Source organism: Zea mays, chromosome 8, assembly GCF_902167145.1.
Source record: "Zea mays cultivar B73 chromosome 8, Zm-B73-REFERENCE-NAM-5.0, whole genome shotgun sequence".
NCBI lineage: Eukaryota > Viridiplantae > Streptophyta > Magnoliopsida > Poales > Poaceae > Zea > Zea mays.
In genome coordinates this window covers 174,362,715-174,433,985 of record NC_050103.1, presented here as the reverse complement: position 1 = coordinate 174,433,985, position 71,271 = coordinate 174,362,715, and the positions used below count along the sequence as shown (strand labels likewise).

The 71,271-nt window shown below is 47.2% G+C and overlaps 4 protein-coding genes and 1 pseudogene across 5 annotated transcripts; 4 read left to right on the top strand and 1 right to left on the bottom strand.

Moving 5' to 3' along the window:
* Positions 1-2,768: 2,768 nt before the first annotated feature.
* On the top strand, positions 2,769-3,852 carry LOC103636495 (protein STRICTOSIDINE SYNTHASE-LIKE 10). The gene has a single exon (XM_020542371.1). It carries the CDS (start codon positions 2,803-2,805, stop codon positions 3,850-3,852), a length of 1,050 nt encoding a protein of 349 aa, XP_020397960.1. The 5' UTR covers positions 2,769-2,802.
* A 6,516-nt stretch (positions 3,853-10,368) lies between these two features.
* LOC115208749 (pentatricopeptide repeat-containing protein - tubby-like F-box protein pseudogene) lies at positions 10,369-14,105 on the top strand (annotated as a pseudogene). Its single transcript, NR_163895.1, has 3 exons — positions 10,369-11,492; positions 12,017-13,164; positions 13,906-14,105. The product of NR_163895.1 is annotated as a pentatricopeptide repeat-containing protein - tubby-like F-box protein pseudogene (transcript).
* Positions 14,106-22,428: 8,323 nt separating this feature from the next.
* Positions 22,429-23,755, top strand: LOC103636493 (protein STRICTOSIDINE SYNTHASE-LIKE 10). Its single transcript, XM_008658836.3, has one exon. It carries the CDS (start codon positions 22,492-22,494, stop codon positions 23,527-23,529), a length of 1,038 nt encoding a protein of 345 aa, XP_008657058.2. The 5' UTR covers positions 22,429-22,491; the 3' UTR covers positions 23,530-23,755.
* A 13,603-nt stretch (positions 23,756-37,358) lies between these two features.
* Positions 37,359-38,623, top strand: LOC103636494 (protein STRICTOSIDINE SYNTHASE-LIKE 10). The gene has a single exon (XM_008658837.2). It carries the CDS (start codon positions 37,409-37,411, stop codon positions 38,444-38,446), a length of 1,038 nt encoding a protein of 345 aa, XP_008657059.1. The 5' UTR covers positions 37,359-37,408; the 3' UTR covers positions 38,447-38,623.
* Positions 38,624-39,804: 1,181 nt separating this feature from the next.
* Positions 39,805-40,550, bottom strand: LOC103637529 (O-fucosyltransferase 19). The gene is made up of 2 exons (XM_035961933.1): positions 40,103-40,550; positions 39,805-40,025 (listed from the first exon to the last, which is right to left on the bottom strand). The coding sequence occupies exons 1-2, from the start codon at positions 40,501-40,503 to the stop codon at positions 39,914-39,916; spliced, it is 513 nt and encodes a 170-aa protein (XP_035817826.1). The 5' UTR covers positions 40,504-40,550; the 3' UTR covers positions 39,805-39,913.
* Positions 40,551-71,271: the final 30,721 nt, after the last annotated feature.

Below are 71,271 nucleotides of genomic sequence, written 5' to 3'. Positions count from 1 at the left end.
CAAACGTCGTCACCCGCCACCCCCCGGGCCCCACCTCACTTGCTCTCCTCAAATGTTGTCGTCCGTCCGAGGGATTCGAGGGGACCACGTGCGACGTCCTCAGCGCCATTCTGCCCATCACGTACCTCTCTGTGTGCCGCCTTCACCCATCCTCCCATACCGGGGCAACAAACGTGGAGGCCCGCGACAGCAGCCACAAGGAATGCGAGCTACCAGGCAGGTTGGTACACTATGACGCTAAAATACCTACCCCCTTAGCAACGCATGACCGGACCAGAGCCCTGGTTTCTTCCCCACTCGTGCCATGCTGCCGATGTGTGGGCATGGAGCCAAGCACTGTTGTTAGGTGTGTTTCCCTCCCCATCTGCCCCATGATGTTGTCTAAGATATTTGTAGATTCAAAATGAGGATAGTAGATACTTGAGCTTTACAAGTTCCTATCCTTTGGCTATTCATCTTCTAGAGCGTTGAATGGCTTTTGATCCAAAAGAATTGCCTTACTGCAGACACTGTAAACTCAACCAGAACACACTAGTATGTACAAAATGGCAAGAACATGTTACATGTGGAATGTATCGAACGTCCAGAGGACCAGTGCCTAGAGGCTCAAATCGGCTACATAATCGATTGATGATGGTTGTTGCTAGACGCTGCTGGTTGGACAAATGGGCTGCAGTGGCAAACGAGTAGCTGTGCAAGACAAGCCAAAAAACAAAAAAGGTGGTCTGCCAGAAAGAGCGCCTGAGCCTAGGTGGGCCTGGAGTGCAGTGGCCCGTTATCCTTCCACCGTTGGAAGCGGATGGTATTCGCTGCTCTGTGAAACCAGCCTCACGCATTGCGCGCCGCTCTAGAGGTTGGGACGCCATGGCCTTCGCCAAAGCGGTCACAACCCAACTACCAACTTGGAACGGGCGGGCCGTAGATTGCAGTACCAGGCCCGGGTCCAAGCGCCACAATTGGCATCCACACCACTTTATTGCCCCCGCTCGGGTTACAAGCAGACGCTAGCTGCTCGGCGAGTGTGGCATTGAGGAATAGATTTTTAAGCTGGTGTCTTCTCATGTGAGCCAGCGATGTGGTTCTAAATAGCACAAATGTCATGCATATGGTAGAGCTTGTTGTTGATACGTGGGCCGTAGAGAGGGGCCTTTCCTTTTAATCATGTGTTGCGTGAGAGCGTGAACAACCAAAAGTGGCAGCACGCAACAGCGAAAGAGCCGGTACATCCTAATCTGACCCTCCGAAAATTCAATTCACTCTATAAGCGAATATATCATGATCTAACGGTTTTTACGCTTATAGTGATAAACGATACTATTATCGACAACGAGACGTCTATAATAACTTCATTAATTCCATCTTAAAAAATTATCGACCCAGTTTTCGAAGATGTTGATCATGCATGTGCATGTTCATAGAAGCTTATAAATTATACAGGTGAGTATGTGTGCGTTGAAGCATATGAGAATAAGCATTTAACTGGAATAACTCCTGACATCCAAAGGGGTCAAGGTCGCCTTGCCTACAGGCTGGCGAACTCAAATTTGTACCTGTTCTGTAAGACTCGATACATATTGAGCTCGAAAAAGTGCTTCGAAATCTGACAGGCAAAAAAAATTGTGGCAGAGAAATCCCAGATTGCGTAGTTCACATCAGCTCGTGGCTCTAGCTAAGCAGAAATCGCTGCGCGTGAGCGATAGATGTATTTGTTACTTGGTGATGCAGAACCTTACAGAGGTCAGCTTATTAATAGTAAAATTTCCATGCAGTCTCTTTTCATTGTTCGAAAATAATTATTCAGGATCTCTTAAACATATATATAATTAGGTGTGTTACTCCTGCGCTGATCGAAAGCAAGGAACGAGCACATGGTGTGTCAGCCAAAGTATATATATAATTAGGTGTGTTACTCCTGCGCTGATCGAAAGCAAGGAACGAGCACATGGTGTGTCAGCCAAAGTATTTATGCAGAGTGTTCTTGCGCATTTGCGTAGCAAAGAGATTAGGAAGTGACATGTTTCACGAAAATAGAAGAATGATTAAATGTACATATCCGACAATTCAATCCTACTACAGAGTACACATCTACTATTAGTTTAAATTTAGACACTATTCTTTCTGAATATCCACACAACAAGTACGAGGCTTTCCGTTACTGAGCGAGCTGGCCCAGCCTCCAGTAACTGATTAGAGACATCCGTGCGACTGAGAGTCCGACCAGTGGGGTCCCCATATCGGTTGCACCGGTGCTAACACCCGAGGGAGATAAGATCGGTTGTGCAGGAGTGAGTGGTTAATGGGCCGGCGGTAGAACCGACCCAGGTAGTAACAGGTAAGTTTCTTCTTCTTCTTTTCATTTTATTTCCTGCTTGCTTTTTATTTTCCTATTTTATTTTCAAACTTCAAATTACAATTTGGGTTTTGAATTTCAACTCAATTTAAATGGACAAACAAAATATGAGCAACTTATATTTAGCTATAAAGTTTTAAAGTCGTTTGTTCCTGAACTAAAATCAACGAGACCCTGGTTCTCCAGTCACGCACCGTCGAACTCGAACGCCACGCGCCGCGGGTAGCACTAGCATCTCGCAAAGCTTCCCTTGCGCTTGTCCACGATCTTCTGGTCTGGTCCGAAAAGTCCGAGGACCGTAGAAATAGTAGATTAGATTGGGTTGTAACAAACCTGGAATCCCTTGAGCCGGCACTATATATGTAATGCCATATGGAGGGTTGTTCTCCATCCAAAGGTAGGGGCTGCAGGTTCTCCATCTCGCACATTAGAAAGATCGCGAGGACGAAGATATGGCTAGCAGCATGGGGCGTCGGAGCAATCTAGCGACGTGGCTCCTCGCCTTGGTCGTGCTAGCCCTAGCCCTTTTCGCCCGGTCGTGTGCCGCCGCACAGATCAAGACCACCGACACGCGCTGGAGCTTCCAGCTTCCTTTACCAAGCGGCCTCCGCGGCGCCGAGAGCCTCGCCTTCGACGGCAAGGGCGAGGGGCCCTACGCCGGTGTCTCGGACGGCCGCGTCCTCAAGTGGGGCGGCACAACCGTCGGCTGGACCACGTTCGCGCACAGCGCAAACTACCGCAAGATACCCCTGTGCACGGCGGGAGTGGTGCCGTCGGAGGAGACCGAGAGCATGTGCGGCCGCCCGCTGGGCCTCCAGTTCCACGCCAAGACTGGCGACCTCTACATCGCCGACGCCTACCTGGGGCTCATGAGGGTCGGCCCGGGCGGCGGCGAGGCCGAGGTGCTCGCGACCGGCGCGGGCGGCGCCCCGTTCCACTTCATCAACGGTCTCGACGTCGACCAGTCCACCGGCGACGTCTACTTCACCGACTCCAGCGCGACGTATCCCAGGAGGTTTAACACCGAGATCATGATGAACGCGGACGCGACGGGCCGGCTCCTCAGGTACGACGCGCGGACCAAGAGCGTCGCCGTGCTGAAGGCCGGCCTACCGTACCCGAACGGCGTGGCGGTCAGCCGCGACGGGGCACACGTCGTGGTCGCGCACACCGTGCCCTGCCAGGCGTTCCGGTACTTTCTCAGCGGCGCCAGGGCGGGGCAGTACGACCTGCTGGCCGACCTGCCGGGGTACCCCGACAACGTGAGGCGGGACGGCAAGGGTGGCTACTGGGTGGCGCTGAACCAGGAGAAGCAACGGCTGGACGCGATGCCGGCGACGGCTCCCGTGAAGCACCTGGTGGGCGTCCGCCTGAACGCTGACGGGGCGGAGGTCGAGGAGCTCACGGCGGCCAAGGGCGTCACGCTGAGCGACGTGGCGGAGATGAAGGGGAAGCTCTGGTTAGGCTCCGTGGAGCTCGAGTATGTCGGCTTGGTTGCATGAGGTGCTGGCTGCTGCGTCTGCATACCAGCATTATGACACAGAAATTCGAGATGTCTATGATGGGGGAGTTGAAGTATTTCTTAGGATTTCAAGTGAAGCAACTCCAAGAGGGCACCTTCATTAGCCAAACGAAGTACACTCAAGACATTCTAAATAAGTTTGGGATGAAGGATGCCAAGCCCATCAAGACACCCATGGGAACAAATGGGCATCTCGACCTCGACATGGGAGGTAAGTCCGTGGATCAAAAGGTATACCGGTCCATGATAGGTTCTTTACTCTATTTATATGCATCTCGACCGGACATTATGCTTTCCGTATGCATGTGTGCAAGATTCCAAGCCGACCCTAAGGAAGCTCACCTTACGGCCGTAAAACGAATCTTGAGATATTTGGCTTATACTCATAAGTTTGGGCTTTGGTATCCTAGGGTATCCACATTTGATTTGATTGGATATTCGGATGCCGACTAGGCAGGGTGCAAAATCAATAGGAAGAGCACATCGGGGACTTGCCAGTTCTTGGGAAGATCCTTGGTGTCTTGGGCTTCAAAGAAGCAAAATTCGGTCGCTCTTTCCACCGCCGAAGCCGAGTATATTGCCGCAGGCCATTGTTGCGCGCAATTGCTTTGGATGAGGCAAACCCTGCGGGACTACGGTTACAAATTAACCAAAGTCCCCTTGCTATGTGATAATGAGAGTGCAATCAAAATGGCCGACAATCCCGTCGAGCATAGCCGCACTAAGCACATAGCCATTCGGTATCATTTTCTTAGGGATCACCAACAAAAGGGAGATATCGAGATTTCTTACATTAATACTAAAGATCAATTAGCCGATATCTTTACCAAGCCTCTTGATGAACAATCTTTTAACAAACTTAGGCATGAGCTCAATATTCTTGATTCTAGGAACTTCTTTTGCTAGATTGCACACATAGCTCATTTATATACCTTTGATCATATCTCTTTCATATGCTATGACTAATGTGTTTTCAAGTCTATTTCAAACCAAGTCATAGGTATATTGAAAGGGAACTGGAGTCTTCGGCGAAGACAAAGGCTTCCACTTCGTAACTCATACTTCGCCATCACTCCAAGAAACTCTCTATTCTTTGGGGAGAAATGAGCCCAAAACAAAAGGACCGGACTTCATCCTTGGGGGAGAAATGAGCCCAAGACAAAAGGACCGGACTTCGTCTTTGGTATAATCTTAACTCATTTATTTTATGTCCAAAGGGGAAGATAGCACTTCGAGGGCTCTAATGATTCCGTTTTTGGCGATTCATGCCAAAAAGGGGGAGAAATGAGCCCAAAGCAAAAGGACCGCACCACCACCAATTTCAAAAACTTAGTGTTGAATATTTTCAATTGGTTTTCCTATTGTGTTCAAAAAGGGGAGAAAGTAGTATTTCAAAAGTATATATCAAAACCCTCTTGAACACTAAGAGGAGGATTTTATTTAGGGGGAGTTTTGTTTAGTCAAAGGGAAAGCATTTGAAACAAAGGGAGAAAATTTCAAATCTTGAAAATGCTTTGCAAAATCTTATTCATTTGCCTTTGACAATTTGCAAAAGAACTTTGAAAAAGATTTACAAAAACTTTGCAAAAACAAAACATGTGGTGCAAGAGTGGTCCAAAATGTTATATAAGAAAGAAACATTCCATGCATATCTTGTAAGTAGTTATATTGGCTAAATTCCAAAGCAACCTTTACTCTTACATTATGCAAACTAGTTCAATTATGCACTTCTATATTTGCTTTGGTTTGTGTTGGCATCAATCACCAAAAAGGGGGAGATTGAAAGGGAATTAGGCTTACACCTAGTCCCTAATTAATTTTGGTGGTTGAAGTGCCCAACACAAACAATTGGACTAACTAGTTTGCCCAAGTGTATAGATTACACAGGTGTAAAAGGTTCACACTCAGCCAATAAAAAGACCAAGTTTTGGATTCAACAAAAGAGCAAAGTGGGAACCGAAGGCACTCTGGTCTGGGAGCACCGGACTGTTCGGTGTACACCGGACAGTGTCCGGTGCGCCACCGGACAGTGTCCGGTGCACCAGAGGACTCCAACGCCAACTCGCCACCTTCGGGAATTTCCAGAGGCGACTCCGCTATAATTCACCGGACTGTCCGGTGTACACCGGACAGTGTCCGGTGCGCCAAGGGAGGTCGGCCTCAGGAACTCGTCAGCTTCGGGAAACTCCAACGGCTAGTCCACCGGACTGTCCGGTGTACACCGGACTGTCCGGTGCGACTCCGGTGCAACGGCTATCTCCGCGCCAACGGCTCTCTGCCGCGCATTTAATGCGCGCTCTGCGCGCGCAGATGGCAGGCGCGCCCATTCCGGCACACCGGACAAGGAACAGTAGATGACCGGTGTGCACCGGACACCCAGGCGGGCCCACAAGACAGAAGCTCCAACGGCTAGAATCCAACGGCAGTGAAGACGTGGCAGGGGGCACCGGACTGACCGGTGTGCACCGGACTGTCCGGTGCGCCATCGAACAGACAGCCTCCCAACGGCCACATTTGGTGGTTGGGGCTATAAATACCCCAACCACCCCACCATTCATTGCATCCAAGTTTTCCACTTCCCAACTACTACAAGAGCTCTAGCATTCAATTCTAGACACACCTAAGAGATCAAATCCTCTCCAATTTCCACACAACGCCATAGTGACTAGAGAGAGTGATTTGCTTGTGTTCTTTCGAGCTCTTGCGCTTGGATTGCTTTCTTCTTTCTTGATCCGTTCTTTGCAATCAAACACACTTGTAATTGAGGCAGGAGACACCAATCTTGTGGTGGTCCTTGTGGGAACTTTGTGTTCCAAGTGATTGAGAAAAGAAAGCTCACTCGATCCGTGGATCGTTTGAGAGAGGGAAGGGTTGAAAGAGACCCGGCCTTTGTGGCCTCCTCAACGGGGAGTAGGTTTGCAAGAACCGAACCTCGGTAAAACAAATCTCCGTGTCTCACTTGCTTATTCGCTTGGGATTTGTTTTTGCGCCCTCTCTCGCGGACTCATTTCTTTATTACTAACGCTAACCCGGCTTGTAGTTGTGTTTATATTTGTAAATTTCAGTTTCGCCCTATTCACCCCCCCTCTAGGCGACTTTCAGCTTCGCTCAGAAGCAACCCTGACTAAATCGCCACACCGACTGACCAAATTGCAGGAGCATTTAACGCAAAGGTGGCCTGACACCTTTATCCTGACACGCGCCCCCCCGGCAGAGCCGAAGTGACCGCCGTCACTCCACCGCTCCACTGACCAGTCTGACAGAAGGACAGCGCCGCCTGCGCCACTCCGACTGCGGTGCCACTCGACAGAGTGAGTCTGACAGGCAGTCAGGCCTTGCCAAAGGCGCCACGGCGAACTCTGCTCCGCCCGACCCCAGGGCTCGGACTCGGGCTAAGACCCGGAAGACAGCGAACTCCGTTCCGCCCGACCCCAGGGCTCGGACTCGGGCTAAGACCCGGAAGACGGCGAACTCCGCTCCGCCCGACCCCAGGGCTCGGACTCGGGCTAAGACCCGGAAGACGGCGAACTCCGCTCCGCCCGACCCCAGGGCTCGGACTCGGGCTAAGACCCGAAAGACGGCGAACTCCGCTCCGCCCGACCCTAGGGCTCGGACTCGGGCTAAGACCCGGAAGACGGCGAACTCCGCTCCGCCCGACCCCAGGGCTCGGACTCAAGCTAAGACCCGGAAGACGGCGAACTCCGCTCCGCCCGACCCCAGGGCTCGGACTCGGGCTAAGACCCGGAAGACGACGAAACTCCGCTCCGCCCGACCCCAGGGCTCGGACTCGGGCTAAGACCCGGAAGACGACGAAACTCCGCCTCGCCCGACCCCAGGGCTCGGACTCCGCCCTGGCCTCGGCCGAACGACTTCCGCCTCGCCCGACCCCATGGCTCGGGCTCGGCCTCGGCAACAGAGGACAGACTCAACCTCGGCTTCGGAGGAGCCCCCACGTCACCCTGCCTAGGGCACAGACCCGCCACGTCAACAGGAAGCGTCATCATCGTCCTACCCCGAATCGACTCAGGTCACGGAGAACAAGACCGGCGTCCCATCCGGCCAGCTCCGCCGGATGGGCAATGATGGCGCTCCACAAGCTCTGTGACGACGGCGGCCCCCAGCTCTCTTACGGAAGCAGGGCGACGTCAGCAGGGACTCGACCGCTCCAACAGCTGTCCCTCCGCCAGGCTCCGTCGCACCTCCGACAACCACGACATCACGCCAGCAAGGTGCCAAGACCTCTCCGGCTGCCACATTGGCATGTACCTAGGGCGCTAGCTCTCTCTCCGCTAGACACGTAGCACTCTGCTACACCCCCCATTGTACACCTGGATCCTCTCCTTACGACTATAAAAGGGAGGACCAGGGCCTTCTTAGAGGAGGTTGGCCGCGCGGGACCGAGGACGGGACAGACGCTCTCTTGGGGCCGCTCGCTTCCCTCACCCGCGTGGACGCTTGTAACCCCCCTACTGCAAGCGCACCTGACCTGGGCGCGGGACGAACACGAAGGCCGCGGGACTTCCACCTCTCTCACGCTCGACTCCGGCCACCTCGCCGCTCCCCCCTTCGCGCTCGCCCACGCGCTCGACCCATCTGGGCTGGGGCACGCAGCACACTCACTCGTCGGCTTAGAGACCCCCTGTCTCGAAACGCCGACAGTATTTTATGTGAAATGTAATTTAAACTAATTATTATTAATAATTATATTTTTTTGAATACAAGCGCAACATGTCGGACGTGTGCAAATAAATAAAATGAAATCAAAATTGAAGTTGGTTAAGTTAGTTATATGGAAATGTTTTTTTAATGAGTAGAGGGATATATAGGGGAAACTATAGGGGAACGGTTGCAGGACGAGTGAATATAGGGGATGGAATCTTGCTGACGTGGCTGCATAAGTGCATAGTAACATTTAGGGGGAAAAATTTAGGGTACCGGTTGCGGACAGTCTGAGCGCGCGGCGCGCACAGGATCAGAAAATTGCGTACGGATGAAACGATTCGCGTCCCAATGTGAGTTTCATCTGGTTTCATCAGGCTTGGTATCCGTGAGCCGGAGATGAAGGGGAAGCTCTGGTTAGGCTCCGTGGAGCTCGAGTATGTCGGCTTGGTTGCATGAGCTGCTGGTTGCTGCGTCTGCGTACCAGCATTAGCTATGATGTTAATTAGGAACTTAGGATTAGGAATTGTATTAGTAAATTTACGAACTTAGGATTAGGAATGGCATTAGTAAATTTAGGAACTTAGGATTAGGAATTGCATGATAATTCAACATTAAGAACTAATCTGAAGACTTTTTTTCATTACATAATAAATACTGAGGTAATTTTTTAAATGTATGGGAGAGTTTTATGAATAATCTTAAGACGAGTCACACCATTGAATAAGGGTGAGCAGGCTGAGCCTAAGCTCGGTTATCAAGATAAAAGATTTCTGGATTACTGATGCAAACACCCGAGTTGATCCTGTTAAGAGGTTGCTTTAAAACTGCTACTCCTTGCGAACTTTCCGTCCCCAATTGAACTAAAGAGGTGCGAGACTGATATCAGAGTAATAAAAAGAAAGAGATAAAAAAATAAACCGGAAAACAACAATGAACAGTCCATCAAATTTATTTCACAATCACTATATCTTTCACAATCGTGGCGAGATGATCTTCCAAACTGTTTCAAGTAAGCATTTTTAGCAGAATCCACCGTTCAGGTTGACACGTTGACAACAAAAAAAACATTTTTTCTTTATTCAGATCTAATCTCTGTGGCAATTACGCAGGCTAGAATGTTTCATTTCAATTCAGAAGTCCTGTTAAACCTCCTTAATGCATGACACGCTCTTCAGGACTTCCAGAGATAAAATAAAGGAGGTGATAAACAGGGCGAATAGATGGAATGTGCACCTGATACCGCGCAAAAAACTTATCTTGGTGTCTCACCAGAGCAGGAGAAGTCGGTCTAAGCAGCACGCTATCCACAAAAATGCTTATAAGATACGTTCCAACTCTCTCAATAGCCGGTATGGCGCTAATCAAACAAACCCCATAACAGTACATGTGTCCTAGCGATTTGTGAGGCCCAGTGGTTCGTGTGGCCCAGCGATTAGTGTGGCCCAGCGTCCCTCGCACAACGATTTGTGGTTTACCTCATGCAGCCTAGCTTCCCTATGCGAACGACGCACGACGCCTGTCATCCTCTTCGGCAACCTCCGCCTCCGCGACGGCGCCGCACACACGAGCTCCACTCCCGTGACCTCCTCCCCCACGACCTCAACCGCTCTGCCAGCTCTGCCACTTCTGCACGCTCCCTGTGCACGCCCTCACTAATCGCCCATGGCTGAAACCCCTCGCCCCACCCCGTCTCTCCCTCGACGTGTCGGAGCTCACCCCTGCGCCCCCAGTAAGCCATCTCGCGCCCTCAGCTCGGCTGCAGCGCCTGCTCCTCTTCGGGGCCCGCTCCCTTTGCGGCATACTCGACGCATTGCAAGAGATCGGGGCCGAGGAAACGGGGCCCGCTCCTCTCGGTCGTGCCACCGCCGCCGTCCCCCTCCTCGCTCCCGCTCGACTCGCTCCCGCTCGACTCGCTCCCGCTCCACCTTACCGCGCCGACCCCCACGCCGTGGCGGTCGCACCAGACGCTGACGCCGCCGCACTCCTTCCTCTCCCCCGCCACGCAGGCGCTGGTGCTTGCCATCTCCTCGCACCCGCTCCCCACACTCGCGGCCTTCCTGGCCTCCCGCCGCGACGAGCTCCTCCGCGCAGACATCACGTCCCTGCTCAAGGCGCTGGAGCTCCCGGGGCACTGGGAGTGGGCGCTCGCGCTCCTCCGGTGGGCTGGCAAGGAGGGTGCCACCGACGCGTCGGCGCTCGAGCTGGTCGTCCGCGCGCTGGGCCGCGAGGGCCAGCACTGCGTGCTGCTCGACGAAATGCCGCTCCCACCGAGCTCCCGCCTAGACGTCAGCGCCTACACCACCGTGCTGCACGCGCTCGAGCTCTTCGCCGAGCTCCAGCGCCTGGGATACGAGATAAAGCGAGATAAATCGAAGACCACATATCATCTCTACTTGTGCCTGACCACTGGTATGTTGTGCCTTTATTTTCCTTGTATGAATAGATCCTTTACTGTTGGTGAATTCCTAGGATGATTTTGGCAAATATCTATTAGTTTCAAGTAGATATTCTGGTCTCTGTTCTGCCTATGTCTTCCCATCATTTCTGCCCAAAATTCTTTCTATTTGGAATGCAATTGGTCACTCTCCTTTTTTACCCCTTTGGATCAGCTGTACTTACGGAGAATGGCGAGTTCCTCTTATCAGCTAGAAGGAACCGCAAAACAAGCTGCACGAGTATATTATCTCGATGGATGCTGACAACATATCAAGATCTACCAACACATATTGGAAAGCTGAGGTAATAGAATTGAAATGCAAGTGAATGGGTTGACTGTCTTGTTTTTGCCTGGTTTGTCTGATTATGTCGCCTAATCGAGATATTTGTCGTCATTTCCAGGTCAAACTTCCTCAGCACAAAATTTATGATCTCTAACATGCAGCCGCCTTATAGTGGGGCTGTAGTCCCTCATGCTGGCCGGACAAATCGGAGATTCGACTCCAGGAAGGTCTCCCTAAGGTACTAACAGGTAGCTACAATATAGTTCATTTGACATATCTCTGCTCCAGGAAGGTCTCCCCTAAGGTGCCAACTGGTCTGCAATTAGGGGATGCAAGTTTTTATATATTAGAATAGGAACATAGAACCTTGATACATCCAAACAAATCTCAGTTTATCATTTGCTCTTTTGTGTATAGCATATGCTCCCTCTTTTGCAAGTGTAGTTAGATAACATTGACTCCTAGGCTAGAGTGAAATATATGCAGTATATGTTATTACTGTTATTAGGCTATCATATGTTACTTTCATTTTTGCAATATTTATGCTTTCTTTTTTTATGATCTGTAATTTTTGACATAAAAACCATCAGGTAGCAGAGGGTGAATAGAAAATAGAATACCATAAAAAGAGGGGGAAAGGAGTGTGCTCGTCCAATCCATTCCTTCACGTGTGGATGGCTCAGCAGTGATGGCTTATCTTACGTGGTCTATGATTCTTTTGGGATGCTTATGTAATAGTATGTTTGCCAACTGTTTTTGCAGCTGAGGCAAGTAATTGACCTGAAAAGACACTTCAAGCGGGCAGGAAAGTCGACGGCCCTTCCGAAGTACAACGCGCAACGACCAGCTCATTAATCTTGAGAAACTTAGTTGAGCTCTTTGACAAAGGTCTATCATGACTTTTTATTGCATTCGAACTGGAGCTCAACCACTTATCCTTTTGACGAGCTAACCTTTGGACCATAGATGGAATGTGTTGCTGGTGCTTATGAGATTCTTGATTTATGTCATGCGATCTGACCCAAAATCTGTTTGGTCCAGCAGCTCCTTGCTTGGAGGTCGATAATATACGCATGCCGGGAACTGTGGTGTGGACTTGTTGATTATATTTTTAGTTGGGTGATGAGCACAATCAATATGAGTCAGTTGGTTTGGATGAGTGCCCTGACCATCTCATTAATCTTGAGAAACTTAGTTGAGCTCTTTAACAAAATCGCAATTTTGTTTGAGCAAATCTCAGTACTTATACAGTCATGTTTCAATTATGTTGCTTCTTTTTATTGTCTAATAGTGTGCCATAGTAACTGCATCTAATAATTTCTTCTGTAACAAATGATTTATTTACACTTTTGTGCCATGCCTGCATATTTTTAAACAGTATAAACTGGGATAATCTTTAAGCACAACCACCTTTACCTTCAATTCATTAATGGTGTGTTCTCTTTCATCTGATTCCTGATGAGTGTACATCTTCATCTTATCTCCCGATGTTGCTACATTAGTTTTTTGTGTGGATACGGATATCTGGTGTCTCTAATTGGGAGCTATTGGATATCATCTAATAATCTTGCACAGCGAGATCGAAGCTATTTAGTAAGCTGTCTATTTTTTTTCTTATTTCTCTATGTTCTTTCGTATTGTTCTTAACTGTGGTGTGGGCTCATTGATTATATTCTTAGTTGGGTGATGAGCAGAATTAGTTTGAGTCAATTGGTTTAGATGAGTGTCATGACCATCTCATTAATCTTGAGAAACTTACTTGGGCTCTTTGACAAAATCTCGATTGCATACTTTTGTTCTTTTTCAATTGTTTATTACTTACTAAAATCTTTCATTTATAGGTAAACTAAAACTGTCGCTGCAATAATTCTTCTTGTGATAGTTGCTCCTTGCCAATTCATCGATCTGAGGTATGGAATATTTGAACATGGGCCCTGATGCATAACTATCCTATTCATGCTGCTCATCTTTCATGAACTGAAAAATCACTATTTGTTTTGCTCATGTGTATTGAATAACAAAATTAAAGGTACTACGTTTTTGTATCTCTGTTCTTTGTATCCTTCTAATAGGAAAAGTGATGGGTAGCAATTAGCAAATGACCACACCTCATGGTGTATGGAATAGTGTGCAGTTCTTTAGTTTATTTAGCTTTAGTGGAGTGTTTTTCGTTGTATTTGCGCCAATAGTAGATTGGTTTGGTGACCTCTATAACCATAATGGATATGACAAGGACATTTTGATAATATCGATGGAAGATTCATCTATTTTTGATATCTAGGAAGAAACGGGAAAACTTTTGAACCACAACCCAGTTTAGACAGACAAACCCTCTAAAGCCCTCCTTCTGCAAATGTTGGGTGCGCTTTATGGCATTGCATACTTATCAGTTTTTGTTGTGTACATTAACTACTGACATTCTAAGTCCTTGTATAAAATTGTGTGATAGAGTTATCGCCTAATGACACACCAGCAGTTTCAGATAACCATGATACATTATTGAAGGAATCATTATTGTTACTTTGCACTAAAAATGTGACCCGCTTGTTTTCCTTGGGCCACACAATTCATGTATTTGTATCTCTAATTATCTACCACCTTTTTCTTTAACACGAATTATTGTTGTTCTTATGATTCTATACTGCATTCAGGGCACAAAGAAGATAATCAATAAGAAGAAATTGAGCAGTTGTTGTTTCACCTCTCTTATTCATAGTTCTTCTAATGACATTAGACTTATATTTGTCTTCTACAATGGGAAAATTGAAATAAGGTGAGGCAACAATTTACTTAAAGACTCAATGTGTTTGTGGATACTGGATACTAAAATGATGTCAATGAAACTACAGATCCCTGCCAGACTTTTCCTTGTTGAAGGATGCCTTTTTACGAGATTTTGTGTACTCTAGAAACTTGAATTCAAGTAGTTCCATAGCATGTTCATCTGAAGGAGAAGCCATTTTGGTATGCTCTATGCCTGCCCATCCATTTCTCTTTATCAGACTCTTCATTGTTTAAAGCCTTTATCTACGAAACAATGTTTAAATTTTCAGTCATAAAAATGTACTGTCTTATAAATATTCTAATTAATTTTATAGTTAAACGGAGAAGAGATCTATTTTTCTCTACGCTCTGCGAGGATGAGATATACATGTATGTTGCTATGCCATAGTATGTAATTTTATAGTTATTATTATTTGGTTGAGAAGCTCATGTGATGCCCTGAAAGCTCTGTTTTGAGTAGTTTTACTATAATCAATGTGTATTTGAATTGGATCAGGATTAGTTCAAATTTTAAGTGCTTCATCATTTTTGATAACCAACATTTTTGTATACTATTTCAGTTATGTATTGGTTGCCTAAAATTTTTGTAGTGACTATCATTTAGGCAGATCAATTTATCCTATAAAATGAATACTGCAAAGAACTCTTATAGATAATAAGGATATTGACATGAAACAAATAGCAAGTGACTAATGCAAAAAAAATCCTTGTTTCCTAAAGCTTGTTAAAGGCATCTGTTAAGGTATACTTAAATCAATTATGTTCATAAAGGCATCTGTTCTCTATTTTGGTCCTTGCATATATAACCACAATTTGTGAAGGAATACTAATGTATGAGAAGGCATGATGAATATAAACTAAACTATGAATTTAGATCACCATCTTCTCCTTTTTGTCAAATACATATCTTGGATTCAACATATCTTCTGTAGCTACAACCACATAATGCAATTCTTTATTCTTAGCAAAAGAATAGAGTCATGTTAACCTGTTCAAGAGAATTTCATTGCAACAGCAATCTGTGATAGAACACAGGAATACCCATTTTATGAAATGTTCCTTGCATAATGTATCTGCAGTTCAGATTTCTAAAGCATCCATTTTGTGTGTGGCACAAAACTGCATGGACAATAGAACACGACTTCCCATTTTTTGCATAATGTATCTGTAGTTCATATTTGATGTAGCTTGTGGGCTTGTGGCATTATATGGAGATAAGCTTGTGAGAAAACTTAAAAATTCACATAAATATGCTTGGTAACTGCAGGTACTAACTGCATTTGTTGCTCCATTTATTATGATCTGACAGTTGAATGCTTCATAAGTAGAAATGTTGCAATTGTTGTAGAGATTTCAAAATGGTTGTTCATAAGTAGAAATGTTGCAATTGCTTCCCATTTCAAAATGTCCGCTTTTGATTTTAAAATGGTTGTTTTCTGAAGACTAAACCACATGAAACACAAGCACTCATGGACTACACTTTATATAGTGAAAATCCTAAAAATATGTAACTATGGTCGAAAGGTATACATGGAAGATTGTTTAGACTTCAGTATATTAGATTGTTTCACTGAATTTTTGAGCTATAGAAACCCAACATTTGATATCACTTGAAAAATTTATAAAAGAAAATATGTCTCATATACTGTTTCATTAGACTTTGCATCTAATTGTTCTTTCAGTTGCAATAGATACTAGAAAGTTGTTCCAGTTGACAAACAGTATGAACATATGGGCATGCCTCTCCCTTTTTTAGTTGTAGCAGTTAATAGTGCCCTCTCTGAATAGATATCGAACCAAACAGTTAAGTGGTCCATTTTTGCGGTCCTTTTTTGTCATTCCCTACCAAATCTTTTTTTACTTTTGTAGGTGCAATTTTCTCTTCAATTGTTTGTATAATCATGAATTAAAGATAGGCACTTTAAATTTCCGTAACCTATTATCTCTACGAAGTTCTAGAGATAACATAATTTTGAGTAAAGCCTATTGATGTGTTGCACCGGCAACAACTGGACAAGAGTTCCGCTCAAAGCAATCAAGGTGGATTTATGGTTTCCTTACCTTCAAAGTTACTTGGCTTGAAGAGCTCTGGTACGTTGAACCAGTTAGGAGCCTTGCCCCCACCCATATGACCCGAAAGCTAACACAAATGTCAGCTGAGATGCAGGCCGATGTGCAACTGGCAGCCTTGCTGCACCACAATTGTAACCAATGTGATGGATTTGATATTTGGCATTTGATATGGAGAACCAATGCATCCGGAGTCTTCTCTATTTCTTCTGTTAACTTGTCCGAGAATGCCAGCATATCGAAGACTCCGCAGCAAATTTTGCTGATGTTTGAGAGCTTACAGAGTGAACTTCCTTTTGGTCATATAACATTAGACTTATTCAATTTTCACATTTAATTCACTTATGTTGTCTCATGGTATGTTCATGTGAGGGCAGTTGTATGTTAATGCCATGCTCTATCTCTTGTGGGTGGTTTTCATGCTTTTAATGGGTTCGTGCATTCCCCCTGTCGTTTAAGTGTTATCTTGCTTCTGCCTCTCTCTCGTCCTTGAAAGCAGTACTGGTGTGATTTTTGAGAGATCATATGTTGCTCTCAGGAGTGTCATATTATTTAGGGCTTGTTCGGTTAGGAGTGGATTGAAGGAAATTGGAGGAAATCATATCTCTTTCTATTCAAAATTGAATAGAAAAAAGATTTAATATACCTTAATTCCCTCCAATCCACTTGCAAACAAACAATGCCTTAGAGTGTTTTTGATTTGATGAATTGTATCATTTTTTACCCTTTTCATATGAACAATTGATTCATGCTTATGTTTACGATTTTATTAGGAAGAAAAAAACAATTGGCCCTGAACTTGCACGCGCAAAAGTTACATCCATTTGCTATGAAAAATGTGCAGTTCTAATGTTGTGCTAGAGATTTATTTTGATTTATTACTATATTATGTTCCCGTTGCAACGCACGGGCACTCACCTAGTCTTCATTAAGAGTACAGGTTCCTGGTGTGAGAATGTCACCCCTGGCCCCTATGAGGTGGGTTCTAGTTCTAAAGCTCTCGGGTACTGTTCTGCAAAGCTTCAGGACATAATTTAAATGGTTTACTAATGTCACCAAACTGTGGGTTCATTACCCAGAACGCCGAGGGATCTTTAAGAAAAGGACCACGACTAAACTGCACGGATCAGCTAGAGCCACGTGACGTTGATCCTACGGCTTGGATCGGTTGGCCGAAGCGATACATTGGATTTAATCCAGATCGTGCGATCACAAATCTTCGGTTGAGATTTAAGTAATCGAAATGGTATTGTTCGGTTCAACCCCAATCCATATGGATTAAAGGGAATTGAGTCGGTTTCAATCACTAGTAAGTTAAAATCCCTCTAAATCCATATCAATCCCTTCCAATTCATATGGAACGAAAATAACTGATCTAATCTGGATCGTTCCTCGTGATCTACGACACGACGCATCTTCATCCTCTTGGTTGCTAACCCTGGCGACGCTCGCTAACCACCACAGTGGCGCCATAGTGGACCTGCATGACTGGTCATTCTAGTGAGAGAGCTTGAGCACCGCATGCTTCTACACATAGAGAATGATGATGCGAAGTTTTGGAGGGGATTCTCACAACAACTGATGTCACGGGAACTCCCAACCACGACGTAGGGCAGAAGCACGGTGTTTCGTGACTAGAGATGGTAATAGGCTCTAGATTTTACACTATAAATTTTAAGAATTGAATTGATCGGACTCTATTCTATTCATTTTTGAACTAACATTATTTAAGAGCTCTAACTTTTTGTGGAGGATCCATTACCACCCCTATTTGTGACTCTGGTGACGACTCTTCTCGCTCTCCGACCACTCCTCCCGGTGTGGACTTTCTCTCCCTATCGTTCGTCACTTGGTTCATGGTGGTACTCTCAACTCTTCGGTTCATTGCGATGTTTGGCTCCTCGGGGTTGGCACAAGATGGTTAAGGAGGGGGTGCTCGGGTTATATAGCCACGAGGAGATGCCTAGGATCGTAATGGCCGGTCCCTGATCGTAACCAACTTGTTCGGTTGTATTTCCTTATTATTAAAGCCGGATGGAAATGATGCCTACGAGCCCATCCACGCCATCCAAAAAAATCTTAGTCGTTTGATCGTGGATCGTTGGTTCATTTCCCCCGCATTCTATCTCGTGCGCCCATGGTTCTTATCGCCTCTGAAGACTTCTAGGTTGCTCTCCTCGCTTGCCCTCGCTTTGTCTCTCTTCATCCTCCGTCTCTTCCTCTAGCTCGCGCTCTATGAGGGGCTCCCGGTGTCGTGTCCTATGCCCCCGCCGCCGCCCTCGGCTCCAGCGATAGCCGCCAGCGCTTCTGAATCCTGATCCCACAGTCTAGGTAAGTGGTTTCCATCTCCACGCCGCTCAAACGTCGTTGCCCGCCATCCCCCACCCACCTCCCTCCTTCTCCTCAAATGATGTCGCCCGTCCGAGGAATCTGAGGGGACCACGTGCGACATCCTCAGCGTCGTTCTGCCCATCGCGTACCTCTCCCTGTGTCGCCTTCACCCATCCTCCCACGCGAGGGCAACAAACATGGAGGCCCGCGATAGCCGCCACGAGGAATGCCAGCCACCAGGTAGGTCGGTACACTCTGACGCTAAAATCCCTACACCCCTGGGCAACGCATGATCGGGCAAGAGCCCTGGTTTCTTCCCTGCTCATGCCATGCTGCCGGTGTGTGGGCATGGAGCCAAGCACTATTGTTAGGTGTGTTTCCCTCCCCATCTACCCCATAATGTTGTCTAAGATCTCTGCAGATCCAAAATGAGGACAATAGATACTTGAGCTTTACAAATTTCTATCCTTTGGCTCTTCATCTTCTAGAGCGTTTAATTGCTTTTGATCCAAAAAGATTGGTCTACTACAGACACAGTAAACTCAATCAGAACACACTAGCATGTACAAAATGGCAAGAACATGTTACATGTGGAATGCATCGAACGTATAGAGGACCAGTGCCTAGAGGCTCAAATAGCCTACATAATCGATTGACGATGGTTGTTACTTGACGCTGTTGGTTGGACAAATGGGCTGCAGTGGCAAATGAGTAGGTATGCAAGACAAGCAAAAAAACAAAAATGGTGGTCTGCTAGAAAGAGCACTTGGGCCTAGTGGGCCTAGAGTGCAGTGGCTCGTTATCCTTCCACCGTTGGAAGCGAACGGTATTCGCTGCTCTGTGAAACCAGCCTCACGCATTGCCTGCCGCTCTAGAGAGAGGGACGCCATGGCCTTCGCCAAAGCGGCCACAACCCAACTACCAACTTGGAACGGGCGGGCCACAGATTGCAGTACCAGGCCCGGGTCCAAGCGCCACAATTGGCATCCACACCACCTTATTGCCCCCGCTCAGGTTACAAGCAGTCGCTAGCTGCTCGGCGAGTGTGGCACTGAAGAATAGATTTTTAAGCTAGTGTCGTCTCATGTGAGCAAGCGGTGTGGTGCTAAATAGCATAAATGGCATGCAGATGGCAGAGCTTGTTGTTGATATGTGGGCCGGAGAGAGTGGGGCCTTTCCTTTTAATCATGTGTTGCGTGAGAGCGTGAACAGCCAAAAGTGGCAGCACGCAAAACACAACAGCAAAAGAGCCGGTACATCCTAATATGACTCTCCAAAAATTCAATTCACTCTATAAGCGAATATATCATGATCTAACTGTTTTTACGCTTATAGTAATAAACGATACTATTATCGACAGTGAGACGTCTATAATAACTTCATTAATTCCATCTTAAAAAATTATCGACCCAGTTTTCGAAGATGTTGACCCTGCATGCGCATATTTATAGAAGTTTATAAATTATACAGGTGAGTATGCGTGCGTTGAAGCATATGATAATAAGCATTGAACTGGAATAACTCCTGGCATCCAAAGGGGTCAAGGTTGCCTTGCCTACAGGCTGGCAAACTCAATTCGTACCTGTTCTGTAAGACTCGATACGTATTGAGCTCGAAGAAGTGCTTCGAAATCTAACAGGCAAAAAATCCTGACAGAGAAATCCTAGTTAACAGAACCAATGGGGTCTGCCTGTCGGTTGCACCAGTGCTAACACGCGAGGGAGGTGAGATCGGTTGTGCAGGCGTGAGCGGTTAATGGGCCAAGGGTAGAACTGACCCATGTAGTAACAGGTAAGTTTCTTCTTCTTCTTCTTTTCATTTTATTTCCTGCTTGCCTTTTATTTTCCTATTTTATTTTCAAACTTCAAATTACAAATTGGGTTTTGAATTTCAACTCAATTTAAATGGACAAACAAAATATGAGCAATTTATATTTAGTTATAAAGTTGTGAAGTCGTTTGTTCCTGAACTAAAATCAACGAGACTCTGGTTCCAGTCACGCACCATCGAACTTGAACGTCATGCGCCGCGGGTCGCAGTAGCACTAGCATCTCACAAAGCTTCCCTTGTTGTTGATATGTGGGTCGGAGAGAGTAGGCCTTTCCTTTTAATCATGTGTTGCGTGACAGCGTGAACAACCAAAAGTGGCAGCACACAACAACAAAAGAGTCGGTACATCCTAATTTGACTCTCCAAAAATTCAATTTACTCTATAAGCGAATATATCATGATCTGACGATTTTTACGCTTATAGTGATAAACGATACTTTTATCGACAGTAAGACGTTTATAATAACTTTATTAATTCCATCTTAAAAAATTATTGATCCAGTTTTCGAAGATGTTGACCCTGCATGCGCATGTTTATAGAAGTTTATAAATTATACAGGTGAGTATGCGTGCGTTGAAGCATCTGAGAATAAGCATTTAACTGGAATAACTCCTGACATCCAAAGGGGTCAAGGCTGGCTTGCCTACAGGCTGGCGAACTCAAATTCGTACTTGTTCTGTAAGACTCGATATGTATTGAGCTCGAAGAAGTGCTTCGAAATCTGACAGGTAAAAAAAATCCTGGCAGAGAAATCCCAGATTGCGTAGTTCATCAGCTCGTGGCTCTAGCTAAGCAGAAATCGCTGCGCCTGAGCGATAGATTATTTGTTACTTGGTGATGCAGAACCTTACAGAGGTCAGCATAGTAATAGTAAAATTTCCATGCAGTCTCTTCTCATTGTTCGAAAAAAATTATTCAGGATCTCTTAAACATATATATAATTAGGTGTGTTACTCCTGCGCTGATCGAAAGCAAGGAACGAGCATATGGTGTGTCAGCCAAAGTATTTAGTATGTAGAGTGTTCTTGCGCATTTGTGGGGTAAAGAGATCAGGAAGTGACACGTTTCACGAAAATAGAAGAATGATGACATGCACATATACGGCAATTCAATTCTACTACAGAGTACAGATCTACTATTGGTTTAAATTTAAACACTATTATGCACGCAACAAGTACGAGGCTTTCCATTATTTCTAAATTCTGTCTACCTCTATAGAACATTATAAGCAGTGCCCCTACCCTCCATTTCATCTTCCTACCAGAACTGGTGTCTTTGTGCTTTTCCTATTCATGGTGCATCATCGTCATGCGGCTCAGGCTCAGGCTCAACAACAGGTTCAATAACTTCTTCCCTCAATTTAGGCGAAATGTTGCCATAAACCACTTCGACAGGCGCTGCTCTTCTTATGGTTCCTACCTTCACATACTTGCTGGTGAACTTGTTGTAACTAACTCGGCTGAGAATCCGAGGAAGAATAACCTGGCATCCTGGTCCCACACATCAGCGAAATAAAGACATGTCGCGCACGCACGCCACGTGCGAGACCGTTACTGAGCGAGCTAGCCCACCCTCCAGTGTCTGATTAGAGACATCCGCGCGGCTGGGAGTCCGACCAGTGGGGCCCACCTGTCGGTTGCACCGGTGCTAACACGTGAGGCGGCGAGGGAGGTGAGATCGGTTGTGCAGGCGTGAGCGGTTAACAGGCCAAGGGTAGAACTGACCCAGGTAGTAACAGGTAAGTTTCTCATTCTTCTCCTTCTTTTCATTTTATTTCCTGCTTGCCTTTTATTTTCAAACTTCAAATTACAAATTAGGTTTTGAATTTCAACTCAATTTAAATGGAAAAACACAATATGAGCAATTTATATTTACTTATAAACTTGTAAAGTCGTTTGTTCCTGAACTAAAATCAAGTTCCAGTCACGCAGCGTCGAACTCGAACGTCACGCGCCACGGGTAGCAGTAGCACTAACATCTCGCAAAGCTTCCCTTGCGCTTGTCCACGATCTTCTGGTCTGGTCCGAAAAGTCCGAGTAGTCGTGATAGGACCGTAGAAATAGTAGATTAGATTAGATTGGGTTGTAACAAACCTGGAATCCCCTTGAGCCGGCACTATATATATGCAATGCCATATGGAGGGTTGTTCTCCATCCAAGGTAGGGGCTGCAGGTTCCATCTCGCACATTAGAAAGATCGCGAGGAAGATATAGCTAGCAGCATGGGGCGTCGGAGCAATCTAGTTACGTGGCTCCTCGCTTTGGTCGTGCTAGCCCTAGCCCTTTTCGCCCGGCCGTTTGCCGCCGCACAGATCAAGACCACCGACACGCGCTGGAGCTTCCAGCTTCCTTTACCAAGCGGCCTCCGCGGCGCCGAGAGCCTCGCCTTCGACGGGAAGGGCGAGGGGCCCTACGCCGGTGTCTCGGACGGCCGCGTCCTCAAGTGGGGCGGCACAACCGTCGGCTGGACCACGTTCGCGCATAGCGCAAACTACCGCAAGATACCCCTGTGCACGGCGGGAGTGGTGCCGTCGGAGGAGACCGAGAGCATGTGCGGCCGCCCGCTGGGCCTCCAGTTCCACGCCAAGACCGGCGACCTCTACATCGCCGACGCCTACCTGGGGCTCATGAGGGTCGGCCCGGGCGGCGGCGAGGCCGAGGTGCTCGCGACCGGCGCGGGCGGCGCCCCGTTCCACTTCGTCAACGGTCTCGACGTCGACCAGTCCACCGGCGACGTCTACTTCACCGACTCCAGCGCGACGTATCCCAGGAGGTTTAACACCGAGATCATGATGAACGCGGACGCGACGGGCCGGCTCCTCAGGTACGACGCGCGGACCAAGAGCGTCGCCGTGCTGAAGGCCGGCCTGCCGTACCCGAACGGCGTGGCGGTCAGCCGCGACGGGGCACACGTCGTGGTCGCGCACACCGTGCCCTGCCAGGCGTTCCGGTACTTTCTCAGCGGCGCCAGGGCGGGGCAGTACGACCTGCTGGCCGACCTGCCGGGGTACCCCGACAACGTGAGGCGGGACGGCAAGGGTGGCTACTGGGTGGCGCTGAACCAGGAGAAGCAGCGGCTGGACGCGATGCCGGCGACGGCTCCCGTGAAGCACCTGGTGGGCGTCCGCCTGAACGCTGACGGGGCGGAGGTCGAGGAGCTCACGGCGGCCAAGGGCGTCACGCTGAGCGACGTGGCGGAGATGAAGGGGAAGCTCTGGTTAGGCTCCGTGGAGCTCGAGTATGTCGGCTTGGTTGCATGAGGTGCTGGCTGCTGCGTCTGCGTACCAGCATTAGCTATGATGTTAATTAGGAACGTAGGATTAGGAATTGCATTAGTAAATTTAGGAACTTAGGATTAGGAATTGTATTAGTAAATTTACGAACTTAGGATTAGGAATGGCATTAGTAAATTTAGGAACTTAGGATTAGGAATTGCATGATAATTCAACATTAAGAACTAATCTGAAGACTTTTTTCATTACATAATAAATACTGAGGTAATTTTTTAAATGTATGGGAGAGTTTTATGAATAATCTTAAGACGAGTCACACCATTGAATGAGGGTGGGCAGGCTGAGCCTAAGCTCGGTTATCAAGATAAAAGATTTCTGGATTACTGATGCAAACACCCGAGTTGATCCTGGTAAGAGGTTGCTTTAAAACTGCTACTCCTTGCGAACTTTCCGTCCCCAATTGAACTACAGAGGTGCGAGACTGATATCAGAGGAATAAAAAGAAAGAGATAAAAAAAATAAACCGGAAAACAACAATGAACAGTCCATCAAATTTATTTCATAATCACTATATCTTTCACAATCGTGGCGAGATGATCTTCCAAACTGTTTCAAGTAAGCATTTTTAGCAGAGTCCACCGTTCAGGTTGACACGTTGACAACAAAAAAAACATTTTTTCTTTATTCAGATCTAATCTCTGTGGCAATTACGCAGGCTAGAATGTTTCATTTCAATTCAGGAGTCCTGTTAAACCTCCTTAATGCATGACACGCTCTTCAGGACTTCCAGAGATAAAATAAAGGAGGTGATAAACAGGGCGAATAGATGGAATGTGCACCTAATACCGCGCAAAAAACTTATCTTGGTGTCTCACCAGAGCAGGAGAAGTCGGTCTAAGCAGCACGCTATCCACAAAAATGCTTATAAGATACGTTCCAACTCTCTCAATAGTCGGTATGGCGCTAATCAAACAAACCCCATAACAGTACATGTGTCCTAGCGATTTGTGAGGCCCAGTGGTTCGTGTGGCCCAGCGATTAGTGTGGCCCAGCGTCCCTCGCACAACGATTTGTGGTTTACCTCATGCAGCCTAGCTTCCCTATGCGAACGACGCACGACGCCTGTCATCCTCTTCGGCAACCTCCGCCTCCGCGACGGCGCCGCACACACGAGCTCCACTCCCGTGACCTCCTCCCCCACGACCTCAACCGCTCTGCCAGCTCTGCCACTTCTGCACGCTCCCTGTGCACGCCCTCACTAATCGCCCATGGCTGAAACCCCTCGCCCCACCCCGTCTCTCCCTCGACGTGTCGGAGCTCACCCCTGCGCCCCCAGTAAGCCATCTCGCGCCCTCAGCTCGGCTGCAGCGCCTGCTCCTCTTCGGGGCCCGCTCCCTTTGTGGCATACTCGACGCATTGCAAGAGATCGGGGCCGAGGAAACGGGGCCCGCTCCTCCCGGTCGTGCCACCGCCGCCGTCCCCCTCCTCGCTCCCGCTCGACTCGCTCCCGCTCCACCTTACCGTGCCGACCCCCACGTCGTGGCGGTCGCACCAGACGCTGACGCCGCCGCACTCCTTCCTCTCCCCCGCCGCGCAGGCGCTGGTGCTTGCCATCTCCTCGCACCCGCTCCCCACACTCGCGGCCTTCCTGGCCTCCCGCCGCGACGAGCTCCTCCGCGCAGACATCACGTCCCTGCTCAAGGCGCTGGAGCTCTCAGGGCACTGGGAGTGGGCGCTCGCGCTCCTCTGGTGGGCTGGCAAGGAGGGTGCCACCGACGTGTCGGCGCTCGAGCTGGTCGTCCGCGCGCTGGGCCGCGAGGGCCAGCACTGCGTGCTGCTCGACGAAATGCCGCTCCCACCGAGCTCCCGCCTGGACGTCAGCGCCTACACCACCGTGCTGCACGCGCTCGAGCTCTTCGCCGAGCTCCAGCGCCTGGGATACGAGATAAAGCGAGATAAATCGAAGACCACATATCATCTCTACTTGTGCCTGACCACTAGTATGTTGTGCCTTTATTTTTCTTGTATGAATATATCCTTTACTGTTGGTGAATTCCTAGGATGATTTTGGCAAATATCTATTAGTTTCAAGTAGACATTCTGGTCTCTGTTCTGCCTATGTCTTCCCATCATTTCTGCCCAACATTCTTTTTATTTGGAATGCAATTGGTCACTCTCCTTTTTTACCCCTCTGGATCAGTTGTACTTACGGAGAATGGCGAGTTCCTCTTATCAGCTAGAAGGAACCGCAAAACAAGCTGTACGAGTATATTATCTCGATGGATGCTGACAACATATCAAGATCTACCAACACATATATTGGAAAGCTGAGGTAATAGAATTGAAATGCAAGTGAATGGGTTGACTGTCTTGTTTTTGCCTGGTTTGTCTGATTATGTCGCCTAATCGAGATATTTGTCGTCATTTCCAGGTCAAACTTCCTCAGCACAAAATTTATGATCTCTAACATGCAGCCGCCTTATAGTGGGGCTGTAGTCCCTCATGCTGGTCGGACAAATCGGAGATTCGACTCCAGGAAGGTCTCCCTAAGGTACTAACAGGTAGCTACAATATATTTCATTTGACATATCTCTGCTCCAGGAAGGTCTCCCCTAAGGTGCCAACTGGTCTGCAATTAGGGGATGCAAATTTTTATATATTAGAATAGGAACATAGAACCTTAATACATCCAAACAAATCTCAGTTTATCATTTGCTCTTTTGTGTATAGCATGTGCTCCCTCTTTTGCAAGTGTAGTTAGATAACATTGACTCATAGGCTAGAGTGAAATATATGCAGTATATGTTATTACTGTTATTAGGCTATCATATGTTACTTTCATTTTTGCAATATTTATGCTTTCTTTTTTTATGATCTGTAATTTTTGACATAAAAACCATCAGGTAGCAGAGGGTGAATAGAAAATAGAATACCATAAAAAGAGGGGGAAAGGAGTGTGCTCGTCCAATCCATTCCTTCACGTGTGGATGGCTCAGCAGTGATGGCTTATCTTACGTGGTCTATGATTCTTTTGGGATGCTTATGTAATAGTATGTTTGCCAACTGTTTTTGCAGCTGAGGCAAGTAATTGACCTGAAAAGACACTTCAAGCGGGCAGGAAAGTCGACGGCCCTTCCGAAGTACAACGCGCAACGACCAGCTCATTAATCTTGAGAAACTTAGTTGAGCTCTTTGACAAAGGTCTATCATGACTTTTTATTGCATTCGAACTGGAGCTCAACCACTTATCCTTTTGACGAGCTAACCTTTGGACCATAGATGGAATGTGTTGCTGGTGCTTATGAGATTCTTGATTTATGTCATGCGATCTGACCCAAAATCTGTTTGGTCCAGCAGCTCCTTGCTTGGAGGTCGATAATATACGCATGCCGGGAACTGTGGTGTGGACTCGTTGATTATATTTTTAGTTGGGTGATGAGCACAATCAATATGAGTCAGTTGATTTAGATGAGTGCCCTGACCATCTCATTAATCTTGAGAAACTTAGTTGAGCTCTTTGACAAAATCGCAATTTTGTTTGAGCAAATCTCAGTACTTATACAGTCATGTTTCAATTATGTTGCTTCTTTTTATTGTCTAATAGTGTGCCATAGTAACTGCATCTAATAATTTCTTCTGTAACAAATGATTTATTTACACTTTTGTGCCATGCCTGCATATTTTTAAACAGTATAAACTGGGATAATCTTTAAGCACAACCACCTTTACCTTCAATTCATTAATGGTGTGTTCTCTTTCATCTGATTCCTGATGAGTGTACATCTTCATCTGATCTCCCGATGTTGCTACATTAGTTTTTTGTGTGGATACGGATATCTGGTGTCTCTAATTGGGAGCTATTGGATATCATCTAATAATCTTGCACAGCGAGATCGAAGCTATTTAGTAAGCTGTCTATTTTTTTCTTATTTCTCTATGTTCTTTCGTACTGTTCTTAACTGTGGTGTGGGCTCATTGATTATATTCTTAGTTGGGTGATGAGCAGAATTAGTTTGAGTCAATTGGTTTAGATGAGTGTCATGACCATCTCATTAATCTTGAGAAACTTAGTTGGGCTCTTTGACAAAATCTCGATTGCATACTTTTGTTCTTTTTTCAATTGTTTATTACTTACTAAAATCTTTCATTTATAGGTAAACTAAAACTGTCGCTGCAATAACTCTTCTTGTGATAGTTGCTCCTTGCCAATTCATCGATCTGAGGTATGGAATATTTCAACATGGGCCCTGATGCATAACTATCCTATTCATGCTGCTCATCTTTCATGAACTGAAAAATCACTATTTGTTTTGCTCATGTGTATTGAATAACAAAATTAAAGGTACTACATTTTTGTATCTCTGTTCTTTGTATCCTTCTAATAGGAAAAGTGATGGGTAGCTATTAGCAAATGACCACACCTCATGGTGTATGGAATAGTGTGCAGTTCTTTAGTTTATTTAGCTTTAGTGGAGTGTTTTTCGTTGTATTTGCGCCAATAGTAGATTGGTTTGGTGACCTCTATAGCCATAATGGATATGACAAGGACATTTTGATAATATCGATGGAAGATTCATCTATTTTTGATATCTAGGAAGAAACGGGAAAACTTTTGAACCACAACCCAGTTTAGACAGACAAACCCTCTAAAGCCCTCCTTCTGCAAATGTTGGGTGCGCTTTATGGCATTGCATACTTATCAGTTTTTGTTGTGTACATTAACTACTGACATTCTAAGTCCTTGTATAAAATTGTGTGATAGAGTTATCGCCTAATGACACACCAGCAGTTTCAGATAAACATGATACATTATTGAAGGAATCATTATTGTTACTTTGCACTAAAAATGTGATCCGCTTGTTTTCCTTGGGCCACACAATTCATGTATTTGTATCTCTAATTATCTACCACCTTTTTCTTTAACACGAATTGTTGTTGTTCTTATGATTCTATACTGCATTCAGGGCACAAAGAAGATAATCAATAAGAAGAAATTGAGCAGTAGTTGTTTCACCTCTCTTATTCATAGTTCTTCTAATGACATTGGACTTATATTTGTCTTCTACAATGGGAAAATTGAAATAAGGTGAGGCAACAATTTACTTAAAGACTCAATGTGTTTGTGGATACTGGATACTAAAATGATGTCAATGAAACTACAGATCCCTGCCAGACTTTTCCTTGTTGAAGGATGCCTTTTTACGAGATTTTGTGTACTCAAGAAACTTGAATTCAAGTAGTTCCATAGCATGTTCATCTGAAGGAGAAGCCATTTTGGTATGCTCTATGCCTGCCCATCCATTTCTCTTTATCAGACTCTTCATTGTTTAAAGCCTTTATCTACGAAACAATGTTTAAATTTTCAGTCATAAAAATGTACTGTCTTATAAATATTCTATTTAATTTTATAGTTAAACGGAGAAGAGATCTATTTTTCTCTACGCTCTGCTAGGATGAGATATACATGTATGTTTCTATGCCATAGTATGTAATTTTATAGTTATTATTATTTGGTTGAGAAGCTCATGTGATGCCCTGAAAGCTCTGTTTTGAGTAGTTTTACTATAATCAATGTGTATTTGAATTGGATCAGGATCAGTTCAAATTTTAAGTGCTTCATCATTTTTGATAACCAACATTTTTGTATACTATTTCAGTTATGTATTGGTTGCCTAAAATTTTTGTAGTGACTATCATTTAGGCAGATCAATTTATCCTATAAAATGAATACTGTAAAGAACTCTTATAGATAATAAGGATATTGACATGAAACAAATAGCAAGTGACTAATGCAAAAAAAAAATCCTTGTTTCCTAAAGCTTGTTAAAGGCATCTGTTAAGGTATACTTAAATCAATTATGTTCATAAAGGCATCTGTTCTCTATTTTGGTCCTTGCATATATAACCACAATTATAATGAACTCAGCATTGATCAGACGAAGGAACTAGAGATTGATTATGTACCTTTGCTGCTCTGCACACTACTGAAGTGATACATGCATATTGACAAGAGTGGATGTAGAAAAACAGAATGTCGCTTATTCATCATTTTTAGATAAAAATATATTTTTGCCTTTTTTAATCTATTTTGGCTCCTTTTTAGCTTTCTTTTGCAATTTCTTATTACTTGTTGTTTTGGATGAGCTTTTAGAATTTCTACTACCAATAACTCTGAAATGTTTTTGAGATATGTTGTCCAAAAAGACAAGAATTATGGATCTATAGGTGCTACCATAAGGTCCATTTTTCCCAGAAACTAAAATTTGTGAAGGAATACTAATGTATGAGAAGGCATGATGAATATAAACTAAACTATGAATTTAGATCACCATCTTCTCCTTTTTGTCAAATACATATCTTGGATTCAACATATCTTCTGTAGCTACAACCACATAATGCAATTCTTTATTCTTAGCAAAAGAATAGAGTCATGTTAACCTGTTCAAGAGAATTTCATTGCAACAGCAATCTGTGATAGAACACAGGAATACCCATTTTATGAAATGTTCCTTGCATAATGTATCTGCAGTTCAGATTTCTAAAGCATCCATTTTGTGTGTGGCACAAAACTGCATGGACAATAGAACACGACTTCCCATTTTTTGCATAATGTATCTGTAGTTCATATTTGATGTAGCTTGTGGGCTTGTGGCATTATATGGAGATAAGCTTGTGAGAAAACTTAAAAATTCACATAAATATGCTTGGTAACTGCAGGTACTAACTGCATTTGTTGCTCCATTTATTATGATCTGACAGTTGAATGCTTCATAAGTAGAAATGTTGCAATTGTTGTAGAGATTTCAAAATGGTTGTTCATAAGTAGAAATGTTGCAATTGCTTCCCATTTCAAAATGTCCGCTTTTGATTTTAAAATGGTTGTTTTTCTGAAGACTAAACCACATGAAACACAAGCACTCATGGACTACACTTTATATAGTGAAAATCCTAAAAATATGTAACCATGGTCGAAAGGTATACATGGAAGATTGTTTAGACTTCAGTATATTAGATTGTTTCACTGAATTTTTGAGCTATAGAAACCCAACATTTGATATCACTTGAAAATTTTATAAAAGAAAATATGTCTCATATATTGTTTCATTAGACTTTGCATCTAATTATTCTTTCAGTTGCAATAGATACTAGAAAGTTGTTCCAGTTGACAAACAGTATGAACATATGGGCATGCCTCTCCCTTTTTTAGTTGTAGCAGTTAATAGTGCCCTCTCTGAATAGATATCGAACCAAACAGTTAAGTGGTCCATTTTTGCGGTCCTTTTTTGTCATTCCCTACCAAATTTTTTTTACTTTTGTAGGTGCAATTTTCTCTTCAATTGTTTGTATAATCATGAATTAAAGATAGGCACTTTAGATTTCCGTAACCTATTATCTCTACGAAGTTCTAGAGACAACATAATTTTGAGTAAAGCCTATTGATGTGTTGCACCGGCAACAACTGGACAAGAGTTCCGCTCAAAGCAATCAAGGTGGATTTATGGTTTCCTTACCTTCAAAGTTACTTGGCTTGAAGAGCTCTGGTACGTTGAACCAGTTAGGAGCCTTGCCCCCACCCATATGACCCGAAAGCTAACACAAATGTCAGCTGAGATGCAGGCCGACGTGCAACTGGCAGCCTTGCTGCACCACAATTGTAACCAATGTGATGGATTTGATATTTGGCATTTGATATGGAGAACCAATGCATCCGGAGTCTTCTCTATTTCTTCTGTTAACTTGTCCGAGAATGCCAGCATATCGAAGACTCCGCAGCAAATTTTGCTGATGTTTGAGAGCTTACAGAGTGAACTTCCTTTTGGTCATATAACATTAGACTTATTCAATTTTCACATTTAATTCACTTATGTTGTCTCATGGTATGTTCATGTGAGGGCAGTTGTATGTTAATGCCATGCTCTATCTCTTGTGGGTGGTTTTCATGCTTTTAATGGGTTCGTGCATTCCCCCTGTCGTTTAAGTGTTATCTTGCTTCTGCCTCTCTCTCGTCCTTGAAAGCAGTACTGGTGTGATTTTTGAGAGATCATATGTTGCTCTCAGGAGTGTCATATTATTTAGGGCTTGTTCGGTTAGGAGTGGATTGAAGGAAATTGGAGGAAAACATATCTCTTTCTATTCAAAATTGAATAGAAAAAAGATTTAATATACCTTAATTCCCTCCAATCCACTTGCAAACAAACAATGCCTTAGAGTGTTTTTGATTTGATGAATTGTATCATTTTTTACCCTTTTCATATGAACAATTGATTCATGCTTATGTTTACGATTTTATTAGGAAGAAAAAAACAATTGGCCCTGAACTTGCACGCGCAAAAGTTACATCCATTTGCTATGAAAAATGTGTAGTTCTAATGTTGTGCTAGAGATTTATTTTGATTTATTACTATATTATGTTCCCGTTGCAACGCACGGGCACTCACCTAGTCTTTATTAAGAGTACAGGTTCCTGGTGTGAGAATGTCACCCCTGGCCCCTAGGAGGTGGGTTCTAATTCTAAAGCTCTCGGGTACTGTTCTGCAAAGCTTCAGGACATAATTTAAATGGTTTACTAATGTCACCAAACTGTGGGTTCATTACCCAGAACACCGAGGGATCTTTAAGAAAAGGACCACGACTAAACTGCACGGATCAGCTAGAGCCACGTGACGTTGATCCTACGGCTTGGATCGGTTGGCCGAAGCGATACATTGGATTTAATCCAGATCGTGCGATCACAAATCTTCGGTTGAGATTTAAATAATCGAAATGGTATTGTTCGGTTGAACCCCAATCCATATGGATTGAAGGGAATTGAGTTGGTTTCAATCACTAGTAAGTTAAAATCCCTCTAAATCCATATCAATCCCTTCCAATTCATATGGAACGAAAATAACTGATCTAATCTGGATCGTTCCTCGTGATCTACGACACGACGCATCTTCATCCTCTTGGTTGCTAACCCTGGCGACGCTCGCTAACCACCACAGTGGCGCCATAGTGGACCTGCATGACCGGTCATTCTAGTGAGAGAGCTTGAGCACCGCATGCTTCTACACATAGAGAATGATGATGCAAAGTTTTGGAGGGGATTCTCACAACAACTGATGTCACGGGAACTCCCAACCACGACGTAGGGCAGAAGCACGGTGTTTCGTGACTAGAGATGGTAATAGGCTCTAGATTTTACACTATAAATTTTAAGAATTGAATTGATCGGACTCTATTCTATTCATTTTTGAACTAACATTATTTAAGAGCTCTAACTTTTTTTGGAGGATCCATTACCACCCCTATTTGTGACTCTGGTGACGACTCTTCTCGCTCTCCGACCACTCCTCCCGGTGTGGACTTTCTCTCCCTATCGTTCGTCACTTGGTTCATGGTGGTACTCTCAACTCTTCGGTTCATTGCGATGTTTGGCTCCTCGGTGTTGGCACAAGATGGTTAAGGAGGGGGTGCTCGGGTTATATAGCCACGAGGAGATGCCTAGGATCGTAATGGCCGGTCCCTGATCGTAACCAACTTGTTCGGTTGTATTTCCTTATTATTAAAGCCGGATGGAAATGATGCCTATGAGCCCATCCACGCCATCCAAAAAAATCTTAGTCGTTTGATCGTGGATCGTTGGTTCATTTCCCCCGCATTCTATCTCGTGCGCCCATGGTTCTTATCGCCTCTGAAGACTTCTAGGTTGCTCTCCTCGCTTGCCCTCGCTTTGTCTCTCTTCATCCTCCGTCTCTTCCTCTAGCTCGCGCTCTATGAGGGGCTCCCGGTGTCGTGTCCTATGCCCCCGCCGCCGCCCTCGGCTCCAGCGATAGCCGCCAGCGCTTCTGAATCCTGATCCCACAGTCTAGGTAAGTGGTTTCCATCTCCACGCCGCTCAAAGGTCGTTGCCCGCCATCCCCCACCCACCTCCCTCCTTCTCCTCAAATGATGTCGCCCGTCCGAGGAATCTGAGGGGACCACGTGCGACATCCTCAGCGTCGTTCTGCCCATCGCGTACCTCTCCCTGTGCCGCCTTCACCCATCCTCCCACGCGAGGGCAACAAACATGGAGGCCCACGATAGCCGCCACGAGGAATGCCAGCCACCAGGTAGGTCGGTACACTCTGACGCTAAAATCCCTACACCCCTGGGCAACGCATGATCGGGCAAGAGCCCTGGTTTCTTCCCTGCTCATGTCATGCTGCCGGTGTGTGGGCATGGAGCCAAGCACTATTGTTAGGTGTGTTTCCCTCCCCATCTACCCCATAATGTTGTCTAAGATCTCTGTAGATCCAAAATGAGGACAATAGATACTTGAGCTTTACAAATTTCTATCCTTTGGCTCTTCATCTTCTAGAGCGTTTAATTGCTTTTGATCCAAAAAGATTTGTCTACTACAGACACAGTAAACTCAATCAGAACACACTAGCATGTACAAAATGGCAAGAACATGTTACATGTGGAATGCATCGAACGTATAGAGGACCAGTGCCTAGAGGCTCAAATAGCCTACATAATCGATTGACGATGGTTGTTACTTGACGCTGTTGGTTGGACAAATGGGCTGTAGTGGCAAATGAGTAGGTATGCAAGACAAGCAAAAAAAACAAAAATGGTGGTCTGCTAGAAAGAGCACTTGGGCCTAGTGGGCCTAGAGTGCAGTGGCCCGTTATCCTTCCACCGTTGGAAGCGAACGGTATTCGCTGCTCTGTGAAACCAGCCTCACGCATTGCCCGCCGCTCTAGAGAGAGGGACGCCATGGCCTTCGCCAAAGCGGCCACAACCCAACTACCAACTTGGAACGGGCGGGCCACAGATTGCAGTACCAGGCCCGGGTCCAAGCGCCACAATTGGCATCCACACCACCTTATTGCCCCCGCTCGGGTTACAAGCAGTCGCTAGCTGCTCGGCGAGTGTGGCACTGAAGAATAGATTTTTAAGCTAGTGTTGTCTCATGTGAGCAAGCGGTGTGGTGCTAAATAGCATAAATGACATGCAGATGGCAGAGCTTGTTGTTGATATGTGGGCCGGAGAGAGTGGGGCCTTTCCTTTTAATCATGTGTTGCGTGAGAGCGTGAACAGCCAAAAGTGGCAGCACGCAAAACACAACAGCAAAAGAGCCGGTACATCCTAATATGACTCTCCAAAAATTCAATTCACTCTATAAGCGAATATATCATGATCTAACTGTTTTTACGCTTATAGTAATAAACGATACTATTATCGACAGTGAGACGTCTATAATAACTTCATTAATTCCATCTTAAAAAATTATCGACCCAGTTTTCGAAGATGTTGACCCTGCATGCGCATATTTATAGAAGTTTATAAATTATACAGGTGAGTATGCGTCCGTTGAAGCATATGATAATAAGCATTGAACTGGAATAACTCCTGACATCCAAAGGGGTCAAGGTTGCCTTGCCTACAGGCTGGCAAACTCAATTCGTACCTGTTCTGTAAGACTCGATACGTATTGAGCTCGAAGAAGTGCTTCGAAATCTAACAGGCAAAAAATCCTGACAGAGAAATCCCAGTTAACAGAACCAATGGGGTCTGCCTGTCGGTTGCACCAGTGCTAACACGCGAGGGAGGTGAGATCGGTTGTGCAGGCGTGAGCGGTTAATGGGCCAAGGGTAGAACTGACCCATGTAGTAACAGGTAAGTTTCTTCTTCTTCTTTTCATTTTATTTCCTGCTTGCCTTTTATTTTCCTATTTTATTTTCAAACTTCAAATTACAAATTGGGTTTTGAATTTCAACTCAATTTAAATGGACAAACAAAATATGAGCAATTTATATTTAGTTATAAAGTTGTAAAGTCGTTTGTTCCTGAACTAAAATCAACGAGACTCTGGTTCCAGTCACGCACCGTCGAACTTGAACATCACGCGCCGCGGGTCGCAGTAGCACTAGCATCTCACAAAGCTTCCCTTGTTGTTGATATGTGGGTTGGAGAGAGTAGGCCTTTCCTTTTAATCATGTGTTGCGTGACAGCGTGAACAACCAAAAGTGGCAGCACACAACAGCAAAAGAGTCGGTACATCCTAATTTGACTCTCCAAAAATTCAATTTACTCTATAAGCGAATATATCATGATCTGACGATTTTTACGCTTATAGTGATAAACGATACTTTTATCGACAGTAAGACGTTTATAATAACTTTATTAATTCCATCTTAAAAAATTATTGATCCAGTTTTCGAAGATGTTGACCCTGCATGCGCATGTTTATAGAAGTTTATAAATTATACAGGTGAGTATGCGTGCGTTGAAGCATCTGAGAATAAGCATTTAACTGGAATAACTCCTGACATCCAAAGGGGTCAAGGCTGGCTTGCCTACAGGCTGGCGAACTCAAATTCGTACTTGTTCTGTAAGACTCGATATGTATTGAGCTCGAAGAAGTGCTTCGAAATCTGACAAGTAAAAAAAATCCTGGCAGAGAAATCCCAGATTGCGTAGTTCATCAGCTCGTGGCTCTAGCTAAGCAGAAATCGCTGCGCCTGAGCGATAGATTATTTGTTACTTGGTGATGTAGAACCTTACAGAGGTCAGCTTAGTAATAGTAAAATTTCCATGCAGTCTCTTCTCATTGTTCGAAAAAAATTATTCAGGATCTCTTAAACATATATATATATATATAATTAGGTGTGTTACTCCTGCGCTGATCGAAAGCAAGGAACGAGCATATGGTGTGTCAGCCAAAGTATTTAGTATGCAGAGTGTTCTTGCGCATTTGTGGAGTAAAGAGATCAGGAAGTGACACATTTCACGAAAATAGAAGAATGATGACATGCACATATACGACAATTCAATTCTACTACAGAGTACCGATCTACTATTGGTTTAAATTTAGACACTATTATGCACGCAACAAGTACGAGGCTTTCCATTATTTCTAAATTCTGTCTACCTCTAGAACATTATAAGCAGTGCCCTACCCTCCATTTCATCTTCCTACCAGAACTGGTGTCTTTGTGCTTTTCCTATTCATGGTGCATCATCGTCATGCGGCTCAGGCCCAGGCTCAACAACAGGTTCAATAACTTCTTCCCTCAATTTAGGCGAAATGTTGTCATAAACCACTTCGACAGGCGCTACTCTTCTTATGGTTCCTACCTTCACATACTTGCTGGTGAACTTGTTGTAACTAACTCGGCTGAGAATCCGAGGAAGAATAACCTGGCATCCTGGTCCCACACATCAGCGAAATAAAGACATGTCGCGCACGCACGCCACGTGCGAGACCGTTACTGAGCGAGCTAGCCCACCCTCCAGTGTCTGATTAGAGACATCCGCGCGGCTAGGAGTCCGACCAGTGGGGCCCACCTGTCGGTTGCACCGGTGCTAACACGTGAGGCGGCGAGGGAGGTGAGATCGGTTGTGCAGGCGTGAGCGGTTAACGGGCCAAGGGTAGAACTGACCCAGGTAGTAACACGTAAGTTTCTCCTTCTTCTCCTTCTTTTCATTTTATTTCCTGCTTGCCTTTTATTTTCAAACTTCAAATTACAAATTAGGTTTTGAATTTCAACTCAATTTAAATGGAAAAACACAATATGAGCAATTTATATTTACTTATAAACTTGTAAAGTCGTTTGTTCCTGAACTAAAATCAAGTTCCAGTCACGCAGCGTCGAACTCGAACGTCACGCGCCACGGGTAGCAGTAGCACTAACATCTCGCAAAGCTTCCCTTGCGCTTGTCCACGATCTTCTGGTCTGGTCCGAAAAGTCCGAGTAGTCGTGATAGGACCGTAGAAATAGTAGATTAGATTAGATTGGGTTGTAACAAACCTGGAATCCCCTTGAGCCGGCACTATATATATGCAATGCCATATGGAGGGTTGTTCTCCATCCAAGGTAGGGGCTGCAGGTTCCATCTCGCACATTAGAAAGATCGCGAGGAAGATATAGCTAGCAGCATGGGGCGTCGGAGCAATCTAGTTACGTGGCTCCTCGCTTTGGTCGTGCTAGCCCTAGCCCTTTTCGCCCGGCCGTTTGCCGCCGCACAGATCAAGACCACCGACACGCGCTGGAGCTTCCAGCTTCCTTTACCAAGCGGCCTCCGCGGCGCCGAGAGCCTCGCCTTCGACGGGAAGGGCGAGGGGCCCTACGCCGGTGTCTCGGACGGCCGCGTCCTCAAGTGGGGCGGCACAACCGTCGGCTGGACCACGTTCGCGCATAGCGCAAACTACCGCAAGATACCCCTGTGCACGGCGGGAGTGGTGCCGTCGGAGGAGACCGAGAGCATGTGCGGCCGCCCGCTGGGCCTCCAGTTCCACGCCAAGACCGGCGACCTCTACATCGCCGACGCCTACCTGGGGCTCATGAGGGTCGGCCCGGGCGGCGGCGAGGCCGAGGTGCTCGCGACCGGCGCGGGCGGCGCCCCGTTCCACTTCGTCAACGGTCTCGACGTCGACCAGTCCACCGGCGACGTCTACTTCACCGACTCCAGCGCGACGTATCCCAGGAGGTTTAACACCGAGATCATGATGAACGCGGACGCGACGGGCCGGCTCCTCAGGTACGACGCGCGGACCAAGAGCGTCGCCGTGCTGAAGGCCGGCCTGCCGTACCCGAACGGCGTGGCGGTCAGCCGCGACGGGGCACACGTCGTGGTCGCGCACACCGTGCCCTGCCAGGCGTTCAGGTACTTTCTCAGCGGCGCCAGGGCGGGGCAGTACGACCTGCTGGCCGACCTGCCGGGGTACCCCGACAACGTGAGGCGGGACGGCAAGGGTGGCTACTGGGTGGCGCTGAACCAGGAGAAGCAACGGCTGGACGCGACGCCGGCGACGGCTCCCGTGAAGCACCTGGTGGGCGTCCGCCTGAACGCTGACGGGGAGGAGGTCGAGGAGCTCACGGCGGCCAAGGGCGTCACGCTGAGCGACGTGGCGGAGATGAAGGGCAAGCTCTGGTTAGGCTCCGTGGAGCTCGAGTATGTCGGCTTGGTTGCATGAGCTGCTGCGTCTGAGTACCAGCATTAGTTAGCTATGATGTTAATTAGGAACTTAGGATTAGGAATTGCATTAGTAAATTTAGGAACTTAGGTTTAGGAATTGCATTAGTAAATTTAGGAACTTAAGATTAGGAATTGCATGATAATTTCAAACATTAAGAACTAATCTGAAGATTGTTTTTTCATTGCATAATAAATACTAAGGTATTTTTTTTAAATGTATGGGAGAGTTTTATGAATAATCTTAAGATGAGTCACACCATTGAATGAGGGTGGGCAGGCTGAGCCTCAGCTCGGTTATCAAGATAAAATATTTCTGGATTACTGATGCAAATACCCGAGTTGATTCTGGTGAGAGGTTGCTTTAAGACTACTACTCGTTATGAACTTTCCGTCCTCAATTGAACTATAGAGGTGCGAGACTGATATCAGAGAGATAAAAAAAGAAACCGGAAAACAGCAACGAACAGTCCATCAAGTTTATTTCACAATCACTATATCTTTCACAATCGTGGTGAGATCATCTTCCAAACTGTTTCAATCAAGTAAGCATTTTTAGCAGAATCCACCGTTCAGGTTGACACGCTGGCAACAAAAAAAAACATTTTTTTCTTTATTCAGATCTAATCTCTGTGGTAATTACACACAATTACACATGCTAGAATGTTTCATTTCAATTCAGAAGTCCTGTTAAACCCCCTTAATGGATGACACGCTCTTCAGAGCCATTGAGTTGTCCAAGAATTTTGGAAGCAAAGTGTTCTTCGATCTCAATTTGGCATTGCCATTGTGGTCTTCCAGAGATAAAATAAAGGAGGTGATAAACAGGGCATGGAAAGAGCTAGGCTGATATCATAGAGGTGTCAAGGGATGAGCTAGAATTCCTCCTATTTCATGAGTACTATGAATACAAGAGAAACACCTCACCTCACAAGAGAAACTGGCCACAGCTACAACTAACGATTATTGTGCATAATAAAATGAATAAAGTTCAATTTTAGATTTAAGGTTGTACATCTAGAGGACATACAAAGTGCGGGAGGCTCCCACATGAGAGGCTCTACATGTGGACTATGGAGTAAATACAAACATACACTAAAAATTCATCAAATCTGCTAATTCTATACTCTGTGGTACAACATGGATCCTCTTTGAATATCTTTGCATGTTCTATTTTAAAACCCGAATAAACAATTCCTTTGAAAATGCACATTTCAGTGAGTGTTCCCTCCTGTATCCTCATGTAAGATGGAAAACTACATAAACATGTCTTTTTGCTGTCAGTTTACCCGGATTTTCACTGTTTGATGTATGTCAATGAGTTGGAGGAAAGCTCAATGTATGATAACAATGTATTCGTATGTAAGGTTCATGCCACTTGATCCTGTGTGTTTCTTCTGCACAAGCACCCTGGAAGAGGATTTGCATAAAAATACTCCTCATGCCTTGGACTTCGACCAGACAGCCTCTAATATGGACCTCCAAGCTTGTTTCGATGATGCATCTTCACCTCACTTGCAAACTCTGTCCAATCTACTGTACCTTCATCAAGCTTGTCAATGAGCTCGACAAGCTTGCGCCTATAAACAGTCAAAAAAAATCAGAACTTTGGATTTAGATCTGAATACTCAAAACAATACTCCAGAAATTTACCCACCTGTCAGGGTTTATGGTCTTCTGGAATCCTTCGTATCTTCTATGGCCCTGGACTGCTCTAGCCATATTCCCATCATATGTATACACAAAAACATCACTCTGGAGGGCTACATTGTAGTCTACAGCAGCTAACTTGTTCTGGTACAGCCTGAGAGACTCTAATCCATTTACTGTAGCCAGGCTATAATGTGTGTAGACATTTGGATATTCGGCCTTCAACGCGTCCATGCTACGCACACCATATATTTCGCCTGATACGACGTAGATCCTTGTGCTGGAAGGGTAACCCATAGCTTTCAGGAAAAGAGCCGCTTCACGAGGAGTCATAGGGCAGCCTCCTTGGAGTCTTCTCTCCTTACCGTTGATCTCCTTCTCTTTCCAGTGCTGCACCCTGAGTCGCATTTCCCTCAGCTCCTCTGCCTCTTGATGTGTTAGGTTGTGGCTACAGCCAGTTGCCAGTGAATGAGAACATGTCCTTCTCATACCTATCAGTTATAAGGAAGAAAAACATCGGGTATCACTGATTTGCATCTTCCTCGGTAACAAAGTGCTGTCGGGTGTAACTTTGCTAGAAGAGACAGTACTTCATCTATTTTTCAGATGTAACTTTGCTAGAAGATGTTGGCTTCTAATAGGCATCACACCACCAAGAACAGTGGAACTAATCAATACTTTACTAAGAATCAGAATGAGATGGAAAGTACCATGGAGAATGAAATTATCATCATTATGTCTTGGTGCATTTGGAAAGGCAGGAATAATTGGATATTCAACGAGATCCTGGCCATTGTGGATGCGTGTCGAGAAATGTTTAAAAGAGAAACGAGTCTTGTGTGTCATCGAGTTAAACCAGAGTTAAGTGCCAAAATTAGAGATTGGATTCAGAATTCTATCTCCTAGTGACTTAGTTCCTAACATGTAATCGGTACATATTTTTCCAAAATAATAAAATATTGTAGGCCCTCCCTACAGTAACTTAACATAAAAAACAAAGTGTTGTTAGCCTGTTACTAGACAAATTGCAGTTTCGGTCACTGTAACGCCCCGAATTTGAGAGTTAAATTTTTTTTCTTTCTCTAGCACTCACCAAATTTGGGTGTTACCTGTCCTTTTTCTTTCTTCTCGCTATGCCTTGCTCTTCTTCAAAGTTCTAGCGAGAATTAGCTCGATATCTTGTGTAAGTAAACCCTAGGGTTAATTCTTTTGGTTGTTGCATCATGTCGAACCACGCATCTATTTTTTTGTTTGTTGAGTGAATTTGTGAAGTATGCATTTTGGTGAAGAACTAGAGCTAAAAACACAAATTAGAAAAATGGGTTAAAAGGGGAAATAGGAAAAAAACCATTCCTTTCTCCTTTTCCTCCCCTGGCGCCCTCTCCCCCCCCCCCCCCCCCCGCCCCCCGCGCGGCCCATCTGGCGCCTCCCTTCCCCCGCCTTGGGCCGACTGGCTGGCGCACGGCCCAGCTCGGTGGCCAAGCCGCCACCCCCCGCTCCCCTCGCGCGCATGAGCGCTGGGTGGTTACCCAGTCGCCGCCGCCTGGTGGTGGGCCCCACCTGTAAGCCCCAAGCCGCCCCCTGTTCATTCTACCCCCTCTACGCATGTCCTCTCTCTTCCACCTCGCCCACGTCTGTAACGCCCTGAATTTGGGGGTAGAATTTTTTCTTCTTTTCTCTCACCAAATTCGGGCGTTACTCTCTTTTCTCTTTCCCCGTTTGCTCTTTCTTCCCAATTTCAAACCAGTATAGCGGCAGGTGTCCGTGTCATGTATAAACCAAAACCTAAGTCTCATGGGTGTTGCATCATGCCGAAGCACATTTCTTTGTCTGATGTTGAATGTTCGTCTCGTTCCGTTCCGGATTTCGGTTCGCAATTTAATTCCGTTTAGTGGTCGCGCTCGTCGTGGGTTTTCGATCCGCGAAGTGGCCCGGCCCAGCCTAGTCCAGCCCAGCCCAACCGGCCCGGCCCGGCCCGCCCCGGCTTGCGCGCCCCTGGCGCCCAAAACCCCCCCCCCCCCCCCCCCCGTGCGCCCCCCCTCCTCTCTCTCTCTCATTTGGATCTCCCGCGCAACAACCTCTCCTCTCCCTCTTCCACCTCTCTCTCCCCGTGGTGCCCTAGGATTTGGAGACGGCGATCACCGGATTTTGGACCCCGAGGTGAGCTCCCCTCCCCTCCCCTTCTCTTCTCTCTCTCTCCCTCTCCCTCCTCTTCTTCCCCGCGCGCGCGCCCTCTCTCTTCCCCCTGCCCGCGCCCGACCCCGCCCCTGCCCGGCGCGGCGGCGCCCCTGCTCGCCCGCTCGGCCCTCCCCGCGGCGGCGCTCGGCGCCCGCCCCCGGCTCGCCCGCCCGGCCTCCCTCCCGCGGCGGCGCTCGGCTCCCCGTCCCCGGCCTCCCTCCCCGGCGGCGCTCGGCCCCTCCCCCCTCCCTCCCCGGCGGCCTCGCCCGCCCGGCCTCCTCGCTCGGCCCCTCGGCGCGGCCCCCGCTCGGCCTCCTCGGCGCGGCGGCGCGGCCCCCGCTCGACCCCTCGGCGCGGCCCCCGCCCGGCCTCCCCGGCGGCGCTCGGCCCCCGCTCGGCCCCCCGCTCGGCCCCTCCCCCTCCCTCCCCGGCGGCGTTCGGCCCCCGCTCGGCCCTCCCCGGCGCGGCGGCGCCCGTCCCCGGCCTCCCCTCGCGCGGCCCCACCCCGGCCCCCGGCGGCGCTCGGCCTCGCCCCCTGCCCGTCCCTGGCCCCTGCGCGCGGCCCCGCCCCTGGCCGGTTCAACCGCCCCCCTGGCCGGTTCAACCGCCCTGGCCCCAGCTTGCCCGCCCGTTCCCCCGTCTCGGCCTCGCCCGTATCTTCGCTCGCCCGCGCTCGCAGTGATTATTCGTTAATTAGCGTGTTGCGTCGCGCGCTTCGCCGCGCGACGGATTTGTCTAAAATTCAGATTCTATCTTGTGTTGCGCCGTGCGCTTCGCCGCGCGACGATCCGTTTTTGTTTCAGGTTGTTTAAGGTGTAACGTCGCGTGTGTATTCACGCGACGTTCCACTTTGGACTCAGTTTAGTCGACGTATGCCATCGTGCGCTTCGTCGCGCCACGCTTAACGTCTCCTCTTAACTGAGGCAAAGTGTCTCGCTGCGTGCTCGGTCGCGCGACGAGTCGTTAACTTCTTAATTTGTTTTAGAGAGCTTTGTCGCGCGTCTCGCCGCGCGACCATCCTTTTATTTATCTCCACCTGCTTATAATAATTAGACATGAAACATGACTTTACTTTACGCTAAACATAGTGTCTACATTAAATTTCCTTCCATTAAGCGAGTGGTTAATTTATAATCATGTAACGTTATCGTTTCTCGACTGTCTTTTCCACTTTCTCTCTTAACCGTACTCGCGAGCCTGCGTAGAACGTCTGTTTACTTATTGCATTCTATTGTATGGTGTATTGTTCTTTGGTATTAAAATATGTGGATGTATGTATGTTTGCGCTCGCATAGAGAACGATCCGGTTGAAGAGCCCGAGGAACCCGCAGGAGAAGCCCCTGAGCAGCAGTCGTTTGGTGGAGGCAAGTGTCCCTTGACCTATCTCTGTCCTATTCATTCTTTAATTCACCTCCCGCTTTACACATTTATGCCTAAGGATTGACTAGCTTTTGTTATCCCTATCCTTGCTTACCTATTTGGGTTGGATTATTACTGTTTAGCTTTATGCTATTGCTTAAACTCTAATCAATGAACATGATGAGATTATCTATGATACGCTGTTTTCCCCTCTCTTATTATGATATATACTTGTGGTCATCAAGGGGGCTCGAGCGGTTTCTCGAGTGCCTCTCCGTAAGGACCTGTTCTATGGATGACCGCCCGGGAAAACAGTGCAACCATGAGGGTGGAATGGGGTGCCCTTAGCTGATTAATTAGAGGATCCGGGGTGTAGTTCACTTAGCCGTCGTGCCGTCAATGGGGCTCGGTGTATGCGGCTTGCTCTGCCAAGTTTGGGTTCGCCCCTTGGGGAGGAGTGCGGTGCATTTAGGAAACCTAACGGGTGGCTACAGTCCCGGGGAATCTTTGTAAAGGCTACGTAGTGATGCCCTGCTGGGTCACCTTGGTAGTGATCAATGGAGAGTCATGATCTCCGGGCAGAATGGGAATCACGGCTTGTGGGTAAAGTGCACAACCTCTGCAGAGTGTTTGAAAACTGATATATCAGCCGTGCTCACGGTTATGAGCGGCCAAGGGAGCTCCAGTGATTAGTGGTACTTGATCAGAGATACTTTGGTACAGGTGGTTATGAGATTGATGATTCTGATTATGATTATGGTGCTGGTAAGTGGTACTCTTTCCGTTTGGAAAGGAGTACGTTTGGGTTAATAACTTGGGTTAATGCTAAAACTCGGCTTTCTATTAGTAAATAATAATCTGACCAACTAAAAGCAACTGCTTGACTTATCCCCACATAAAGCTAGTCCACTACAGCCAAACAGGATACTTGCTGAGTATGTTGATGTGTACTCACCCTTGCTCTACACACCAAACCCCCCCCCCCCATCCCCAGGTTGTCAGCATTGCAACCACTGCTCAGGCGAAGATGAAGCCGTGGAAGGAGACTTCCAGGAGTTCCAAGACTACGACGAGTTCTAGGTGTGGGTTAGCGGCAACCCCCAGTCGGCTGCCTGTGAAGGCCGCGGTTATCTACGTTTCTTTTCCGCACTTTGATTTATTGTAAGACCTATATGGACGTCTCAGACGTATGATGTAATCGACTATTTCCCTTATTAATACTATTTTGAGCACTGTGTGATGATGTCCATATTATGTAACTGCTGTGTACGTGAATAACTGATCCTGGCACGTACATGGTTCGCATTCGGTTTACCTTCTAAAACCGGGTGTGACATAAGTGGTATCAAAGCCGTGCTGACTGTAGGACCGCTAACCTAGAATAGAATGGTCGTTCTAAGGACTATAGACCTCTGTCTCTGCCTTGACTTTGATATCCCTTCAAAAGTTGGTCATACCGACCAAACCTATGTTCTACTATATATTATACCTTGCTGAAAATCATGTTTTATTCTAATCCTTCATTTACTTATGATTCATTATTTGCTGGTCATATTAATTCTGTTCTCACCCTTTTGCTTGCGATGTCTTTTGTAGATGGCTCGACTTAGACACACTGCACGAAAGTCAGTCATCCCCTTCTTACCCTCCCGCCTTGCTGAGCGTCCGCTTCGCCGTCCCGTGGCCGGACAGTCCAGCCACTTGGAGAGACTACACCGCCGCCTGCGTGAGGAGCAGGAACGTCGACGACAGGAGCAGCAGAGCTCTTCCTTCTCGCTCCACCAGGAGATAGAGTCTGTGAGGAGTTGCTCCCCTGTGCTTCCTTTGGAGGCGCCCCCTGCACCACCACTGGGCGCCCCAGCTTCTGGAGTAGCTGCTGGAGGAGACCCAGACGACGGAGGTGGCGACGACAGCTCGAGCCACGACACCGACTTCTCTGCTAACCTTGAGCCGGAAGGATGGGTTGCTCGACCCATCACTCGCGACGCTGCTCGCGGGTGTCACTTCCACGATGCGCTCGACACCCTGCTACGTCGGGCATTTAACCGGCATACTTGGTCCGTCGAGTATCGCTGTGTGGTCTACCAGCATAGTCGCGGGGTCTACCCGGACCGCTGGGAGGCAACCTGTTTGGTGCGCTGCCCGGAGAACAGTCTCCAGGGTGCGGAGGCCTGCTCAGAGCACTATTCTATCTCTGAACGGGACTCAGCTGAGGCAGCCATGCAGGATGCTGCACGGCGTGCGCTTTCGCACTACTGCTCGGTTTTCGGTGGGGCAGCTGATGGTCTTGACCTGAAGTATTACCCCCGCCGTCCATCTGGCAGCACAGGAGGCGTGATTGTCTCACCTGTCGGTGAGGGCAATCCTAGGTTGAGCAGCACAGTCAACCTAGCCGCCGTGCTAAACACGGAGCTGGACCATGCATTAGACGAGCTGAGTAGGGCTCGTGCTGAGATCGCCCTGCTGCGGGCTGAGCGCGTGGAACGTCGTCACTTGGATGGTGGTTCCCCCGCTCCCGTCGGGACTCAGCACCCGTACCGCTCACCTCAGCGTGGACACCAGTCTTATGGCAACCCCGACTGCAAGACCAAGATAACTCTAGAACCATAGCTCGTTAGAGTTGGATCTTGTAATTAATACGAAATATATACGTAGAAGCTTCAGTCTTAGCGTTAGTCTCAGTCTTAGTTAGTCTTAGTTAGACAGGGTCGTTTGCTATATCCTGTGCATTTATGTTTGTCATGATGAACTATGTTTGGTTTGGATCTTTGTAATGACTGTTACCAGAGTGTGGGTATCCCCTGCATTTTGGTTTATCTATTATGTTAATGAAGTTAGTTATATAGTTGGGAAACCCCTTTTATTCCACTTTCCTTTCTATCTGAGAAGCTGTGTGGTCTGTGTTGGAGATCAGTGAAGATGCTCATCTGTTCAGTGCTGTTGAAGAATTCTATTCTCTTTCCTTATGCTGCAAGATTTGCCAGATCAGTTCTGATGTGTGGTTGCATTCTGCAGATGTCAGAGAACAGGCGCAGAGGAGGAAGGCGTGCTCAGCAGGAGCGAGCCGCTCAACAGGATGAGATGCCCCAGCAGCAGCACCTGCCGCCCCCGCCCCCGATGTCCATCGAGCAGATGTTTCTGATGCAGACTCAGGCAGTTCAAGCCATTGGTCAGACTTTGGCCGCCATTCAGCAGCAGCAGCAGCAGGCCCCACCTCAGCCTCAGATGCCTCAGATGCCCAGAGACAAGCGTGTTGAGTTCATGAGAGGTCATCCACCAACGTTCGCTCATTCTTCTGACCCCATGGATGCTGAAGATTGGCTGCGCACTGTGGAGCGGGAGTTGCATACCGCTCAGTGCGATGACAGGGAGAAGGTTCTGTATGGTCCCCGTCTGTTGAGAGGAGCAGCCCAATCATGGTGGGAGTCTTACCTCGCCACCCATGCCCATCCTGACGCCATCACCTGGGAAGAGTTTAGAGGTAGCTTCCGTCAGTACCATGTCCCCGCAGGTCTGATGACTGTGAAAAAGGAGGAGTTCCTGGCCCTCAAGCAAGGGCCATTATCTGTCAGTGAGTACCGGGACAAGTTTCTGCAATTGTCTCGCTATGCTCCTGAAGATGTCAACACCGACGCCAAGCGACAATACCGTTTTCTGAGAGGCTTGGTTGACCCTCTGCAGTACCAACTGATGAATCACACCTTCCCAACATTCCAGCACCTGATTGACAGAGCAATCATGACAGAGAGGAAGCGCAAGGAGATGGAAGATCGTAAGCGCAAGATCAGTGGACCCCAGCCTGGAAGCAGCAATCGTCCTCGTTTCTCAGGCAATCAACCTCAGCAGTTCAGGCAGAACCAGCGTCCACCTCAACAGCATCAGCAGTTCCAAAGGCAGTATCCTCAGCACCAGTACCAGAACCGTCAGAGCAATCAGTCAGGAAGTCAGTTTCAAAGGCAGAATCAGCAGGCACCTCGTCTTCCTGCCCCAGCAAGCCAGCAGAACAATCAGGCAGCACCAGCTCAGGTTGGAAACAGAGCATGTTTCCACTGTGGAGAGCAACGCCACTGGGTGATGCAATGTCCGAAGAAGGCAGCCCAGCAGCAGTCAGGCCCCAGTGCCCCAGCAAAGCAGAATGTGTCTCAGCCTGGAGCAGGCAATCGCTCTCAGCCGCGCTATAATCATGGAAGGCTGAACCACTTGGAGGCTAAAGCAGTTCAGGAGACCCCCGACATGATAGTAGGTATGTTCCCAGTCGACTCCCATATTGCAGAAGTGTTATTTGATACTGGAGCAACGCATTCTTTCATTACTGCATCATGGGTAGAAGCACATAAACTTCCAATTACTACCATGTCAACCCCCATTCAAATTGACTCAGCCGGTGGTAGAATTTGAGCCGATAGCATTTGTTTGAATATAAGTGTGAAAATAAGGGGGATAGCATTTCCCGCCAACCTTATAGTAATGGGTACTCAGGGAATAGATGTCATCCTAGGGATGAATTGGCTAGATAAGTATCAGGCAGTTATCAGTTGTGATAAAAGGACCATCAAGTTGGTGTCCCCACTAGGAGAGGAAGTGGTGACCGAGTTAGTCCCGCTTGAGCCGAAGAAAGGAAGTTGTTATCAGATAGCTGTTGATAGCAGTGAAGCAGACCCGATCGAGAGTATCAAGGTTGTGTCCGAGTTCCCAGATGTGTTTCCAAAGGACTTACCGGGTATGCCACCAAAGCGGAAAGTTGAGTTTGCTATAGAGCTTCTTCCTGGAACCGCCCCTATCTTCAAGAGAGCTTACAGAATATCTGGACCAGAGTTGGATGAACTTAAGAAGCAAATTGATGAGCTGTCAGAGAAAGGTTACATTCGGCCAAGCACCTCGCCTTGGGCCGCCCCTGTCCTATTTGTGGAGAAGAAAGATGGCACCAAGAGGATGTGCATCGATTACCGCGCTTTGAATGAAGTCACGATCAAGAACAAGTATCCTTTGCCCAGAATAGAAGATCTGTTCGACCAGTTGAGAGGAGCCAGCGTGTTCTCCAAGATTGATCTGAGGTCAGGTTATCATCAGCTCAGGATCCGACCTTCGGACATTCCGAAGACGGCATTCATTTCCAAGTATGGGTTGTATGAGTTCACAGTGATGTCTTTTGGTTTGACCAATGCGCCAGCGTTCTTCATGAACTTGATGAACAGTGTATTCATGGATTATCTTGATAAGTTTGTGGTGGTATTCATTGATGACATTCTGGTTTATTCCCAAAGCGAAGAAGAGCACGCAGATCATTTGAGGATGGTGTTGCAGAGATTGCGAGAGCACCAGCTGTATGCAAAGTTGAGAAAATGTGAGTTCTGGATCAGTGAAGTCCTGTTCTTGGGTCATATAATCAACAAAGAAGGATTGGCTGTGGATCCGAAGAAAGTGGCAGACATTTTGAACTGGAAAGCGCCAACAGATGCTAGAGGAATCAAGAGTTTCATTGGAATGGCTGGATATTATCGGCGATTCATTGAAGGGTTTTCGAAGATTGCGAAACCAATGACAGCGTTGTTAGGCAACAAGGTTGAGTTCAAGTGGACCCAGAAATGCCAAGAGGCCTTTGAAGCGCTGAAAGAGAAGTTGACTACAGCGCCTGTCCTAGTCTTGCCGGATGTGCACAAGCCCTTCTCGGTGTATTGTGATGCTTGTTACACAGGTTTGGGATGTGTGTTGATGCAAGAGGGAAGAGTTGTGGCATACTCGTCCCGACAGCTAAAGGTTCATGAGAAGAATTACCCAATCCACGATCTAGAGTTGGCAGCAGTGGTTCACGCACTGAAGACATGGAGGCACTATCTGTATGGACAGAAATGCGATGTTTACACAGACCATCAGAGTTTGAAGTACATATTCACTCAGTCAGAGTTGAACATGAGGCAACGAAGATGGTTAGAGTTGATCAAAGACTATGAGTTGGAGATCCATTACCATCCAGGCAAAGCAAACGTAGTGGCAGCTGCTTTGAGCAGAAAGAGTCAAGTCAATCTGATGGTCGCTCGTCCGATGCCTTATGAGTTGGCTAAGGAGTTTGACAGGTTGAGTCTCGGATTTCTGAATAATTCGCGAGGAATCACAGTTGAGTTGGAACCTACCTTGGAGCGCGAAATCAAAGAAGCGCAGAAGAATGATGAGAAAATCAGTGAGATCCGGCGACTGATTCTAGAAGGCAAAGGCAAAGATTTTCGAGAAGATGCAGAAGGCGTGATATGGTTCAAAGACCGCTTGTGTGTTCCCAATGTCCAGTCCATTCGGGAGTTGATTCTTAAGGAAGCTCATGAGACAGCTTATTCGATTCACCCTGGCAGTGAGAAGATGTATCAGGATCTGAAGAAGAAATTCTGGTGGTACGGAATGAAGAGGGAAATCGCAGAGCATGTGGCTATGTGCGATAGTTGCCGAAGAATTAAGGCAGAGCACCAGAGACCTGCTGGATTGTTGCAACCGTTGCAGATCCCTCAGTGGAAATGGGATGAAATTGGTATGGATTTCATAGTCGGATTGCCTCGCACTCGAGCCGGCTACGATTCCATTTGGGTAGTAGTGGACCGCTTGACCAAGTCAGCCCACTTCATACCTGTCAAGACCAACTACAGCAGTGCAGTATTGGCAGAATTGTATATGTCTCGGATTGTTTGTCTTCATGGTGTGCCAAAGAAGATAGTGTCAGACAGAGGAACGCAGTTCACCTCTCATTTCTGGCAGCAGTTGCATGAAGCTTTGGGCACGCATCTGAATTTCAGTTCAGCTTATCATCCGCAGACAGATGGCCAGACCGAAAGAACCAACCAAATTCTTGAAGACATGTTGAGAGCCTGTGCGTTGCAAGATCAGTCCGGATGGGATAAGAGATTGCCTTATGCAGAGTTTTCCTATAACAACAGTTACCAGGCCAGTTTGAAGATGTCACCATTTCAGGCGCTTTATGGAAGGAGTTGTAGAACTCCGTTGCAATGGGATCAGCCTGGAGAGAAGAAAGTGTTTGGGCCAGACATTTTGCTTGAAGCCGAAGAGAACATCAAGATGGTCCGAGAGAATCTGAAGATAGCGCAATCGAGGCAGCGAAGCTATGCAGACACAAGAAGAAGAGAGCTGAGTTTCGAAGTCGGAGACTTTGTCTATCTGAAAGTGTCACCGATCAGAGGAGTCAAGAGGTTCGGAGTGAAAGGCAAGCTAGCACCCCGCTACATTGGTCCGTATCAGGTTCTTGCAAGACGTGGAGAAGTGGCCTATCAGCTCAGTTTGCCCGAGAATTTGTCAGCTGTGCATGATGTCTTTCATGTGTCTCAATTGAAGAAGTGCTTGCGTGTGCCAGAAGAGCAGTTGCCAGTGGAAGGTCTTGAAGTCCAGGAGGACTTGACCTACGTTGAGAAGCCAGTGCAAATCCTTGAGGTTGCAGACAGAGTCACCCGAAGGAAGACCATCAGAATGTGCAAAGTCAGATGGGATCATCACTCTGAGGAAGAAGCAACCTGGGAGCGTGAAGATGATCTGATGGCTAAATACCCTGAGCTCTTTGCTAGCCAACCCTGAATCTCGAGGGCGAGATTCTTTTAAGGGGGATAGGTTTGTAACGCCCTGAATTTGGGGGTAGAATTTTTTCTTCTTTTCTCTCACCAAATTCGGGCGTTACTCTCTTTTCTCTTTCCCCGTTTGCTCTTTCTTCCCAATTTCAAACCAGTATAGCGGCAGGTGTCCGTGTCATGTATAAACCAAAACCTAAGTCTCATGGGTGTTGCATCATGCCGAAGCACATTTCTTTGTCTGATGTTGAATGTTCGTCTCGTTCCGTTCCGGATTTCGGTTCGCAATTTAATTCCGTTTAGTGGTCGCGCTCGTCGTGGGTTTTCGATCCGCGAAGTGGCCCGGCCCAGCCTAGTCCAGCCCAGCCCAACCGGCCCGGCCCGCCCCGGCTTGCGCGCCCCTGGCGCCCAAAACCCCCCCGTGCGCCCCCCCTCCTCTCTCTCTCATTTGGATCTCCCGCGCAACAACCTCTCCTCTCCCTCTTCCACCTCTCTCTCCCCGTGGTGCCCTAGGATTTGGAGACGGCGATCACCGGATTTTGGACCCCGAGGTGAGCTCCCCTCCCCTCCCCTTCTCTTCTCTCTCTCTCCCTCTCCCTCCTCTTCTTCCCCGCGCGCGCGCCCTCCCTCTTCCCCCTGCCCGCGCCCGACCCCGCCCCTGCCCGGCGCGGCGGCGCCCCTGCTCGCCCGCTCGGCCCTCCCCGCGGCGGCGCTCGGCGCCCGCCCCCGGCTCGCCCGCTCGGCCCTCCCCGCGGCGGCGCTCGGTGCCCGCCCCCGGCTCGCCCGCCCGGCCTCCCTCCCGCGGCGGCGCTCGGCTCCCCGTCCCCGGCCTCCCTCCCCGGCGGCGCTCGGCCCCTCCCCCCTCCCTCCCCGGCGGCCTCGCCCGTCCGGCCTCCTCGCTCGGCCCCTCGGCGCGGCCCCCGCTCGGCCTCCTCGGCGCGGCGGCGCGGCCCCCGCTCGGCCCCCCGCTCGGCCCCTCCCCCTCCCTCCCCGGCGGCGTTCGGCCCCCGCTCGGCCCTCCCCGGCGCGGCGGCGCCCGTCCCCGGCCTCCCCTCGCGCGGCCCCACCCCGGCCCCCGGCGGCGCTCGGCCTCGCCCCCTGCCCGTCCCCGGCCCCTGCGCGCGGCCCCGCCCCTGGCCGGTTCAACCGCCCCCCTGGCCGGTTCAACCGCCCTGGCCCCAGCTCGCCCGCCCGTTCCCCCGTCTCGGCCTCGCCCGTATCTTCGCTCGCCCGCGCTCGCAGTGATTATTCGTTAATTAGCGTGTTGCGTCGCGCGCTTCGCCGCGCGACGGATTTGTCTAAAATTCAGATTCTATCTTGTGTTGCGCCGTGCGCTTCGCCGCGCGACGATCCGTTTTTGTTTCAGGTTGTTTAAGGTGTAACGTCGCGTGTGTATTCACGCGACGTTCCACTTTGGACTCAGTTTAGTCGACGTATGCCGTCGTGCGCTTCGTCGCGCCACGCTTAACGTCTCCTCTTAACTGAGGCAAAGTGTCTCGCTGCGTGCTCGGTCGCGCGACGAGTCGTTAACTTCTTAATTTGTTTTAGAGAGCTTTGTCGCGCGTCTCGCCGCGCGACCATCCTTTTATTTATCTCCACCTGCTTATAATAATTAGACATGAAACATGACTTTACTTTACGCTAAACATAGTGTCTACATTAAATTTCCTTCCATTAAGCGAGTGGTTAATTTATAATCATGTAACGTTATCGTTTCTCGACTGTCTTTTCCACTTTCTCTCTTAACCGTACTCGCGAGCCTGCGTAGAACGTCTGTTTACTTATTGCATTCTATTGTATGGTGTATTGTTCTTTGGTATTAAAATATGTGGATGTATGTATGTTTGCGCTCGCATAGAGAACGATCCGGTTGAAGAGCCCGAGGAACCCGCAGGAGAAGCCCCTGAGCAGCAGTCGTTTGGTGGAGGCAAGTGTCCCTTGACCTATCTCTGTCCTATTCATTCTTTAATTCACCTCCCGCTTTACACATTTATGCCTAAGGATTGACTAGCTTTTGTTATCCCTATCCTTGCTTACCTATTTGGGTTGGATTATTACTGTTTAGCTTTATGCTATTGCTTAAACTCTAATCAATGAACATGATGAGATTATCTATGATACGCTGTTTTCCCCTCTCTTATTATGATATATACTTGTGGTCATCAAGGGGGCTCGAGCGGTTTCTCGAGTGCCTCTCCGTAAGGACCTGTTCTATGGATGACCGCCCGGGAAAACAGTGCAACCATGAGGGTGGAATGGGGTGCCCTTAGCTGATTAATTAGAGGATCCGGGGTGTAGTTCACTTAGCCGTCGTGCCGTCAATGGGGCTCGGTGTATGCGGCTCGCTCTGCCAAGTTTGGGTTCGCCCCTTGGGGAGGAGTGCGGTGCATTTAGGAAACCTAACGGGTGGCTACAGTCCCGGGGAATCTTTGTAAAGGCTACGTAGTGATGCCCTGCTGGGTCACCTTGGTAGTGATCAATGGAGAGTCATGATCTCCGGGCAGAATGGGAATCACGGCTTGTGGGTAAAGTGCACAACCTCTGCAGAGTGTTTGAAAACTGATATATCAGCCGTGCTCACGGTTATGAGCGGCCAAGGGAGCTCCAGTGATTAGTGGTACTTGATCAGAGATACTTTGGTACAGGTGGTTATGAGATTGATGATTCTGATTATGATTATGGTGCTGGTAAGTGGTACTCTTTCCGTTTGGAAAGGAGTACGTTTGGGTTAATAACTTGGGTTAATGCTAAAACTCGGCTTTCTATTAGTAAATAATAATCTGACCAACTAAAAGCAACTGCTTGACTTATCCCCACATACAGCTAGTCCACTACAGCCAAACAGGATACTTGCTGAGTATGTTGATGTGTACTCACCCTTGCTCTACACACCAAACCCCCCCCCCCATCCCCAGGTTGTCAGCATTGCAACCACTGCTCAGGCGAAGATGAAGCCGTGGAAGGAGACTTCCAGGAGTTCCAAGACTACGACGAGTTCTAGGTGTGGGTTAGCGGCAACCCCCAGTCGGCTGCCTGTGAAGGCCGCGGTTATCTACGTTTCTTTTCCGCACTTTGATTTATTGTAAGACCTATATGGACGTCTCAGACGTATGATGTAATCGACTATTTCCCTTATTAATACTATTTTGAGCACTGTGTGATGATGTCCATATTATGTAACTGCTGTGTACGTGAATAACTGATCCTGGCACGTACATGGTTCGCATTCGGTTTACCTTCTAAAACCGGGTGTGACAACGTCGCTCTGAGCCACCCCTCAACACCATCCGCCTGCGCCGCCCTCGCCCCCCCTCTTCTTCCCCAGCCCTGACCACTGCGCGTGCGCGGCGCGCTTGCCGTGGCAACCTGCGCTGCCCCGCCCTGGCGGCCCCAGCGTGCTCGCCCATTGCGGCCCGGCGTGCCCGCCCCTGGTGTGGCTACCTGGCGCGCGTGCCCGCTCACGGCCAGGCGCGCGACCTGGCGCGTGGCTCCCTGCCCTGGCGCGCGTGACCACAGGCGGCTCGTCGTGCCCCCCTGCCCCTGTCTCGGCGCGGCGTGGCCCCTGCGCAGCGCGGCCCCGGCACGGCGCGGCCGTGGTGCCCCTGCGTGGCACGACCCCCTGCCCGTGGCTTGGCCCCGGCGCGCGGCCTGCTCGCCCAACGCGGCGCGTAGTGCCCTGACGCGCATGCGACGTGCCCGTCTACCCCCCTGTACACCGTGCGTGTTGAGCGTGCTGTTTATTTTATGCAGTTGAACTCTACTTAGAATTGATCACATTAATTTTCTCACGTAGGATTGACTAGCTTTGTTTATCATATCCTTGTTTACCTATGTCGGTTGGATTATTTTAGTTTAGCTTTATGTTAGTGCTTCACCCTAATCAATGAACATGATGAGATTATTTATGATACGCTAATTTCCCTTTTGATTATGAAGATGATATTGTGACATTTAAGGGGACTCGAGCGGTTTCTCGAGTGCCTCTCCGTAAGGACCTGTTCATTGGATGACCGTCCGGGAAAACAGTGCAACCATGAGGGTGGAATGGGACGCCCTTAGCTTAATAATTAGAGGAACTGGGGTGTAGTTCGCTTCGCCGTCGTACCGTTAATGGGACTCGGTGTATGCGGCTCGCTCTGCCAAGGTTGGTTTGCCCATTGGAGGAGTGCGGTACATTTAGGAAACCTAACGGGCGGCTACAGCCTTGGGGAATCTTTGTAAAGGCTTCATAGTGATATCCTGCCAGGCCACCTAGGTAGTGGTCAATGGGGAGTAGCTCTCTCTGGGCAGAAAGGGAATCACGACTTGTGGGTAAAGTGTGCAACCTCTGCAGAGTGTTATGAAACTGATATATCAGTTGTGCTCGCGGTTATGAGCGGCCAAGGGAGCTCCATTGATTAGAGATACTTGATCAGAGATGGTTGGTTTACAGATGGTGACGAGGATGATGGTCATGATTATGATTATGGTAATGGTAAGTGGTATTCTTTCCGTTTGGAAAAGGTACTTTTGGGTTAATAACTTGGGTTAATACTAAAATCTGGCTCTCTACTAGTAATAATAATCTGACCAACTAAAAGCAATTGCTTGACTTAACCCCACTTAAAGCTAGTCCACTACAGCCAAACGGGACAATTGTTGAGTATGTTGATGTGTACTCACCCTTGCTTTACACACCAAACCCCCACCAGGTTGTCCACGCTGCAACCACTGCTCAGGAGAAGATGAAGCCGTGGAGGAAGACTTCCAGGAGTTCCAAGAGTACGACGAGTTTTAGGCGTGGGTTAGCGGCAACCCCCAGTCACTGCCTGTGAAGGCCGCGTGTATCTACGTTTCGTTTTTGCACTTTGATTATTGTTATAGACTATGTGGATGTCTCAGACATTATGATGTAATCGACTATTATTCTCCTTTATGTTATTATTTGAGCATTGTGTGATGATGTCCAGTTATGTAACTGTTGTGTACGTGAATTGCTAATTCTGGCACATACATGGTTCGCATTCGGTTTGCCTTCTAAAACCGGGTGTGACATAGGTGGTATCAAAGTTGTGCTGACTGTAGGACCGCTAACCTAGAGTAGAATGGTCGTTCTAAAGATTATAGACCCCTATTATCACCTTGACTTTGGTATCCCTTCAAAAGTTGGTCATATCGACCAAACCTATGTTCTACTATATATATTATACCTTGCAAAAAAATGTTTTATTCTAATTCCTAATTCTTTTTATGGTTTACTTGCTGGTCATATTAGCTCTGTTCTCACTCTTATGTTTACGGTGTCTTTTGTAGATGGCTCATATTAGACACACCGCACGGAAGTCCGTCATCCCCTTCTTGGCTTCTCGTCTCGCTGAGCGTCCGCTTCGCCGTCCGGTGACTGGTCAGTCTAGCCATTTGGAGAGGCTGCACCACCGCCTGCACGAGGTCAAGGAGCGTCGACGACAGGAGTTGGAGCAGCAGGGCTCTTCTTTCTCGCTTCAGCAGAAGATAGAGTCTGTCAGGAGCTGTTCCCCTGTGCTCCTGCTGGAGGCGCCCCCTGCACCACCACTGAGCGCCCCAGTCGCTGGAGTAGCTGTTTGTAGCATCCCAAAAATTCAAATCCTGAATTTTTCTCAAACTCGCTCTAAATTCAAAATGAATTTCAAATTTTGTTTCAAAATGTTTGTATGCAAGTTGATATCAACAAGTAAAATATAGTGGTCTATATTCTCTCTAAAATCCTCCTCAAAATATACTACAAATATTTCCCAGTGATCACCCTCAAACTCTTTTAGAAATACTACCCAAATATTCCACCGATATATCTCCAAGTATTTTCTTCCTAAGAAATACCTTCAGAATCATTTTTCAAGCCCCCACAAATATTTTCTTCATAACTTTCTTCATGCTCATACGTATATGTATGCCTCCGGTGTCATACGTTGAGCTCTACAAGCTAATTACACTCATATGAGACAAATCCATGCTAATCTCCCACTAATCCTCTCATCCCTCCCCCTAATCCCCCCACCATGGCTATAAATAGAGGGGCAAGGGCCTCCTCTCATCCCACCCCAAGCCATTTCATGGCAACTCTCTCCCCCCCACACACACCCACTCCATGTTCCACACAAGCACACACTAGTTTGTTTGTTCGTTCGTCCGATCGTTCGATCGTTCGTCCGATCGTTCATGGTTCGTTCGTCCGTTCGTCCGATCGTTCGATCGTTCGTCCGTTCGTTCGTCCAAATAATCTTTTTCCTGCCGTTATGCTGCCGAAATTCCGATCGTTCGTTCGTCCGATCGTTTGATCGTTCGTCCGATCGTTCATGGTTCGTTCGTCCGTCCGTCCGATCGTTCGATCGTTCGTCCGTTCGTTCGTCCAAATAATCTTTTTCCTGTCGTTATGGTGCCGAAATTCCGATCGTTCGTTCGTTCGATCATTCGATCGTTCATCGCTCGTTCATAGTTCCTATCCATCGTTCATCGTTCGTTCATACGAACTATTCACCATCACTATTTACTGTTACTATTTACCGTTACTATTTACCGTTACTATTTACCGTTACTTTTTACTGTTACTTTTTACCGTTACTTTTTACCGTTACTTTTTACCGTTACTATTTACCGTTACTTTTTACCGTTACTATTTACCGTTACTATTTACCGTTACTTTTTACCGTTACTTTTTACCGTTACTTTTTACCGTTACTATTTACCGTTACTTTTTACCGTTACTTTTTACCGTTACTATTTACCGTTACTATTCACCGTTACTATTCATCGATCATCCGATCACCCCAAATATCAACTACTCATCCATCATGCTGTACAGTCCACCTAAGACCAGCCAGACCCATATCCCAGTTATACAAACTCCGGTGACTGTGATTTTCCTTCCAGTGGGAACTTCCCATCTGGTCACCCATCCTAGGTTTCTCCAAGTTGAGCACGCTTAACTTGAGATTCCTTCGAACCAGGCTTCCAAACTCATATTCCAATAATTCTCGTTTCTAAATTCTTATCGAATTATTCCCTATCCAACCATGTCATCCCATAAACATGGTTCATAATCCAGAAAACTCCTAAAATACTCTTATCCCATATTTTGCCTATAATCTCTCTGTTCAGACTAAGTCAGACGATTCATTCGTCACTATTCTCACCAACAGTGAACTTCACTGTGCTACACCATATACACCCAGCTATAAATACACCCAGCTACCCTCTCCCTCTCCACACACACTCAACACCCTCAGCCAAGGCAAACGCCCACCCACTCAGTTACTCCGCTCTACCGGCTACACGCATAGTGTCGCTTTGCCTCCAGTCCACCCTCCTGGTAAGCACCTCCGCTCCACCACTAGTAGTATCTCAACACCACATGACACAGATTCTACTCAAGACTCTACCCATCCATATATCTCTATTCTGACCACTATACTAAATATTTGTTGGTATACTTGCTTGTTTGTATGTTTGCTTGTTCATGTTGCATAGTTATCGGAGCGTTCGTACTGTCTCGTGGAGGCCAGATCTACAAGTCTACGCCAAGAGCCAGAAGCCAGTTCCGCGAGCTCTTCTTCCCCCTTCGCCGGATAAGCACGGCAAGCTCACTGGATCCCTTTGATGCATAAATTACCTATGATTTTTCAACCACAACCCTCAGCCTGTTATTTTATGCATGATATGATTTTGAGACAAGTTATTATGGCCACCCAAGCCGCTTGCCGCAATCAATCCTTAATATATTTGTTACAAATGATTTGAGAAAAGGTGTGAGTTTTCAAAAGAAAATGCTTTTCAAAATGTGTATGATGAAGGGTTTTCACCCTTATCACCTTGTGAGTGGGATAATCAGGGACTCCCTGGTTTAGGGGAGGGCCTAAGGTGTTGGCTCAGCTGGTTTAGGCGTGAACAGAAGGATTGTCCCCTCATATAAGGACCGGTTTGTCATCTTTCACTACCTGTACTCATGATAAGTACAACAACTCGAGACTGTGTGGGCAGTCACTCAATCTGAACTCGTACGGTCCAACCCTAGGGTTATGAAGGCTGGGGAGCACCGGGAGGATAAGGAGGGGGAATGTTTTGTCCAGTTTGGACATGGCGGTGGCCTGACTCCTTCCGGTATAACCGTTAAGGTTAGGACATGCGAGGAAAGAAAGAGATTCGGATTCGGGTCTCACTAGCTATGAGATCGCAGAGCCGGACTAGTGGGTAAAGTGTACACCTCTGCGCAGAGTCTAAACCTATTCGAATAGTCCGTGTCCACTGGTATGGACGAGTCTGGTATGGTATGGCAATTAATGTTTTGTTTTCAAAAAAGGCTGTGTTTGAGATAAATGGTTTTTAAAAGGTCCGGCGGTTGAGCCGTGAGCTATGGTGGACGGGAAGTCCAGTAGCTGTTTTTGAAAAGTAAAACCAGTGGGAAACTGCTGAGATACCTGGATGGTTTAGTCCAGGGGATTTTATTATAATACTGAAAAACTTCCTGCTCCTTTGGAGAGGATGCGCTTTGCAAAATACAAAATGTTTTACAAAACAACCCTGCATAAAATATTGTTGTTTCTGCAAAATATCCTGAGCTCCAGATATTCCATGCATTATATCTGATTTCCCCATTCCGCGGGTGAAGGTGGGCTGCTGAGTACGTTTGTACTCACCCTTGCTTATTTACTTTTTTTCAGAAAAAGGAGATCGGGTAAGAGTTACGACTGTTCCCAACCTTGCCTGTGGCTGTTGGACCGCTGATTTGCTTCGCTGCGTATATCGGGCTGCTTCAGCCCCACTCTGATGATATGTCCCGAGTTGTGGACCAACTCTTAAAGTTGTTCGCCACCTTTATAGGTTTGTCGTTTAAGCAGATCTGTAATCATCTGAAGTATAAATGTGTTTACTAGCCTCCTGGGACTAGTAATTGTATCACATTTGAGTCCCAGAGGATTGGGGACGCTTCAGGTGGTATCAAAGCTGTTAGGTTGGCCGCAGGACGTAACCCTAAGCCTGATCAAAAGTTTTTGAGTCAAAACTATTTTCTTAAAAAAAATCTTGCTCTCATCCCTTCATTTCAAAAATGCTTTCCCCCTTTCCTTCTCTCAGAAGTCAGATGGAGGTTCAGTGCCAAACCAGCTTTTGCCAGAATGAAGATGGTTTCCTCAAGTTGTTGAAAGCATGCACAGTTCGCCTCGGAATCAGGAGCCTCCTGCTTGAAGAAGAGTTTGACCCCGTCTTGCCATCTCAGCCTCCGCCAGAAGAAGTCATCAACATCAGCTCCCTCTTGACCCATCCAGGAGATGTCTCAGACTGAAGTTGTGCGCCAGCCTTGCCAGAAGAGAAGCTGCTTGGTCTGAAGTTAGTTATGCCTAGTCATCTGCATGCATTGGGTAGTGAAGTTTTTCTTCACTTTGGCTAGAGCCCTGCATGTATGAAAGGTAATCGTGTAGACCCGTGTTTTGAAAAACTCTATTTGCGTGGCCCCCTAGGGCATTTCAAAATGAATTTCGCTTGATGTTTTCTCCCCTTTTGAGTGCATATGTGATGCTTTAACGTTAGTGCTCATAAGTCGCATTTTAGCATAGTTCTCAGTTCAGGAGCCGAGCAATAGTAGTTATGCTTAGCCCCCGAATCTGAGTAGTCCGTGCTTTGAAAAACTTTATTCTTCCCTTATTCAAAACATTTGATTTGTTTGTGCGTATCATTGCTGAGCTTGTGTGTTTTCTTTCTTTTTAAGAAAGGTTTTCTCTAAAAACAAAGATAACAAATTAGATCTAATACTCACCTTATGCTTCCATTCTCATCTTGACCCATCTCAAGAGAAAAGCACCTTACCAAAGAAGATATCGGAAAGCTTACCCTTGAAGCCTGGAACAAGCTACATAGGAACCTATCCAGCCGCTCAGTCAAAAGGACCGACCATGAGAATCAAAGCACTGCCCATGAGTCAAAGTAAACAGAAAAAGAGGACAAAAGAAGTTATTACCATTCAGAGAGGCAAAGATTCTTGGAACCAGAGACCACAAACATCAGGTCATTGACCCCACCACTCACATGTGCCCCTCGCACGCGTGCCCGCCTCCATGCGCACTACCACCGCCCCACGCCCCCTTTTGCAGCGCACTACCGCCACCCATGCCCCCTTTGCAGCGCACCCACCGCCGGCAACACCAGCCCCCCTCCCCTTGTCGTGTTTGCTGCCTCGTGTCACCTGCTCCATCACTGCCACTCCACAGCCGAGCACCACCTCGCATACCACTCGCCTATAAACCCCCCCCCCCCCACCAGCTCCCTCAATCCCCACGTAGCTCAAAGAAAAGCACACTCCAGATAAATCCCCTCTGCCAATTCGCAAGCAACTCCATTTTCCACTCCCTCGCCCCTAAGATCACAATGCTTGGTGATTCTTGGGTTGAAGACTGTTGTACATGGTTCATAGTCTTTGGTTTCCTCCTCTGTATGATGGTAATACTCTGTGATAGAATCCTCCAGTGGGAAGAGAAAAGAGAAAGAAAGAGGCAGTGAAAAGTGAAAAGTGAGAAGAGAAAAGAAGATAGTGAAGAGAAGATAAGAAGAAGGTTCTCCCGGAATCAACCCTATGTCAGTCATCTCTCTGCAGCCTGCTCAAGCAACAATAGCAGAAGAAGGATCCATAACACCCTTGTTATGAGGTACTTCAAGGAGTTCAAATCCCCAAGATTCAAGAGTTCTACCCTCATTCTTTTTAAGTGGGGTAGTGTTCCAGTAAGGTTCCTGCTATGGAGAAAAAGAAGAAGGCCTGTAGCAAGCTTGTGGAGGACCAGATCATCGAAGCATATAAGTTTTTGGATGAGAAGTGGTCACCCAAGTTTTGTTGATGAAGCACCAGAAGACCAATCAAGGAAGGAATCCATGTGGGAGTTCGCAAGAGAAAGGTTTGCGTGTTGGCATCGTTGCTTCTTCAATAAGCTAGCTGCCAAGCGAAAGCTAGAAGCCTGAAGATGATCTTTGATTAGCCAGAGTCAGCGTTTGCAATCAGCAATCGGATGCTCCTGAAAGGCCAGATTTTGTTGAAGTTCCATCTCCTCGAAGAGTCTGCAAAGTGAAGATATGTAGCTGAAGTAAAGCTATACCCATAACCCTTCTAAGCCAAATCTCAATGACGAGATTCCTTTTAAGTGGGGTAGATTTGTAGCATCCCAAAAATTCAAATCCTGAAATTTTCTCAAACTCGCTCTAAATTCAAAATGAATTTCAATTTTTGTTTCAAAATGTTTGTTTGCAAGTTGATATCAACAAGTAAAATATAGTGGTCTATATTCTCTCTAAAATCCTCCTCAAAATATACTACAAATATTTCCCCAGTGATCACCCTCAAACTCTTTTAGAAATACTACCCAAATATTCCACCGATATATCTCCAAGTATTTTCTTCCTAAGAAATACCTTCAGAATCATTTTTCAAGCCCCCACAAATATTTTCTTCATAACTTTCTTCATGCTCATACGTATACGTATGCCTCCGGTGTCATACGTTGAGCTCTACAAGCTAATTACACTCATATGAGACAAATTCATGCTAATCTCCCACTAATCCTCTCATCCTCCCACTAATCCTCTCATCCCTCCCCCTAATCCCCCCATCATGGCTATAAATAGAGGGGCAAGGGCCTCCTCTCATCCCACCCCAAGCCATTTCATGGCAACTCTCTCCCCCCCACACACCCACTCCATGTTCCACACAAGCACACACTAGCACAAGGATCGTTCGGTCGTTCTTCGATCGTTCGTCCCCCTGTTCTTAGTTTGTTCGTCCGATCGTTCGATCGTTCGTCCGATCGTTCATGGTTCGTTCGTCCGATCGTTCGATCGTTCGTCCGTTCGTTCGTCCAAATAATCTTTTTCCTGCCGTTATGCTGCCGAAATTCCGATCGTTCGTTCGTCCAATCGTTTGATCGTTCGTCCGATCGTTCATGGTTCGTTCGTCCGATCGTTCGATCGTTCGTCCGTTCGTTCGTCCAGATAATCTTTTTCCTGTCGTTATGCTGCCGAAATTCCGATCGTTCGTTCGTTCGATCATTCGATCGTTCATCGTTCGTTCATAGTTCTTATTCATCGTTCATCGTTCGTTCATACGACTATTCACCATCACTATTTACTATTACTATTTACCGTTACTATTTACTGTTACTTTTTACCGTTACTTTTTACCGTTACTATTCACCGTTACTTTTTACCGTTACTATTTACCGTTACTTTTTACCGTTACTATTTACCGTTACTTTTTACCGTTACTATTTACCGTTACTTTTTACCGTTACTATTTACCGTTACTTTTTACCGTTACTTTTTAACGTTACTATTTACCGTTACTATTCATCGTTACTATTCATCGATCATCCGATCACCCCAAATTTCAACTACTCATCCATCATGCTGTCTAGTCCACCTAAGACCAGCCAGACCCATATCCCAGTTATACAAACTCCGGTGACTGTGATTTTCCTTCCAGTGGGAACTTCCCATCTGGTCACCCATCCTAGGTTTCTCCAAGTTGAGCACGCTTAACTTGAGATTCCTTCGAACCAGGCTTCCAAACTCAGACTCCAATAATTCTCGTTTCTAAATTCTTATCGAATTATTCCCTATCCAACCATGTCATCCCATAAGCATGGTTCATAATCCAGAAAACTCCTAAAATACTCTTATCCCATATTCTACCTATAATCTCTCTGTTCAGACTAAGTCAGACGATTCATTCGTCACTATTCTCACCAACAGTGAACTTCACTGTGCTACACCACATACACCCAGCTATAAGTACACCCAACTACCCTCTCCCTCTCCACACACACTCAACACCCTCAGCCAAGGCAAACGCCCACCCACTCAGTTACTCCGCTCTACCGGCTACACGCATAGTGTCGCTTCGCCTCCAGTCCACCCTCCTGGTAACACCTCCGCTCCACCACTAGTAGTATCTCAACACCACATGACACAGATTCTACTCAAGACTCTACCCATCCATATATCTCTATTCTGACCACTATACTAAATATTTGTTGGTATACTTGCTTGTTTGTATGTTTGCTTGTTCATGTTGCATAGTTATCAGAGCGTTCATACTGTCTCGTGGAGGCTAGATCTACAAGTCTACGCCAGGAGCCAGAAGCCAGTTCCGCGAGCTCTTCTTCCCCCTTCGCCGGATAAGCACGGCAAGCTCACTGGATCCCTTTGATGCATAAATTACCTATGATTTTTCAACCACAACCCTCAGCCTGTTATTTTATGCATGATATGATTTTGAGACAAGTTATTATGGCCACCCAAGCCGCTTGCCGCAATCAATCCTTAATATATTTGTTACAAATGATTTGAGAAAAGGTGTGAGTTTTCAAAAGAAAATGCTTTTGAAAATGTGTATGATGAAGGGTTTTCACCCTTATCACCTTGTGAGTGGGATAATCAGGGACTCCCTGGTTTAGGGGAGGGCCTAAGGTGTTGGCTCAGCTGGTTTAGGCGTGAGCAGAAGGATTGTCCCCTCATATAAGGACCAGTTTGTCATCTTTCACTACCTGTACTCATGATAAGTACAACCACTCGAGACTGTGTGGGCAGTCACTCAATCTGAACTCGTACGGTCCAACCCTAGGGTTATGAAGGCTGGGGAGCACCGGGAGGATAAGGAGGGGGAATGTTTTGTCCGGTTTGGACATGGCGGTGGCCTGACTCCTTCCGGTATAACCGTTAAGGTTAGGACATGCGAGGAAAGAAAGGGATTCGAATTCGGGTCTCACTAGCTATGAGATCGCAGAGCCGGACTAGTGGGTAAAGTGTACACCTCTGCGCAGAGTCTAAACCTATTCGAATAGTCCGTGTCCACTGGTATGGACGAGTCTGGTATGGTATGGCAATTAATGTTTTGTTTTCAAAAAAGGCTGCGTTTGAGATAAATGGTTTTTAAAAGGTCCGACGGTTGAGCCGTGAGCTATGGTGGACGGAAGTCCAGTAGCTGTTTTTGAAAAGGAAAACGAGTGGGAAACTGCTGAGATACCTGGATGGTTTAGTCCAGGGGATTTTATTATAATACTAAAAAACTTCCTGCTCCTTTGGAGAGGATGCGCTTTACAAAATACAAAATGTTTTACAAAACAACCCTGCATAAAATATTGCTGTTTCTGCAAAATATCCTGAGCTCCAGATATTCCATGCATTATATCTGATTTCCCCATTCCGCGGGTGAAGGTGGGCTGCTGAGTACGTTTGTACTCACCCTTGCTTATTTACTTTTTTCAGAAAAAGGAGATCGGGTAAGAGTTACGACTGTTCCCAACCTTGTCTGTTGCTGTTGGACCGTTGATTTGCTTCGCTGCGTATATCGGGCTGCTTCAGCCCCACTCTGATGATATGTCCCGAGTTGTGGACCAACTCTTAAAGTTGTTCGCCACCTTTATAGGTTTGTCGTTTAAGCAGATCTGTAATCATCTGATGTATAAATGTGTTTACTAGCCTCCTGGGACTAGTAATTGTATCACATTTGAGTCCCAGAGGATTGGGGACGCTTCACTGTTGGAGGAGACCCCGACAACGGAGGTGGCGACAACAGCTCGAGCTTCAACACCGACCTTTTAGCCGAGCAGGAGCCGGAGGGATGGGTTGCTCAACCCATCACTCGCGACGCCGCTCGCGGGTGTCACTTCCACGACGCGCTCGACACCCTGCTGCGCCAGGCGCTCGACTGGCGCACTTGGTCCATCGAGTATCGTTGTGTTGTCTTTCAGCACAGTCGTGGGGTTTACCCAGACAGCTGAGAGGCGACCTGCTTGGTGCGTCATCCGAAGAACAGTCTTTGGGGTGCGGAGGTCTGCTCAGAGCACTACTCTATCTCTGAGCGTGACTCAGCTGAGGCGGCCATGCAAGATGTCGCACGGTGTGCGCTTTCGCACTACTGCTCAGTGTTCGGTGGGGTGGCTGATGGTCTCAACCTGAGGTATTACCCCCGTTGTCCATCTGGCAGCATAGGAGGTGTGGTTGTCTCACCTGTCGGTGAGGACAATCCTAGGTTGAGCAGCATAGTCAACCTAGCCGCCGTGCTAAACACAGAGCTGGACCATGCCTTAGACGAGCTGAGTAGGGCTCGTGCTGAGATTGCCCTGTTGCGGGATGAGCGCGCGGAGCATCGTCGCCTAGAGGATGGTTCTCCCGCCCCGTCGGGACTCAGCACCCGTACCGCTCACCTCAGCGTGGACACCATGCTTATGGTAACCCCGACTGCAGGACCAAGATAAATTTAGAACCATAGATCGTCAGTGTTGAGTCTTGTAATAAATGTTTAAAATAGAAGTCTTAGTCTTAGTCTCAGTCATACTCTTAGTTAGTCTTAGTTAGACAGGGTAGTTTGCTTATCCTATGTTTTTTTTATGTTTGTCATGATGAACTATGATGGATTTGGATCTTTGTAATGACTGTCACCAGGGTGTGGGTATCCCCTGCACCTTGGTTTACTTGTTAATGTTAATGAGATTAGTTATCTAGTTGGGAAACCTTTTTATTCCACTTTCCTCTTTATCTGAGAAGTTGTGCTTACTTGTGTTGGAAATTAGTGAAGATGTTCATCTGTTCAGTATTGTGGAAGGAGTTGTTGAACTCCGTTGCAATGGGATCAGCTTAGAGAAAAGCAAGTGTTTGGGCCAGACATTTTGTGCGAAGCTGAAGAGAACATCAAGATAGTTCAGGAGAACCTGAAGATAGCACAATCAAGGCAGCGAAGCTATGCAGACACAAGAAGGAGAGAGATGAGTTTTGAAGTTGGAGATTTTGTCTACCTGAAGGTATCGCCTATCAGAGGAGTCAGAAGATTCGGAGTCAAAGGCAAGCTAGCACCCCGCTATATTGGTCTGTATCAGATTCTCGCAAAGCGCGGAGAAGTGGCCTATCAGCTCAGTCTGCCAGAAAATTTGTCAGTCGTGCATGATGTCTTTCATGTGTCTCAGTTAAAGAAATGTATGCATGTGCTAGAAGAGCAATTGCCAGTGGAGGGTCTCGAAATCCAAGAAGACTTGACCTATATTGAGAAGCTAATGCAGATTCTTGAGACTGCAGACAGAGTCACCCGGAGGAAAACTATCAGAATGTGCAAGGTCAGATGGGGTCATCACTCCGAGGAAGAAGCAACTTGGTAGCGTGAAGATGGTCTGATGGCTAAATATCCTGAACTCTTTGCTAGCCAACCTTGAATCTCGAGGGAGAGATTCTTTTAAGGGGGATAGGTTTGTAACGCCCCGAATTTGAGAGTTAATTTTTTTTCTTTCTCCAGCACTCAACAAATTCGGGCGTTACCTGTCCTTTTTATTTCTTCTCGCTATGCCTTGCTCTTCTTCAAAGTTCTAGCGAGAATTAGCTCGATATCATGTGTAAGTAAACCCTAGGGTTAATTCTTTTGGTTGTTGCATCATGCTGAACCACACATCTATTTTTGTTTGTTGAGTGAATTTGTGAAGTATGAATTTCGGTGAAGAACCATAGCTAAAAACACAAATTAGAAAAATGGATTAAAAGGGAAAATAGGAAAAACCCTTCCTTTCTCCTTTTCCTCCCCCTAGCGGCCCACCTGGCGCCCTCCCCCCCCCCCCCCCCCCCCCCCGTGTGGCCTGGCTCGGCGCCCTGTCCGTGGCCCATCTGGCGCCCCCTCCCCGCCTTGGGCTAGCTGGCTGGCTGGCGCGCGGCCCAGAACCCCCCCGCGCCCCTCAACCGCCCGCCCGCTCCCCTCGCGCGCGTGCGCGCTGGGTGGTTACCCAGCCGTCGTCGCCTGGTGGTGGGCCCCACCTGTAAGCCCCAAGCCGCCCCCTATTCATTCTACCCCCCTGACGCACGTCCTCTCTCCTCCACGTCGCTCGGAGCCACCCCTCGACGCCGTCCGCCTGCACCGCCCTCGCCCCACCAGTGAGCCCCGTCTCCCTCTCTTCCTCGCCCCCTCTTCTTCCCTAGCCCCAGCCCCTGCGCGTGCGCGGCGCGCTCGCCGCGGCAACCTGCGCTGCCCCGCCCTGGTGTCCCCGGTGCGTGTGCCCGCTCCCTGCCCTAACGCGCGTGCCCGCAGGCGACTCGTCGCGGTCCCCGGCCCCTATCCCGGCGTGGTGTGGCCCCTGCGCAGCGCGGCCTCGGCTCGCGCGGCCGTAGTGCCCCTGCGTGGCGCGGCCTGCTCGCCCGGCGCGGTGCGTAGTGCCCTGACGCGCATGCGACGTGCCCGACTACCCCCTCGTGTACACCGTGTACACCATGCGCGTTGAGCGTGCTATTTATTTTATGCAGTTGAACTGTACTTAGAATTGATCACATTAATTATCTCACGTAGTTAAATGGCGACTTTGTTTAATGTCGGCCAAATGGAAATAATTGTAACTCTATTAGTGCATGTGATTAATACCTACTAGTATGGTTAGGTGGAATTAAAGGTTATAATGATTAATCGCAAAGCTTGCACGTAGTATTTCTTGACTATAGCTTTGGCCGTTGCGATACCTTTTTCTCTTTCTCATAATTACGAATGCAAATCATATGTCATGTGCATGTTCAATTGATCTGCTTTCTTGTATGGTGTACTGTTTATTTTCTAATTCAAGGATATGGATGTATGTTTGCAATCGCATAGATAACGGTCTGGTTGCGCAGTCCGAAGAGATCGCAGGAGAAGACCCTGAGCAGCAGTTGGTTAGCGGAGGCAAGTGTCCCTTGACCCATATATGTCCTATTCATTTTATAATTCACTCCCCACATATACACAATTTATACCTATGTGGGTTGGATTATTTTAGTTTAGCTTTATGCTAGTGCTTCACCCTAATCAATGAACATGATGAGATTATTTATGATACGTTGTTTTCCCTTTTGATTATGATGATGATGATATTGTGACATTTAAGGGGACTCGAGCGGTTTCTCGAGTGCCTCTCCGTAAGGACCTGTTCATTGAATGACCGCCCAGGAAAACAGTGCAACCATGAGGGTGGAATGGGACGCCCTTAGCTTAATAATTAGAGGAACTGGGTGTAGTTCGCTTCGTCGTCGTGTCGTTAATGGGGCTCGGTGTATGCGGCTCACTCTGCCAAGGTTGGTTTGCCCCTTGGGGAGGAGTGTGATACATTTAGGAAACCTAACGGGCGGCTACAGCCTCGGGGAATCTTTGTAAAGGCTTCGTAGTGATACCCTGCCAGGCCACCTAGGTAGTGGTCAATGGGGAGTAGCTCTATCCGGGCAGAAAGGGAATCACATCTTGTGGGTAAAGTGTGCAACCTCTGCAGAGTGTTATGAAACTGATATATCAGTTGTGCTCGCGGTTATGAGCGGCCAAGGGAGCACCATTGATTAGAGATACTTGATTAGAGATACTTGATCAGAGATGGTTGGTTTACAGGTGGTGACGAGGATGATGGTCATGATTATATTTATGGTAATGGTAAGTGGTATTCTTTTCGTTTGGAAAGGGTATTTTTGGGTTAATAAATTGGGTTAATACTAAAATCTGGCTCTCTACTAGTAATAATAATCTGACCAACTAAAAGCAACTGCTTGACTTAACCCCACATAAAGCTAGTCCACTACATCCAAACGGGACAATTGCTGTGTATGTTGATGTGTACTCACCCTTGCTTTACACACCAAAACCCCCCTAGGTTGTCCACACTGCAACCACTGCTCAGGAGAAGATGAAGTCGTGGAGGAAGACTTTCAGGAGTTCCAAGAGTACGACGAGTTTTAGGCGTGGGTTAGTGGCAACCCCCAGTCGGCTGCCTGTGAAGGCCGCGCGTATATACGTTTCGTTTTCGCACTTTGATTATTATTAAAGACTATGTGGATGTCTCAGACATTATGATGTAATCGACTATTATTCCCCTTTATGTTATTATTTGAGCACTGTGTGATGATGTCCAGTTATGTAACTGCTGTGTACGTGAATTGCTGATCCTGGCACGTACATGATTCGCATTCGGTTTGCCTTCTAAAACCGGGTGTGACAGTCACCTTAAGTGAAGTGCGATGTAGTGGTTGGATCCGTTCCTCAGTCTGTCGACTAGAGTATTACCTAGTTTTGGTGGGGATTCTCACCACAACCGATGTCACGAGAACTCCCAACCACGACGCAGGGCGGAAGCACGGTGTTTTGTGACTAGGGATGGTTGTGAGCTCAAGATTTTATACTATAAATTTTAAAAATCGAATTGATCGGACTCTATTCTATTCATTTTTGAACTAACATTATTTAAGAACTTTAAATTTTTTTGGAGGATCCATTACCACCCCTATTTGTGACTCTGGTGACGACTCTTCTCGCTCTCCGACCACTCCTCCCGCGCGTGGACCTTCTCTCCCTCTCGTTCGGCACTCGGTTCATGGTGGCTAGGGATGAAAACGGTTTCAGAATTTTTCGGAATTTCGGAAACCGTTTCCGGATTTTTTCGATCGGTTTCGTCGGTAACGGTATTTTTCGGAAACGGTATCGGTTGTCAGAACTTTAGTTCGGAATCGATATCGAAATCGGTGCGGCGTTTTACCAACTGTTTTCATCGGTTACCGAATTTAATCGGAATTTACCGGATTCTAGTTTCAGAATTTCTGGAAATTATAGAACCCATTCGGCTAGCCCACTCGTAACAAGCCTGTGACCGTGTGAGTCCGTGACTCAAGGGAGCCCAATAGCCCATGAGTAGGATGAACCGTGACTTAACCTTTTGCCATCCCGTGAGCCAGTGACCGGTCGCCGAGCGGATGTCTGTCTCTGTCTGGGCAGCGTATGGGCGTCTGGCTGAGTGCCTGCGCAGGCACAACTACGGTGGGTCGGTGGCTAGGGTTCCGATGGACGGCGGCTAGTAGATCAAGATTTGTGGATGCTCCCGTCGTTCTCAGGTCAGGTTCAAGCCTCCCTCATCCTCCATGGCTGAGTAGTCGTCGTCCTCGTTCGGTCGTTCGTCCATAGCTGGCTAGCTGAATCGCCGTCGTGTCTTGCAGATCGTGTGTCGGCGTCGTGCCCTCGCCCTCCCCTCTCAGCCTCCAAAAACTCTACAGCGCCGTGACCGTGACCTTTGGCCTCCCAGATCGGTGACCCAAAACACTGCAGCGCCCATTTGCT

Coding starts and splice junctions, on each gene's coding strand:
- LOC103636494 (XM_008658837.2), top strand. CDS start 37,409: ATGGGGCGTCGGAGCAATCTAGTTACGTGGCTCCTCGCTTTGGTCGTG.
- LOC103636493 (XM_008658836.3), top strand. CDS start 22,492: ATGGGGCGTCGGAGCAATCTAGTTACGTGGCTCCTCGCTTTGGTCGTG.
- LOC103637529 (XM_035961933.1), bottom strand. CDS start 40,503: ATGCGACTCAGGGTGCAGCACTGGAAAGAGAAGGAGATCAACGGTAAG. Junction 40,026..40,102: donor AAGACCATAAACCCTGACAG/GTGGGTAAATTT, acceptor GACTGTTTATAG/GCGCAAGCTTGTCGAGCTCA.
- LOC103636495 (XM_020542371.1), top strand. CDS start 2,803: ATGGCTAGCAGCATGGGGCGTCGGAGCAATCTAGCGACGTGGCTCCTC.